Source organism: Anser brachyrhynchus (genome assembly GCF_964034855.1).
Source record: "Anser brachyrhynchus genome assembly, chromosome: 3".
Taxonomy (NCBI): domain Eukaryota; kingdom Metazoa; phylum Chordata; class Aves; order Anseriformes; family Anatidae; genus Anser; species Anser brachyrhynchus.
The window spans coordinates 98,436,841-98,508,929 of NC_137696.1; the positions used below are offsets into that span (position 1 = coordinate 98,436,841).

Below are 72,089 nucleotides of genomic sequence, written 5' to 3' on the forward strand. Positions count from 1 at the left end.
ACCTGTGTTGATTACACAGCTCTTTGGAGAACAAACATCTTACCAAACTGACGAACGGAAACACAGAGACACCTCAAACATGATATAGGACACCTCTGAGTATTTCAAAAACTTGTGTTTCATTTAATTTTTGAAAGCCTCGTTTTGTCAAATTCTGTCTTTTATCTGGCAAACACAGTAGTTGCACCAACTTCCACTAGGTCTCACTGCCAATACCTACCTCAGGACAGTAAATGGCTTCCATTACTGTTAAGCTCCTGAGATCTGCAAATAGGTTGCGCCTTGCATCATTGAAATAACAGAAGACTTCCTTGCTGCTCATGTAGTGCAGCTATCTGCACCACCTAATCCCACAAACCAGCAACCCAACCACATCTTCACAGTTTAGCAGTCACTTCTCACAAACACATCCTAAAAGGATTTCAGCATAACAGCTGTTAATTTGACCCATACCCTCTCCAGCTTGGGAAAAAGTCATGAAAAGTTACTTCCATCTCTCCTCAAAGACATTAACAGATCTGGAAAGGATTTTGTCTTCTCTAAACATCTAACTGTTCAGTCAAAGCTGATCGAGACAACCCCATTCTATTACTCAGTGGCAATTACAGAGCAAGCTCAGAGCAGACAGATCAATAAGGTCATCTAACAAAAAAACAGATCCAGCATAAAGCTGGATTCAGGCCAAGACACGAACATGAGACTGCTTTACTGGCACTGATACAGTTCCTTGTATCAACACACAGGCAACAGACATCTATTTTTATGCTCCTCGCTATTTGTCATATACCGGTACTGCCGACTATGATGCTACTATTTTCCCCATGACAATTACATGTAATCCAATTTACAAAGCAGTTTGTGCATTTTCTGTGGAAATGCCTCTAACCAGCAGTGATGGAAATCAAACTTCAACTCACAAAAGTCTATGCGGTTCTGTCATATAGACAAGTACCTAAACTGTTTAAGGGATGTAAACCAATTGCTACCAGTATCCATCACATCCAGTCAGATCATCGCCTTTGAAAGAGCTCAGCAGTAACAAAAAGCTTAGTTCATGGTGAATGGTGTGCAATATAAACCCTAATGCTGAGCAAGACAGATGCAATACTGATGAGTAATGACTTTGGGTTAGGCCAGTGAACAACGCTCATCAAGAACTTATGTCAACCCAACAGTAAGAGAAAGGGCAGAACACAGGCCCACAGGTGAAACCAAGTTAAGAGCCAGAAGAAAGCAGGGGTTCTTACGACTGATGTAGCTGAGAGCCAAAAAGCTCTAACCTCCAAAGTAGAGCACAGAAAAGGCTGTTAGTTCTGAGAAATTTGATATACTGCTATGCAGGCCTTACTCCAGTCCTTCTCAAAGCTCCTGCCACAGAAATGTACCCATTTGCACATAAAAATCTCATGTTTAAAGACTCAGAATCAAAAAATCATCTAGGTTGGAAAAGCCTTCAAGATCAGCTAGTCCAACCATCATTCTGACCTACAAGGCCCATCACTAAACCATGTCCCTTACTGCCATGTCCACACATCTCTTGATACCTCCCAGGATGGGGACTCCACCACTTCCCTGAGCAGAACGTTCCAATGCTTGGCTACCCTTTGCACGAAGAAATTATTCCTAATGTCCAATCCAAACCTCCCCTGGCACAACTTGAGACCATTTCCTTGTATTCAATTTAAATCCTATCACTTGCCACCTGAGAAAAGAGAGACCAACACTGCAACCTCCTTCCAGATAGTTGTGGAGAGCGATGAGGTCTCCCCTGAGCCTCCTCTTCTCCAGACTAGACAACCCCAATTCCCTCAGCCACTCCTCTTAACTCCTCGTTTCTAGTCTCTTCCCCAGCTTCATTGTTCGTTTTCCACACCCACTCAAGCAACTCAATATCCCCCTTGTAGTTAAGTGGTGCAAGGTCTTCTGGTTGAAGTCAGCATCTTGCTTTGTGGACAGGTTTACAAATACTCTTGAACTCTTTGCTCAAAAGAAGCTTCCACTTAAGTATTAGTGAGCCATGCACTCTGCTCCTTCAATTTACCTGTCAGATCTAATTCCACTTTAGCCGAATCACCTCAGTCCAACTATTTATACTTTTCTCTCTTCAGCTTACCCACAGAAGAAGAACATAGCATGAAATTTTCACAGCAAAAGAACACAAAGAAATTTTCACCACTTTAACAACTGGACAAAACTGGACATTTCAGCTATTCATGGACCAGCAACCATGCTAAACCTGTCCTTTGCTGGCCCTCTGAGCTGATTTTCAAGAGGATTTTGCTCCATTCTTAAACTGTTCCATGGTCTTGATAAGGGTTTTGCAAGATACTGTTTGTAGGTCTAAAATAAATAGCAAAAAAAAAAATTCTGCCTCTGAAAAAAAAAAAAAAAGGTTTATCTTCGGGAGTCCAAACAACTGCAGTTCCCTGCAGACTTGACAGTAAGAAACTCAGCCATCTAACATTTCAGCTTTAAAAATAAATAAATCAAACAAACAAACAAACAAAAAAGAAAAATAGAACGCCACCACAGACTTCCTCCCCCTTCCCCCTCAAAAAAAACAGTATTTCCTAGGTCGTGCCCAGGTTAACAGCTTCTTTTGTAAGGTTTTACTACACATTTGTTGTTACCAATTTATCCTAAGAAAAAGATAAAAGGGCTAACAACTAACCATTCAGTAACCATACTGCTTAATGCACCACAGATTAAATTCATGTTAATATCCTACAAAAAGGAGGAAAAAAACACCAAAAAATGAATAATAATATAGCAAACTACACTCTGTATGAAACACCAAAGATGTTACAGATCTAAAGACATAAGCAAGGCAAGTTTTGTGGGGAGAACTGTGGCGTTTTCTTTCCTTCTCTTCTCCAGACAAAATGATAGTGGAGCAGAGAGGAGCTTTCATGCACACATTTTGGAAATATCAGCCTTTCTATTGTCAGTTCTTACAAAGGGCATTACCATCTTCCGTGACTGCATTCTTACCAGCAGACTCTTTAAGTTGCTTTAGATCACCAACTCTCACACAAATCAAATAAATCATGAGGAACAAGGACAAAGAAACATTGCTTCAGACTGATAACTGTTATTCTCAACTGAAAAAAAAATCAGAAAAATATTGGGGCCCTACCATCTCAGAATAAAGACAAGACCTTAACAAGACCTATAAAGAACAAGCAACTGCAAGAACATGGCACATCCTTTTGGATCACTACGACATTAATTGCAAATTGCATGTTTTTATTTACATACTGAAACATGGTTTTAGTCTTGCTTTCAGATTTAAAATAAATAAATAAAATTCAAAAACTCAGCGGAAGTTATATCAGTTTTGATTCTCTGAGCCTATATGCAGCCTGAAGTAATAGCCACAATTAACGAGCTTGCTCATTTATTTTAATGGACAGAAAGTTTAAAAATTAATTTAAAAAAGTTAAATGTGATTATTTAAATATCAATACTATTAACTATTCCACGGATCACTTTTAAGAGAAATATCCAGCTAGTTCGCCAAAAAGCCCCCAAATGTCTCCCCGTAACTTCTAAAATATCCAGCTGTACCCTATGAGTTAATTCAAAAATTTTAAATGCAGTATAGGTTTACAGAAGGATACACAGCTGTGACTCTGTGAAACAAGAATTCACATCACTGTTTTACTGGATGGAAATAAACAGAGAGGAGGATTGGTTTAGCTGTGTACACTGCAGTCGTATGCACATTAAGACTGATACAATTTTGTTTGGTAGGTTAAAGACAAAGTTTAAGCATATGGACTACTGCAAGAATAAACAAGTACAATAAAGATGGCCTCAAACCATATTGTATTAAGCAGCAAAAAGATCAAATATCTTGGTTTCTGAAGCTCACTTTGTCATTGCCCTAATCAGTAGCATCTTTGATTTACAATTTTCCATGCCAAAATACCACTTGATTTAACAAAGGTAAGAATTTAGTCTGTTAGTAGAAACAAACATAATATACTATGAAATTGTCAAGATTTTCAGAAACAGTTCATAAAAGTTACCAGAAAAAAAATGAAATGCTGATATAAGTTATTTGCACTAATCTATAACACGTTTCAGTAATGAACCCTTTTTTTTAAAACTTCCTGTCAAAACCAAACAAAATAACCCTACTAAGCAAGGGGTATATTTTTATCTGTTACAGTAAATTCAGAGTAATTATTCCAACTATTCACAATATACATAACTTAGGAACTGGATTATGGTTTTGTTCCCCACCCACCCCCATCTTCCAAAACTGCTCCACAACTCCTAACATGATTTTTATTTAAAAACTTCGTTCTAAATCAGTTCCAACTCAGGTGTTTCCAAACAATAAAAAAGAATTGTTTGAAGCCAAACAGAGCAAAACACCCAGTATCAACGCTAGAACTCCTCGCACTAACAGAGTAACCCTGAGGTCAGAGCAGTAACATAAAAGCTGTATACCTCAAACACTCCTCTTGGTAATCCTGCACCATTAAATTTTTGAAGACAACTAACAATTTCACTAACCAGGCATGGTTCTTATGCTAAAGAAATCAAACTTTAATTGGGAATAATTTACACATATTCAAGTCAAAGCCTAGATTAATTTTGACCCAGATTAGGAGCTTTCCCCTGTTGTTACGTGACCAAGTTAAAAAGAACTGCATGTTTTACATGCCAAGCATGTAAGCAGCACAACAAAAGGGGCAGGAAAAAAGAGACAGAAATCCCAAATTATTATTTCTACATTATGAAAAAGGTTTGGCACTAGAGTATCAATGTATTTTAAATTGTAATCTTAAAAAATTATAAGATTTACCTGTTGAACAAGGCATCTGGAAATTGGGATCATTGCTATCCAAAACAGGCAAACAGAACTGGGCACTTGCAGATCCTAGCATAGGATCCTTATCGCTGAGCATGTTCTTCAGCGAATCCTCTAAGACATTTTGACTTGTACTAAAATCCTCACAGACTTCATTCTCCAGGTTGGATCCTAGAAATAGGGCATCATCTAAGTGTTCAGTAGGAATTAAATGGTTAAATGTATCAACTATATCCATGAAGACTCCTGTGTGTCTTTCAACCCTATAGAAAGACAAGAAAAATACCATAAGAAAATAAGCTACAAATAGGAAAAAAAAGAAAAAGAAAAAGGAAAAAAAAAAAGATACAAGAAAAAAAGAAAAAAGCACCTAAGAAACCAGCAAATTGTTTTGGTTGTTTTGTTTAATAAAGAATGCTTAAGGTATTTTAGACTTGTAAAAAAAATAAAAAATAAATCTGCTTATGGCTTAGTATGACCCATTGCATATCTAAAATCATTTCTCTTTCTAACTGACTGCCTTTACAAGAACTTGCATGCTAAGTTACTAACATAAGCTCCTCCATCAACATCAGTGTCGCCACTTCTGCAGAGCATGTACAACAAGGTTTAAGTGAAACATTTCCTTTCTAAAATTTGTTTGAACCTTAACCAGCCCAGGTGCAGGGGGTGGTGCGGAAATCAGCAAGCACAGAGCAGTGGCACTGCAAGGGCGCATCTTTCTTCACCTTTACGTATGAAACCGCGGTCAGCAGAGCAGAGGAAGCTCAGGAGCCTGCATACTGGGCCCCAAACTGAGAAGGATTATATTTCTGTCCATGCAATTCATGGCAAGTAACTATTTTTAAGCAGTAGAGTCTTACCCCTACTTTTCACCTATGATTATATCCAATAAAATTATAAAGTTTTATGTGGAAGTTTGACCCCAACTGTATATGCGAATTCTGTCAGATGGCTTCAAAAGAGACAGAATCCTTCTATAAGTTTAAGTTTTGAAGAAGCTTAAGACTTAAGGAACTGCAGCCAAAGGCAGCACCTACATTTCTCAAGAAATTCACCATTTCCTACATCACTTTGTTGCGATGGAGTAGAAGCACAACTGTTTCAGCAGAGATTCAACTGATAAGAAAGCACAACTACACAACAGATGAAAAAAGTCAACAAAATGCTTCTTCGGGGGTTTAGCATGACCATATATTTCAAGTGCAAAGAGATAATTATAATAAATATGGTAACTAAGATGCAAGGAAAATGAAGAAGCGTCTGGCATTATTTGGAGAGCCTAGGAGACCAGTTTTGGCACACACAAAGCTGTTCAGGCTTCTTGAAATGGGAAAAGGACACAAATTCTCTCCAGCTCCTTCCTCTATCAGCCACCTCCCACACACTAGACAGGATTTTATTTTTTGAATGAATGCACTAATTAAAGGAAAAGGAGAAAAGGGGGTTTTACAGCTTGTAGTGCTTGAATTAGTTTCTAGATTCCCATTCCAGCAACCTGCTGCTAGATGAGCCCGGTATCTACTTACGCTTACTACAGCAGTAAGTATGCTTTCTTAATACTTATTAACTGGATATTTCTGCTTTAATGATCAACAGGGGAAATCCTAGCCATACACATACTCAAACGCTTTGCCCCAATTTCAACCCTGTTCTCACAATTTAGTTTTGTGATTTCGCAAGTTTACATGAAGTACATGCAAGCATGAAATTTTTTTTTTGTTGTTAAAAACATGGCAGTCTTTCTTCATTCTCCCATCTGGCAGTCCAGAAGGAAACAGTGGTCAGGTATATCACTGCAGAGCACGAAGTCTTTACGGTATCTACACACTAACCATGATGAAAACAGTGTAATGCACAACATCCTACTGACTGAACAGTCAGCAAGAAGGAAAAATGAGGACAAATCAGGTGCCTTTACTTACATAGGTAACAGCCTTACAGGAGGAAGTATGTTATATTTGAATACTCCCTACAAGAAAATACAGACTTGTTTGTTATTAAGCAGTGCATCTGTGTGTGTACCATGCCAACTAGCATCTATAGCAGCCCATATTCTTCTCCCCGTTCATAAAATAATATCCAAACTTGGCAACAAACAAAGTAGCAGGCTGTAACTGAGGAAGTGCTGTGCCCTTTTAAATAGTCTCTTCTATTAACCTTAGGCAATATAGCTACAACAATCTGATACTACACAGGATAAACTACAAGAGCTGGAGTAGCCCAGAGTAGGAAAATAATTGCAAATGCCACAATCCAGTACTTCAAAACAGCCTCCTGTAATGACCGTGTTTTTTTCATATTAGCATCATGCAAGCATGTGAGTCATAGGCACAGGACAAACTGATGGCAAACCTCGCCAGCGACATCGCAGATATAACACTCACAAATTACTGGAAGAATTTTTTTGTGCCTAACATTAAATATAAGGGGCATGGGGGGTAGGGAGCTTTGAATATACTTACAGTAATCTTTCTCAAGAGGGTTTTGTTTGTTTGTTTGTATAGGAGGGGAACCTTTATGTAATGCCTGTTACCAAAGCAGCACTATCCACTTCATGAAGAGCAGCTGCAAGTAACAAAAGCTCCGGCAGAACTGCAGCCCTTCATACATAGCGAGGCTGCTGACAGAATTAACCTCTCTTCAACAATGTGATTGGGGGGGGGGGGGGCGGGGGGGAATACCTACAGTTTTGCAAGACCACCACACAGCCATCCAGAACACCAAATGCATTATTACAAAATAACTCAAAACACACATGTAATGGCCTCAGCCATCTTCAGTTAATCACAGAATCATTAAGGTTGGAAGAGACCTCCAAGATCATCTGGTCCAACCATCCCCCTACCACCAATGTCACCCACTAAACCATGTCCCTAAGCACCACGTCCAACCTTTCCTTAAACACCCCCAGGGACGGTGACTCCACCACCTCCCTGGGCAACGCATTCCAATGCCTGACTGCTCTTTCTGAGAAGAAATGTCTCCTCATTTCCAACCTGAACCTCCCCTGGCCCAACCTGAGGCCATTCCCTCTAGCCCTACCACTAGTCACCTGTGAGAAGAGGCTGACCCCCAGCTCCCCACACCTTCCTTTCAGGTAGTTGCAGAGGGCAATAAGGTCTCCCTCGAGCCTCCTCTTCTCCAGACTAAACAACCCCAGTTCCCTCAGCCGCTCCTCATAGGACTTGCTCCAGGCCCTTCACCAGCTTCGTAGCCCTTCTCTCGACACGCTCCAGGGCCTCGATGTCCTTCTTGTAGTGAGGGGCCCAAAACTGAACACAGTACTCGAGGTACAGCCTTGACATCTACCTAGTTATTAGAGAGAACTGGAAAAAAGTTGTTGTAAAGTTTGCTTCTGAAGCATGATTCTATGATCAAGTTCTATCCAAATTTTGTATCAAAAGATCCCTGTAGGTTATAACCAGTGAGGTTTCACATAAAAATCCGGCCATCACAAAACCTAGTAAGTTTAAAAAAATTGATGTTCTACAATTGTTAAAAGCTAGAGGGGCATCCGAGTAAAGTACTTGGGATGAAAGTTTTGCTTTACTTGGTTCAAGAACCTGATGTTCAATTCCTTGCATACCTTGTACCATACCAAGTTCAGAAGAAGTACTTTAGCATTACTAGATCAGCACAAGGCATAGGAACCACAGGGACTGACAATGAAAGGCAGACATACCTCTTGCTAGACAACAGATTTTTTAAAAGTGATTGCTACAAAAAATTACTTTCCCTCTTCCCTCCTCCACACAGGAAAGGAGTTATATTTAAAATATAAGCATATAAAATATAAATTCCTGTATTTCTAATGACTTGTTTAAAAGAAGTCTAGCTTATGAAAAATCCTCAGAGGTTATGCTTCAAAAAAAATACAGTACTTCCACAGAAAGTTAACAATATTTTCATATTATATTTATTCCTTCAAGTAGTACTATTAAGAACACCGGTCAGAAAAGTATACAAAAGGAACAGAGCTGTTTGGATAAATAGCTTCTTAGATATCAAAACAAACGTAAAAAGCTGGCAGTGCACTGCCACAGAGAAACCCAACAGCACGTACTGACAAAAACACAACTGCATTTTAGTACAATAGTACAACTGACAAAAGCAGCTTTCCAGCAAACCAGAGGGAAATTGCACCTTAATTGACATGAAATTAGCTGACTACACACACAATTAAAGGAATCCCTTTTCTGCGTGCTTTGGTAAATACTGTAACTAAAAGAGCATTCAGCATACCCAACGTCTGCCTCAGCTCACCAGAGCTGGGATGCCAGCACACCCCAGGAACCCCATGTCCCAAGAGCTACAACCCGACATCCATCCACCAGCACTGCTCCAAGTACTGGCACTGCCCACAGGCAGCATTACTGCCATCGTCACTGCCATCCTCCTGCCCTCCTTGCACGTGGAACCGTAACAGGTACACTCACAAACGCCTGACTGAAAGTTAATGAGGTTGCCATGTGTCTGTGCTTAAGTGTTGGCAGCTGTACTTGGTCTGACAACTTCTACGGGTATTACAGCTCCAAAAGCCACAGCCAAGACCCAGGCTCTCTGTAGTAACGGAGGTTCTAGCCAACGGAGCTCACGGCCTCAACACACCACGGGATAAAAAAGGAAACACCACTACTACACAATACACCGGCGGCACAGTCAGCGACAATGCTGGCCCTTTGCTACACTCACACCAATGCACCTTCTCCTCTGGTTCACACAGTTTGAAATCCCATCACCTAGGGCAGTCATCAAGGAATAAATGAACTGACAAAACATCTCTGACAGGACAATCAATTCTGATTTACGAGCATCTGAACTGTGATATAACCACGGAAATGTATTCAGAACTGTTAAAGAAAACGTTAGTGTCCTTTCTAAAAGAAAAAATATACAAAGCTTGGATGGAATATGGCTTCCTGAGCTTTGGCCTTTGAGAATAATTAAATTTGGTCTCTTTCTAGTTCACCAGCCGCTCAAACAGGACACCGAAGACCTGCCTAACAGCAACATGTAACCAAAATAATGTATTTGTAACAACGATATTGCTGCATTGCAGGTACACTGACAAAGATATACACCAAAAACGTCAACCCATAAGTATCTATGTACCCACCTCTGTTCCTTAAATTCCCTATTATTTTAGCCCCTCATTTAAAACTGCCTATCTAACTCTTAATGGCTCTCGTTGTCCTCCTCTTACCCTAAAGTCTTCAGACACCAACTGACCCAAATCTTACCACCCTGTTACTAAAATCTCAGTAGTCTTGACATATCAAGCAATAAGCACACCCCAAAATCTATAATCTGAAGATTCATGCTGCACCCCTCGCTGACACACAGCAGATCCCCTACTCTTTGCTACCAGATTATTTGATGGAAGGTCAGACAGCTCAAGATTTTTCATTATTGAACTTTGCTATCCGAAAGAATTACGTTCTACTACCAGAACTGCAACTCATTTCACTGAGCAGGAAGAAAAAGTACATTTCAAACAAAGGATTAAATTAGAAGACAAAGAAATGCGGAAGAGACAGAGATAAACCTTTTCCTAATCATACAAGATCAAATTATATCACACAAAATCAGATCTTTTGCACAGAAAAACCTTTCCTCAAAAACATGTTTCTCGTTCTCCCTCTACAGCTAGAAGAGGCACAAAAAAACTGCACTAGAAGTTGAAGTTGTGTTCTGTCACAAAAAATGACTTTACACTGTGATATCCTTCAAATTTATTTCATGAAGTAGACTGCTTTCCTATACTGGACCATCCCATCAGTGAATCCCCAAAAAGTTAATAATAATCAAAGATTACACCTCTCTGTATCATTCAGAGAGTACACATCTCTCCATATGCCTCTAGAATTTGTAAGCTCACTAAGAAGAGACATTTCCCTGAAAAGAAAAAGCTAATGACAGATTATTTTTCCATGACTACTGCTATGTTCTTCAACTCTTTTCCACCCTCACATTGCTCAATAATTGTTTTAGGAATTTTCAGCATGGTCATTATATAAACATTAAGCTTTGTAATAGGTTACATCGATTATTTGTCAGTAGTCCCAGAGAGAATAATTTCATTTGTAACACTTGTTGAATTTTTCAGTACCTCTCTGATAATGATTAATTTGGAAACACATATTAGAATTAGTTTTTTCAAAACCAGTTAGATGCTTAATTGTGAAGCTTTGTGAGGTCTTCCACAGAAACGTAACATCTGCCATGTACACATATTGATACCATTCAGGTGCATGCCACAAGCAGTCCATACTTTTCATTTTGCTCTTATATAATGAACACTCACATCCAGTTTACTGGACTTTGGCATTTCTACTTCATAATGCTACCTTTAAAAAAAAAAAACATTCCCTTACCCATCAACATTTCTGACACAATAGGCAAGACAATGAAAGATTACTATTTTCTACAAATAAATTCTCTTCCCTTAACATTTTTAAGACTTGGATTCAACAGTATTTAGGTTCCCCAGGAAAAACTAAAATTACAGAAAATGTGAAGAAAATTAAAGAATTACAGACTCATTAAACTAACAGCTAAAATAATTCCATACAGCATACACATGCTCAGCTCTTTGCACACGAGTAGCATTTAAGCCATGAGATAGAGCCAAGCTCTAAAAAGTTTCTAAGAAGAGGTCACGGAAGTATGGTAGATAATCACAAGTTTTTTGAGCTTTTGCTTTCTTAGACACACCTTAACAACTGCTTCCACACTGTGATAACTATACTGGATTAGATATAGACAGCATGGTTTGTACTTAGATGCCCTTCCATCCAGCTACGTAAAATTCGTGAGGATTTGCAAATGTAACATGGCCGTATAAAACAAATGGCCAAATAGCTAAAAATGATGGTTGAAACAAAAAATCTAGGTGTTTAGGACTCCATACTCATATGTCTAACCTTTAAATCAGAACCAAAGTTAGAAGTAGCAGCTTTGTGATGAAGCAAAAAGAGAGCTGACCACAGCTTTGTTGTGAGCTGTACACTAAGCGTGAAAACCAAAGTTAAATTATTCTAAGAAATCTTAAAATCCTGGATTTCAAGATCTCCCGTGCAGAATATTTCCCAAACCTTACCAGATGAATTTACTAAGCACAACAAATTGTAAATTGGGGTTGTCAGAGAGAAGCCATGTTTACAACCCTCGCACATAACCCTACAGTATTTCCCCAGTTTAGCAATACGAGCATCAACTTTTACAACAGCAAGCGTACAGAACTTACTTAACAGATTAACAGCCCCATAAAGGACAACACCACAACTATAATTTGTTTGCTACACTTGTCACCCCATGTCCCTGCGTTCCCAACCTTCATGCTCCATTCTGCACGCCATTTCCGTAGGTCACCCTACAATAAATAAAGTGCTCTTCTGCCAACCTCTTGTGCCATGGCCGTAACGTACCCCCACTTTACAGAAAGCACACTTGTTGTTACATGAGCGGTGGCTCTTCTGAAGCCTAATAGGCATTAATTATTTAAATTCCAGTAGCAAGGAGGAAGCGTGGACAGACCGCCCCAGAAAGCCCATGTCACCCAAGGGCGGGATGGCAGTGCCACCAGGCCTCCCCTGGCTCCCCCAGCCTCTTGTGCCATGCCTCCCGCAGCGGGTACCCTACACAAGAGTTAACCACAGAACCCGTTGACGATGCGAAGTGTGAGGGACGGGAGGAGGAGCCCCACGCAGGCCAGGCCAATAGCAGGGTAACAGCTGGCTCCGAATCGCCGTTTGCTCCCCAGCCTTCGGGGCTGCTGCGGCCCGGGGCCGGCCGGGCGGAGCTGGGAGGCCGGGACGGAGCCCTGGGGAGGCTGGCGCGGAGCTCAGGCCTCGGCCGCGGCCTGCGCAAGGTCAGCGGGGTGCGTGCGGCTGTGCGAGGGGACCCGGCCCGGCCCCCGAGCCACGGCCCGGCCCCGCGGCCCGCTGCGGCCTCAAGGCCCGAGCCGCGGCGCCGGGCCCCGCTAGGCCCGGCCAGGCCAGGCCTCAGCCCCGGCCCCTCCAGGCGCTGCCCTGCCCTGCCCTGCCCAGCCGCAGCGGGCCCGGCCGTGCTGCGGAGGCCGCGCGAGGCCCAGCGCCCCCGGCCCCCCTCGCCCGCGCCCCGCCGGCGGTGACTCACCCCGCTCCGCGCCGCGCCGCGCCGCCCGCCGACGAAGGGCCGCGGAGGCCGCGCCGAAAGGGAAGGCAGGGCTCGCGGGAGCGCGCACCGGCTTCCCCCGGCCCCGCTGCCCGCGCCCCCGCTGCCCGCTCCCGGCTCCGGCTCCTCCGCCTGGCGCCGCCGGCCGCGTGCCCGCTCCCCCCGTAGGCGCGCCCCCGCCGGGCCCGCCGCTCACGTGACCGCGCTGTTTACCGGGAGGCGGGCGCGGCGCCGCGCAGGCGCCCGGCCCCGTCAGGGCCCCGCCGCTCGGGGTGCTGGGTCCCGGCCCCCGCCCGCAGCACCCCCGGCGGGGCTGGGGCCGAGACAACGGGGCACGGCCCGGTGGTGGCCCACGGAGAGCTACGGGGCTCCGTTGGGGGCCGGACGGGGCGAGCCGGGCGCGCCGCCTGTGGTAGGGTGGTGGTGGTCAGGGGTGCTCGGATCTTGGTGGTCCTGGTTCCTCAGATCACAGAATCACAGAATCGTCTAGGTTGGAAGAGACCTCCAAGATCAACTAGCCCAACCTCTGACCTAACACTAACAAGTCCTCCACTAAACTGTATCGCTAAGCTCTACATCTAAACGTCTTTTAAAGACCTCCAGGGATGGCGACTCAACCGCTTCCCTGGGCAGCCCGTTCCTTGGGAGGCTCTCATGCTGCCCCTCAGCACGCACATTTCTTCCCTGCGGCCTTGTTTTCGGGTAACTTTGTCCCCTCACACCATGTCTATGACATGTTCACGCAAATTCCCACCACAGCGGCTTTTATCAGGTCATCAGAGCCTGAAGTAATCCAGTCTCCACATAATGTCACCCAGGAAAAGGGCTGTTCTGCTGGTTTGCATTGTAACATTACATACATTTTTCTCCTTCAGCCTGATGATGAACAGTATCTGCAATCCTGACACTTTGTTCCACATACCATGTTTCAAATTGAATACCCCCCCACCCCAAAAAAATTGAGTATGAGTTTTAAAATAATAGATATCGTGAATGGCAATATATTAAACACTGTCTTTGCATATTAGTCTTAAAACCAGAATTATATTCAGGATGACAACGTATTAACACTGTCTTTGCATATTCCTCATTTTGCAGTGCAGTGCAAGCAACATCAGGACAAAATAAAAAGGCGAGGAAGTTGAAATGGGTTGGTTTTCCTTTGTTCCTTTTCTCAGTTCTGAGTCTTTGAAATGCAAGTTCTTTTGTGGTTCTATAAAGGCTGAAATGCAGTAAATATTTATCTCACTACCATCACATTGAGAGAGGGGGCTTTAAACCTAAAGCACTGCAATACACTTCATGTTTTCAGCCACTGCACAGACTAGTTGCAACAAGACAAAAACTTTTGTTGCAGACCACAGTTTTTAACCCAAACTTTTTTCTCTCTGTCCTTAAATCACCTTTATGCAAATCACCACAAGTTTGGTTTTTATCCTCTTTTATTTCTTTTCCTCTGCTTTTCCAGTTTTGAATATTCTCTCTCCAAGGCGGGCATCTCTTAAAAAGATTGCCTTCTTATGATGGCATAAAACTGAACTACTGAGTTGATGGTGCTCATTTCTCCAAAGGCTTTCAACAAGGTGCTAAGCCTCTGATATTTTCTTGAGATTATACTAAGAAATGAAATTACTGTCTGAAGTGAAATTAAGTTTATCACATTTGCGTCCGAACATATCGCATAGATTTTCCAGCATTCAAGCCTTCTGCCACAAGCACCAGGCAAAGGATTGCTAGTAATCTGGTTGTTGATCATTACCTTATTCAGTTCTTTCTTTACGCTTTCAAAAGGCACCTAACTCCTGTGGCTCATCTCAGTGTAAGAGAGTTCATATACTTCTCTGTGTGATGACCCACAGCATGCCAGTCCCTTTAGAATCATAGTGGCCTGTCATATATAGCGAATTGCTCACCTGTACCCCCTATGTTGTGGTTTTATTTAACATCAAAAAATAAAGGAAAAAAAATTAAACCACTACAAAGGAAAATGTAATAGGTATTGCAGACAAGTTTGTATACAATGACATCGGATCAGCTACACACAACTACAGCTACACCATCTGCTATCTTTCTTAGCGATGTTTTTATCGTGTCATCCCATTACACGAGATAGTTGGTAATATTCCAGATCTTGCAAGTTGTTTCCATTGGAAAGCAACCTATTTATTTTCAGAAAACAGTCTACTACTGCCCTAAACACAAGAGAAAGCAGCAGCAGAAGGCAGTTTCTTTGCCAATAGTTCCAAGTCTCTTTACAGCCATAACTCTTTCCAAGAGGTTCCTGAACGATTTTCCTTATAGCCTTCTCTTGCCTTCCATGTATTTTTTTTCAGTAAACAATACCTTTGCAAATATGGTATACACAGTCAAATTTCTTACTGGAATTAAACATGGTTTGCTTTTGAGTGTTAATTACTGCTCCATTTGTAGAAATGTTGAAAGGTGCTGGTGCTGGTGCTACATACGCTTAACTGGATAAAGAAGTTAGTGGATGTGGTTGCAAACTAACAAGTTTCTCCCATGCTCAAGGAAAATATCCACTGTCAAAAGCCAAGATACAGTACAGCAGTAGCAGTAGGCCAATAACTGTTTAAACAAACTCTCACAATAACTTTTTTTTTTTTGTCTAGGCATATTTATTTGAATTTTCTCAAAGATATTTGATTTAAATTATTTTAAAGCCCAAGTGTTGCACTAATTTTGTAACCTACATAACTTCTTAGAATGTTATGCAAAGCAGAATTAGACTTCTGAAAGAAATTTAAATACTAGAGCAGCAGTTGTATTAATCTTCCAATTTTACAACACTAAACGAGCTTATTTTTTATGGTAGTATCCATATTCTGAAAAGTCATACATATTACATTTGCACCTCCTAATAATTATATAACAGCCTTTTATACTGCATTTGCCGTGATTTTTTCCCAATGTCAACAGCAAAGTATCTGTTCAAATTATCTAGGATTGGCCGGTATCAATAGTTTGGGAAGCTCCATGGTTAGTTCATTCGAAAGCTATTAGCTGTATATTTTCCCCAACTAGTATCCTTAACAAAATTTAAAATTTAAAATAAGAACTTTCACTGTTTGTTTGTTTGTTTTTTCCAAAGGCAGAACAATAATAGCCAGTAACGTCCTGACATTTTCAAGTCCTATACTGAAAATGCACATCTTTTTATTAAGAATATTTACATTTTAGAAAATTTTATTTTTTAATAAATAGATTTTGACACTATTTTTCCTCATTACCCACCCTTCCAATTTGTGCAGATTGTTGGATTAAACATGTCATACTTTGGAAAGCAGAAAATCATTCAGTTCCATGGAAAAAAAGGTAAAAGGAACTGTTTTATTTAAAAATAACAATACAACTTAGTGAGCTAGGGTGAGGTTCTGAAGAAAAGGATGTTTAGTCATTGATTATATGACTACGGGTAGGTTTTTGTGGGGATATGAAATATACAGATAATACAAGCTATTTATTACAACCTACTCAGTTGAATACTTAAATAATTGAATTAAAGACTGAAAGACATTTCATCCCAGAAGATGAGATTGAGTTGCAGTTATTGGCAGAGATTGGTGTATGCCAGGAAAAAAAAAAAGCCTTGAATGAAAACAGACTACAACAGCTCACATAAAACTGACTTAATTCACAAACAAGTTTGGGCAGTTGCCTATGGAATTGCTGCTCGAGTTACTAATACTCTAAGTACCTGATATTTCACTCCAGTGTCTGTTTACCTTAATTGTAATGTTCTGTGAAGATGATCATTTGGTACTAAATGGTAGTAAAAACAATGCATTTTGACTAAGTGCTTGTTTTATGATATTTTTTTTCCCTGTATATTCATAAAGAGAGATCTGAGAGAGCATAAATTACTTTTTTTAATAAGTACAACTTTATTCAGATGAGTAACTGTTCATATGTATATTCATTTAACTTAAAACATATACATTGTAGTGTGTACATATATCTTGCATTAAAAATTCATACATGTTTCCTGTAAGGCTGTTTTCTGATTTGTGGTATTTCCTCTCTGCCTTTCCACTAAGGCTTGACATTACATTTCCTTCGCACGTGTGTTCAGCAATCGTCCCTGCATTCTATTCCTGTTCTATAGCAAGTTGTCCTAAGTGTTTTTTCCCGCCAACAAATGTGGTATTGCATCAAGTAGCTGGGGCACAGGCATGGTGCTAGAAACAGAGACTGTCAGTACGCCTGTTTGCTGGGGTTGCTGGGTTGTAGGGCTGTTCTGCTGAATATCAGAGCACAAAACCAAGAGACTGTAAAGAGGCTACCACACAGAAGAAAAGCAAATAACAGGTAAAGAAAAATGCAGTATAAATAAATAAGTTTGTGAATGAAGGACATATGATTTATCACTCTGAAAATCAAAATCAAATGAAAGAACTTCAAAGATATAAAATTTTAATTTGATATTGCTAGAAGTCCCATCCTCTGTTGGAGCAGAAATCTTACTGAGCACACATACCTTAGTTTGGATTCGTCTTTCTTGGACAAACTTGACAAGGACTATGCATGGCATTCTGATCTTTCTCTATCAGCACAATTCTTGATCATTTTCTAGGTTTTATGCAAATGCTATTAAGTAGTTATATATATAGTATATTTTATATTAAAATATACAATATCCATTATACATTATGCTACATACACCCAGAAGTGGAGTTCTCAAATCAGTTGAGAAATTCCATTTAACTTCTCCCTGCTCTTCCATTGTTACCTGTTACTGTCTCCTGCTTTTTCTACTTTGAAACTGTTCTACTAAATCCTCCAGTTGAACTAATAATTTCTAGTGTGATATGATGACCTTATTTAACCTATTTTTTCACCTCAGAATTTGTAATTATTATCATATTACCAGGCCCAAAGTTGCTTTCCTCATTTTTGCCCCTTCTTATATATAAACCTTAAATTTGCTAATCTCCAGTTTTACACTGCAATGATTGCAGTCTGAATGAGTGGGAATCTATAGCTACATATCACAAATATTTTATGCTCGTGGGGATGCTGGCTGTGCAGCTCTCGGCTCTGCAATAAATCCATTCCTAGCCTTGGCTTCCTGCCGACATGGGCTGCTGCTCCTAGTGGTCCTCTGGGAGAGGGGTTGGGTATGCAGAGAGACAATTGCAGCTGCGTGGTTCAATCCCAGCCTTAGCTACAATAGAAGCAAAAAACTGCTCATGTGTGCTTGCCTCTGACTTTCATATAGACAAACAGCTAAGTTCGTGTACGGCTCAAGTTCAGTTTGCCTCTGAACTTGAGATGCGATGAGCCAGTTCTTTCAGAAGTGGTAGGCTGATGTTTTCCAGTCTCTCCAACTAGAAAGTTTGGAATTGCTTCCATGTGAAGTATTCGATTTCTACATTCTTATTTCCATAACCTTCATAACCTTTGTCTTCTACTTTATATTATTCAACATTGAAGAAAAGTATTAATTCAGGTTGAAACTATTCCTAGTTTATAATTAATCTTTGTTCTGTTTTCAAAATGCAGTAATCTGTGTTCTTTTTTTTTTTTCTGCCCCTTTCCCACTTTTCAAATTGGGACTGAAGAACTATTTGCTATGTGTTTTAGTTTATCTTAAAGGAGATACTGCAGCTTCATTTTTACAGCTCTTTTCCTCTGATTCTTGGATTCTAAAATATGAAGAAGATTCTCCTTTCCCAAGACTTACTCTTTTTTTTTTTTCCCTATAGCAAGGCTAAGTGGGATGCTGCTCAGGGTAGAACACTGCAGAAAAAAAGTTTAGGACTGAGGCATGTCAAAGATCCCTCTGAGGACTTCCTTATCACTACCTAAAAGCAGATATCTAGGTGATTGGACTAGATGATCTTTCAAGGTCCCTTCCCATCCCTAACATTCTGCGATTCTGTGATTCTGAGACTAGCTACCAAGAAAAAAGTATTCACTAGGAGGGCAGTTGAACAAATCCTAGAACAGATGCCTGGAGAGACTGAGTTATCTCGATGGATAGGCTCCTGCATAACCTGGTCTAATTTTGAAGCTAGCCCTGCTTTGAACATGGGGTTGGATTAGATGACCTCCTGATGTTTTGTACAACCTCAGTTGTTCAATAACTGGGGCAGTTAGGGCATTTCCTTCAAACCCATCTTACTGCTTCAACCCACAAAGTTGTAATAACCCTTTCTAATTCCCTTTCTGGGCTTAGCTCAGAACCTTTCAATTTTTTCCTTTTGTACTTCTATGGGGAAGGGATTGCGATTTTAAAGAACTTACTGAGACTCAAGTTTAAATCAGCAAAAATACTTGGGCTGGAACACAATTGATATGGGAAAGTAAACAAGTGCTGATGAATAGAACTACTTTTTTTTTTTTTTTCCAGTGAAGGTACCCATTAAGGAAGTCCAGAAGGTAACTTTGAAGAGAAGTGAAATAGAAATAACAAAGAATTTCTGGGAAGGGAAAAGAGGAGCAAAATTGTTGTGGTTTAACCCAGCAGACAACTAAACACCACAGCCACCCACTCACCATACAGCCATCTCAGTGGGATGGGGAAGAGAATTGAAAAGTACAAGAACTCATAGGTTGAGATAAGGACAGGTTAATAAGAAAAGAAAAAGAAATAGGAGAAAAGAAAAAAAAAAAAGAAAAAAAAATAAAGCAAGTAGTAATGCTCAACACAGTTGCTCACCAGCAGCTGACTGATGTCTATCAGCTAGCTGTCCTGGCTGTATCTGCTCCCAGATTCTTGTGTCCCCCTGGCCTCCTTGCTGGCAGGGCAGCACAAGAGGTCAAAAAGTCCTTGTGTGTAAGCACCACTCTGCAACAACTAAAACATCAGTCAGTTATCAACTTTATTTTCATCCTAAATCCAAAACAGAGCACCATAGCAGCTACTAGGAAGAAAATTTACTCCCCCAGCCAAAACCAGGACAATGTTAAAGAAGTCAAGTTTCTCAGAGTATGAAAGAAACCTTATGTAGCAAATAGCTAATGGAGATCAGGCATCTGAATGAAGCCTGAGAATTGTAGAAGTAAAAATGATTGAATCAGGTTTGTAATTACATACAGTCCAATTAAAATTTTAAGTTTGCATGTTCTCCATCAGAAGGATAGCCTGCTTAATACAACGTGGTTGAATGTCATAAAATTGCTTGACTGCTTAACGGTTATGGTCAATGTTTCTGTGTCTGGGTGGAGGCCAGTCACAAGTGGTGTCCCTCGGGGGTTGGTCTTGGGTCCGGTGCTCTTCAACATCTTTATCAACGACATAGACGATGGAATCAAGTGCACCCTCAGCAAGTTTGCAGATGACACCAAGCTGAGTGGTGCAGTCGATACAATAGAGGGAAGGGATGCCATCCAGAGGGACCTGGACAGGCTGGAGGAGTGGGCCCATGAGAACCTAATGAGGTTCAACAAGGCCAACTGCAAGGTGTTGCACTTGGGCTGGGGCAATCCCAGGTATTTGTATAGGCTGGGAGAAGAAGAACTTGAGAGCAGCCCTGTGATGAAGGATTTGGGGGTCCTGATGGACGAGAAGCTGGACATGAGCCAGCACTGCACGTTTGCAGCCTGGAAGGCCAACTGTGTCCTGGGCTGCATTAAAAAAGGGGTGGCCAGCAGGGAGAGGGAGGTGATTGTCCCCCTCTACTCTGCTCTTGTGAGACCCCACCTGGAATACTGCGTGCAGGCCTGGGGCCCCCAGCACAAGAAGGATGTGGAGCTCTTGGAACAGGTCCAGAGGAGGACCACTAAGATGATCAGAGAGCTGGAGCACCTCTCCTGTGCAGAAAGGTTGATGGAACTGGGCTTGTTTATCTTGGAGAAGAGAAGGCTCCAGACCTCATTGTGGCCTCCCAGTACTTGAAGGGAGCTTATAAACAGGAGGGGGAACACCTGTTTACGTGTGTTGGAAGTGATAGGACAAGGGGGAATGGTTTTAAACTAATACAGGGGAGATTTAGGAGAATGTTTTTCACTCAGAGGGTGATGAGGCACTGGAACAGGTTGCCCAGGGAGGTTGTGGATGCCCCATCCCTGAAGGAGTTCAAGGCGAGGCTGGATGCGGCTCTGGGCAGCCTGCTCTAGTGGTTGGCAACCCTGCCTGGAGCAGGGGGGTTGAAACTAGATGATCTTTAAGGTCCTTTTCAACCCAGGCCATTCTATAATTCTAAGATTCTTAAAAGGGGAAGTCACTGCCAAGTCTGCCTAGAAAAAAAGCCTGTACATTAACCACATTACTACTGACTTAAAAAAGATGTGGTGAAAATACAGTCCATGCAGGGGGACCAGAGGCAGCACCTGAGAGCAACACGGCTACGTAGCTCCTGCCGGGTACCCATCCTCCATAGTGTCCTACAAGGAACTCCCTGTTAGAAGGAAGGAAGAAGCAAGAAGCCTGACATACCAATTAGAGGACAGGAGAAACAGATAGCCCGTCCCTGGGAGAAGAGCTGGGTGTTAATGCAGAAAACCTTGCATGCATATCAAGCTCAAAGGGATGATTATACTCCCAGTATAAGGGAATGCTTTCATCATTTTACACTTCTGCTATGTCCCCACTGCTTTTACTAGAATGGATTGAAAATTGTTGTGCAGTTGAATTGAGACATTAAAGGTAAGCTCAGGGTTTGCATTCCAGACCTGGAAACACAAACTTGCTCAGGACTTGAAGAAGGGAAACTAAGCAGTGTGTAGCATCCTATTAGTACCAGCCAACGACACATCAATTGTGCGACAATGCTGAAGTGATACTGTCATGTCCAGATCAGTATTGTAACTGTGGTTCTGTGTGTGTTTGGAAGATTTCATTGTCTTCACTTGGTTCTCCTCCGAAGCCCAAATCTAGTTACACTTGATTTGTAGTTACATGAAGTTCTACTCTCTTCAGAAAATGTATCTGTGAAACTTGCTGACAAAGTATTCTCATGTGCAAATTTATGAGGGATAAGATTGTTCTACTACTCTTACTCACCCCTGAAGTGGAATTAAGATTCCAGCCCACTACAAAATACACTTTCCTTATCCACAGGTTTCATTACACTGACACAGGTTACATGCAGTGATGACACACTGACGGTATACTGCTTGAGTATTTCTATGTTGAGCATTCCCTTGTATCTAAACACTGGTGTCCGGTTTTCTACAGCTACACTTTGAAAGAGTTCTCATTTGAATCAGAAATTGGAGCAGGCAACTTGATCTTCTGGCACCGTCCCTATCTTTTCTTGTCAGACCATTATTTAACCACTGTTACCTCACAAAGATGCTTTCCACTGATGAGTAACTTACTTGTGTTGTTACTGAGATAATTAATTATCAATGCACTGAGGACAGAATGCATTATAACAGTGTCTATCAAAACTAACGGTGTTCATCCAGGCAATCACTGATAGGAAAATAATGCCATGCTTGCTTTGGTGACCTACAGCATAAATTCATGCCAATAAAAGTAAAATCAGGTTATAATTGTTAATGTTTATTACACATTAAGAACAGGATTGTATGTTGAAAGAAATGACTTTTTACCTGGTACCTTGAAATATATATTTCACTTAGACAGGTTGGTGAGATATTTTTCATCTACCTGTAGATACCAACATTGCAAAGTGAGTTTGCTGTCCCATGCTCCCTTTGCAAAACCGTGCTCTCACCTGTGGGGAGCTTTTCATGTAGCCTGTTTTAGGCATCTCTTTAAGCACAAGACTGATTAGAAGTGGAAAATTACTTCCATGGAGTGTAAGGAAAGCATTTAATCACATGTAAACATCCATATTTGTTCAGGAGTCCCAGCTGTTTAAAAAAAAAAAAAAAGAGCTTCATTCTATTAAGACTTGAATTAACCTTACAAATTATAATTATCTTTTTGTAAGTGATGATAACCTCAGTAGAGATTATACAAATATGTACAAAAAGATAGCATCATTCCAGATAGATTACTGTGGTTTCCTATTTGACAATCTCCCCTATAGTTACAGAGAATACTTGCTTAATGATGCAGCAAAATTGCAACAACTCTAAAATATTAAATACTTGAGAAGCAGTATTCAAAACATTAAATTACATCATATATATTTAAAAAAAACAAACTTGCAAAAATAGTCTTATTAATGCTACACAGTCAAACATGCAGAAACTTAAAAATGTTAAAATGTTATTCTCAAATATAAATACATAATTCCAGAAGTTTTTTCCCCCAACTCACTTGCTAGAATGAACAATGTTCATATGAACGAGCAGCTCTTTAGTATTTAAGATCTCAAGTTTAAACTTAAAATTTTTTACTCAATACAGAATTATATATTGTCCTACCTGTTTCTTCTACAGTAAACACTACAGATGCATCTGAACTTCAGAAACAGTGCTCATCTCTGCAACTACGTTCCTTATGTGAAGTTTGGAATTAATGGAGTTTTATGGGTGGAGAACTGAAGACCAGGGAGGTTAACAACCAGAAGGCCAGTCAGTCTCACCTCTGTGCCTGGTAAGATCATAGAGCAGATCCTCCTGGAAACTCTGCTAAGGCACATGGAAAATAAGGTGGTGACTGGTGACAGCCAATAAGGCTTCACTAAGGGCAGATCATGCCTGACAAATCTGGTGGCCTTCTACAATGGGGTTACAATATGGGTGGAGAGCAGAAGAGCAACTGACATCTCCTGGACTGGATGTGCAAAGCGTTTGACACTGTCTCCCATGATATCCTCGTCCTTACATTGGAGAGACATAGGTTTGACAGACCACTCGGTGGGTAAGGAACTGGCTGGATGGTCACACTCACAGGGTTGCAGTCAACAGCTCAATGGCCAGCTGAAGATCAGTAACAAGTGGTGTTCCTCAGGGGTCAGTACTGGGAGTGGCACTGTTTAACATCTTTGTTGGTTCACATGGACAGTGGGATCAAGTGCACCCTCAGCAATTCACAGCCCATTCACAGTCCACTGGATGAAACACAGCCTAGTAGAAGAGAATGATAAGCTATTGTGTAATTAAGTACTGCCAAGAAAATAGAACCACTTAAGGAAAGGACAACATTCAAATGATTAGGATCACTATAAAATTACATGCAGCAGTAGGGCCTTCTCTTTCATGTGAGGTTTTAGCCTTAATTGAAGATACAGTAATTCCATTTAAGTTTCTTCCCTTTTATTTGGCAATTCATGTAAATTATACTGAATTTTAACTCACTTCATATTTTCATGTTATCTTCATATTTTGAGTATAGCCAGCATTTTAGTGCCTAAAATCTACCAGAGTTGTTATGCAAAAGAAATGGTATTTTCCATTCCCTAGGGATTCACGTTCAGATATGATTAACATAGTACAGAAGTTGCTTGATCTTTGCTTGAAACTGATATGTACATCATGCAAAGTTTTCCCCTTTAGAGCAGTTTATGTAACTGATTAAACTCAGTAGTGGGCTTGACATAAACCAGTCCAGAGGACCAAGCTACCATCACAAACATGTTACAGCTCTCAAACTAAATGCAGCCTTCCCTCTGTTTAAGATGTACTGGCATTGCACTAATGATTTAAGTAAAAAAAAAAAAAATACAAGCATTTTACTAGGACTTACAGGAATACAAGTAAGCTAAGATATGCTAACATACGTGAATAAATTACTTTTACCTTAGTTTGGATACCAATTTATATTGGATAACAATAGCCTGATGAACTCCTGAGTTATCAACTTTTTGTAGATTTGCAATTGTTCCCAAGACCGGACTATTTTGACAATCGAAACACTGACGACACTGGTCTTCATTCTAAAGGTCTCATTTCCTCAGACAAATGGACATACAATCATGTATACAGAGGAGTAATAAACCAATTAACCTAGAAAGTGTAGAGTTGTATCCTGTCAGTTCTTATTTGCACAAAGTGGTAGCCCCCTGTGCAACCAGTTATATTAAAACTGTTCAAGGACCAGTTTATTCATTTAACAAAGCATGATTTGAATACAGAAGACAGTTATATTTACCCTAATAAATATTTGCAAAGTCTCTTCAGGTGGCTCAGGTGGTAGGTGCCACAGTGATAGTAAGATACTAGAATATTCCTCTGCTCACTCAATGTTACCTTTTTCAGGAAGTATAAGATGATCCCAGTTCTGATGCACAAGGCTTTATTTATTTATTTTTTTGCTGGAAACAGTCTGACAAGACACAATAATTAAGGAGGAAAGAATGGATCAGCTTTGCTATAGGATCAGAAGATACTCTCCAGTGTCCCATCTCACTGCAAAACATGAATCCCCTGCAAGATTCTGGCTCTTGGTTTTCAGCTACCTCCTCCCTATTTTTTCCCTGACTTTTATATGTAAAAGTGTTCAGATTGCTTTAGAATTTACTTTCATATAACTTTGAATTATGTTTGCAGTACAAGAAAGTGCCCTTAGCTTAGAAGACTTAATTACAGCAATTGAGCAGATGGAGCATTTCCAGCTTATCAGAAATTCATAAGGAAGCAGGTAAGTAGAAAGCTTACAGAATAGACTTTAACACCTTTAAGCTTGCCAATTTCTAAGTAATAATCTTGAAAATACAAGAAACATTAAGATTTATTTCTTTAGTCAAAATATTCTTTAAACCAAGTTTAATTTCCTCTTAAGAGTTTAATTTACTACTGTACAGAACTCATGACAAAGGTAAATTATATTCAGTTGCAGGCCTTCTTCAAACAACATAGAATTTCAAAGTGCTCTTTTTAATGAGACCATACCTCTCCAAAGTCCTTCTGAAGTCTCATTAAAGCTTCTGTTGTACATAGCATTCAACCTCACCTTTTAGAAAGGTAAGATATATTTAGCCACAACTTCAATTTTTGGGCAGACATATACCTGGTAAGAACAGCAGCCCAGCTGACTAATAAAGTCTTCCAGCTTCCATCAGGAAGTTCAATCACCACTATGGAAACCTGAAATTGCCTAAGTTTTAGGTTGCATAATTTTTGTAATACCTTCTGTTTGTACATAGCATTTCATTGTCAAGGCTGAGGCTATCACATTATTTGCTGCACATATCTGTAAAACTTAGATAACACTTATGAGTAGCATTAGTTTTATTACTCCTCTGTATTTATTGCATCATTTCAAGAATGTTAAGTTAGTAACTTACCTTAGTACTGGGGAAAGGAAATCAAAAGTAAGCTCCATAAAGAAATAGCGTACTTTCTACTATTAATTTTTGTCCACATTTATTTATGAGTAAAACAAACAGCAAACATTACAGCAAAGGGGACACTCAGGCCCAGATTTAAAAAAAACAGGTGCCTGGATAGATTCTGAATTTAGGCACCGTAAGATTGCTGACAAACTACACAAGAAGAAGTGAAAGTCATGAGTGTTTCAGCAAACTTTAAGTGCATTTCAGTATTTATTTAGATGTTTAAGCTCTCGCACTAGATTTTACAAGCTGGTGAACACTGGCAAAATTATTTCTCCCACAGAACTATAACCACACATTCCCAAGACAGTATAAATATATGGTTGAACTAACATTAATACACATCACCATTTTATCAATTACATAATAAAACAAATTATCAAGTATCCAAATATTAAGTTACGCAGCTTGAAAGGCATACAAAATATTACAGAGGTCTGCCCAAGTCATAGCAGAAACTCAAGGAGGGAAAAACAAAAGAAAAAAAAATCACACTTTCAACAAAGCAATAGTCGGTAAACAACTTTCAATAGGTACAGTAAAAGAAACTACAAGATTTTTCAGAAATTTTCTGATTAAGAATTTTTAGCTACAATAACAAAGCATTTCTACGTTTTAAAAAAATATTTACTAAAGTAAAGGGCATATTCTATACTTCCTGCACAAGACAAAGGCAACATTTTACTAGAAATATTAAATAGCCCCTCCCAACCTTTTTAGGCCCTCTGTTAAGTTGCACATCAAGTGCCAACATTAATTTTACTGTAAGGCTTTTTGTCTGGAGACATTAAAGACTTGTGTGCTTCTGTACAATTTAAAAGATTTTCTACATGAGTAACCACAGAGTAATGATTTGTAAAATGGAGAGGTTCAGGTAACAGAAAGTACAGACACTGGAGAAAAAGTTGCTGTAATTCATAGTATTAAAAAAAAACAGACTGTGCAAATCCTGATAATTCTAGTGCGATTGTGGGAGACGAAACATACAGTGAAGCAGGCAAGACTATCTTAGAGGCCATATTCTTCAATATTGAAATGACTAGAAAAAAAAAGTAAGGTCCAGATAAGCTGGTAGTTCTTAATTCATCAGAACTATGCTCATTTATAAGGAAAAACATATAGCTGATATGCTGGGTATTTTGGCACCTAATCTCTCTACGGATTGATTTACTTTAGTACCCCAATTTTTAGTAGTAGAAACTAGGTGGGTAAGACTCAATGGCATGATTAAAGGATATTTGAACTGGTAATTAATAAACAAGGAGACAGCTCAGACAGCTCAGGGTACAGCAAAAACATTTACTGGGTCTCCAAACAGTTGAGTATTCATCTAAACATACGGTTGCATTTCTACTAAGCTTTTAGCCTATTAATTACTCCTAAGGAAGCTTCCTTTACTACTAAAAAATATCAGACCCATGTCTTTGGCATGCAGTCTGCTTAATTCTTAGTTCCCATCCTTTAATCCTAAAGTAGTAGCATAGGCTGTTGGGCTTTACTGAATGCAACAGTTATTTCGGTGACCATTGGAGTCTTTAAAACGGAGGCGCATCTTGGGGCGGTACTTCTCCAAGTACAGAAGTTGCTTGCTGTTAAAAGCTCCACGACGTTTCCTAAATGAAAGAAAAAGTATCTTAAAATATTAAACTACTGCCCAGTGAAATAATACCACCCATCGGAGAAAAATATTTTTAGGTCACTTGAAAAAAATACCATTAAGTCAGGACTGTAATGAAAATAACAGTAATTAAAAGTTAAGTGCCAGGAAAGAGGGTGGTAGCTTCCTTTCACAAATACCTCATTGGACCACATAGTATTTTAGATAGTGTTTTCACCTCTGGTATATACAAGACAAAGATCTTGCGTAAGATCTTTAGAAGAAACTTCAAAAAAAAGCTACAGAGAACAGATCTGAGACTGTCTCCTCCTTAAACAAGCTAAAGTTATTCAATCTCTTAAAATAATTAAGAATACTACAATATTAAGAGAATACTTAGTATTATAAGTTGAACTTTCTTGGTTCTGCTCAAACCAAGAGCCTATGAAAGAGCTACACTTTCATTTATTCTTTGAAATGTGTACCAGGCTTCATATTCCTCACTTTGTATATACCAGCCTGAAGATGTGCAAGTTGAACATAATTCCTTAAAGGCTTAGCAATTGTACAAGTATTTTGCTATTTTTAGTTTGCAATAAACCCTCTTTAAAATATAGAGGGCATCTAGAAAGTTAGTGCATCAAGACTAAAATTGTTCTCATTCAACTTGCATGTAGGCACAAAAAATACAAGGAAATACTCTTCTTAGGTAGACTACCAGAAAAAAACATGGGGAAAAAACTGTTTAGGACACATTGATCTAATAAAGAAAGGAACCACAAATGTGAATGAATGAATGTTAGCTCCAGCTAGTAGACAGAACCTAAGTTTCAAAGGTGTTGTGCCTCTCATGAGGAAATACCAATCCCACTGGTCAAGTCTTACAACACTGACTGTTATGAAGAATGTTTGTTATAAGAGAAGTCTGAACTTTTTAAAGATCAACAAACAAGAATTTAGAATTCCCTGCAGTACCCAAGGATATGTCAGTGTGTTATATCTTGGAAACAGATGTTAGTTTCATACTTACTGTCTTATAAACTGCACTGCATCTTCATACTTCATTCCACATTCTATCAGTGCAAGAGCAACTAAGACTGGAGCTCTAGTAAAAAAAAAAAATTGTTCAATTTAGCATTTACCAGTGCATACTCAGGAAAGAATTATACTTCTCTCACTTCTTCCCTGGAGAAGCAAAAAAGACATGCAAAGGACAGAAGAGAAAGCTAAGAAAGATGGAAAGGTTTTCTACATAACTGGGCAATTATACCGTGTTTTCAAGCTATGTATTGCCCTTAAAAAAAAAAAAAAGGAAGAATTAGCTTTAGTTAACCTTAGTTTTGTTCACCTGACTTCAGGTATATGGGAAGACAGCAGAAATAAAATGTAAGTTATTATTCCACCCAAGCCAAGGATTTCCTTGCTTGCTAAAGTGTTCTTCATCCGACAGAATACTGTCTTCAGTTAAGAAAGCCTGGCACAAATTAACTCAAAGATTAACAACGTATGGCTCCATTTATTTATTTTTTTAAGAAAGAGCCACATGCAAGACAGAAAAAACACGCCATATTGCAGCAAAAGGTATGCGCACCTAATAACAAGCTTACTAAATGGTTTTATATGTTCAAGGATTTAACAAGCCTTACATGATAAGTTACGAACTTTTTTTTCCAACTAGTTAACCACCAAATTTTGAGGGGGAAAACCAGATACATCACTTGTTTTGGTGGCATATAGCACTACAGTCACCTCATGCGAAGCCATAATGCAAGAAGTGGATAAGCCATGCCAAGACCAGAAACCTCCATTTTATTTTATATTGGAAATGCTGAAACCAATGGCTAAAATATTTCAGCTACCTTTTGAGCAGAATTATTTCTAGGTAGTCTAAAAAAGTAACAGAAAAAACATTGTGTCTTCAGAACTGTTAGAGCCGTATTTAAGCGTCCCAGCAGACAGAAGAAGCAGGGTTAGTAGGGTATTTAGCTTCATCTGTGTAAATTTGGAGGCTCAGAGTTAAAAGTGTGACACTGAAACAGAGCTTCCAGACTTTGGAAAACAACCAAATATCTGGTGAGTTAAAGTTGTTCTTGGTATGCCAGAACACTTCACTCATTTGGGGCTAATGGCTATAGTATCCCCGTTACCAGGAAACTGGCAATACTGCTGCAATAGGGATGGAAAAAGACATACAGATGAGAATCAATAAAGAACAAATCCATACAGAAAAGGAAGACTGTAGCAAGACAAAAGTTATCAGTGGGATACTCATTAATATGCTTGGTATAGGAATGTAGTTTTTTACTTCATTTAGTAATTCAATAGCTGTGATAACAGCACAATCTTTTGACTGATTTAATTCCTATATATTACATACAACAGTTTGCTGTCATTTAACTTAACTTGAGTGTGAGCTCATTCCAATGCTGGATCTGTGACTATTTTACATTTGCCTCAACTAAACTTTTGTACTAAATATTCAGAAGTCTGACCAGGGATGACAATTCAACAGATCTTTAAAACTTTACCCACCGTCCAAGACCAGCAACACAGTGTACAGCAATACAACAACCAGGTTCTTCACGAAATTTAACTTTAAGGAGGTTTAGCCAATCGTCAACGATCTGGTTGGATGGTGGAGCACCGTCATCAAAGGGCCAGTCCTATAATATAACATGACACATGCATAAATACATAGAAGATGCAACTCCTACTGTTTTGTGCATAAAAAAGTAGTATGCATAATTGACAAAAGAGCTGACAGGTAAGGGAACCACTCAAATTTATGTTTTTATAAAAATATAAGCATAGCAACATTAGGAGTATATTCCTCTCAATCTGTTTCATTGAGCAAAGGCATTTGCACAAAAACTGTTTTGTTTCTCCTAACAGTAGAGGTCTATGGAGCTTTTACTGTTAGAATATGCTTATAGAGTAAATTAAGCCAGTGACTAACAACTATAAACTTTAAGTGTAAAAAAGCATCTGCTACACTACTTACCAAAACCTGAATGCCTTCTTTTTCCACCGGAGCAGTGTCATAAGTAGCTTCACACACTCTTACCACTGTGGTAACACCATATTTCTTAAGTTCCTAGGGAGTGAAAAGAACCATTTTAAGAGTAAACTGACTTATTTTCTCAACAGGTTTGCTTATTAACTTATTCCAAAAGTTTCAGTAAATGAACTAACACAAATGCTTGCCAGCCTGTGAAGAACACAGCTGAAATAAGTGAAAACTACTGTGCACTAATGCCAGATACCTGTAAGCTCTTCTGCAAACATATCTGAAGTGTTTGTTGTTTTTTTTTTGTTTTGTTTTGTTTTAAGTCAGATCCAGATACATACTGATGAAATAAGCAGTAAGCTTCAAAAGATTACTCCTTTTAAAGGAACAGTTAGCTTCCTGGTTAGCTATATACTTCACTAAAGCATTCTAAGTGATGCTAAGATCTTCCCCTTTGCACATACTACTTAAAACTAGCAGTTTATATGTAACACGCCTTACTGATAAGAATTGTGAGCATAGGACAATAAATCATTCCAGTTCATGGGTTTTCATAATTTGAGAATAAAAAAATGAACTTTCCATTTTACCATTAACCCTCATTTATGAGGGATTGCACAACAGTGCAATCACACTTCATTTTCCCTGCAAAAACCCATCGTTCACGCTATCATGTGAAGTGAACACTTCGTCTAGCTGTGAGAGTATAAAAAATGTATTAACTCACTGTGTTTCTTGTAAATTAGCCCATACTGAGTGCATATATAAAACATAGGTATGACAGAAAGACCTTAAATCTTGCTAATAAGATTGCATTACAAACTCAAACCTCACCCACAGGTAACTCTGGAGGAAGGCATTTTTAGCATACACTTCACTGTACACCTTATGCCTCCAACATGCTAGCTGCAAGGTTCAGATGAAAGATTCAGATACTAGCAATATATGCAAAGACATGTTTTAGCTGGGAAAGTTTCAGCATATACTGAAACACTTAAGTAGCATCAACAACTCAGGATGCACAACAAATCTACTACCATAAATTTCAGTCATGTAAACACTGGCACCTAAGAGGATTGTCTTAAGCTACACTAGAACCATCATCTACTAATACTGAAAGGAAACAGGCAGCGAAAGCACATTGTGATTCTATTATTTGTTCCGAAGTTTCTAGTCTACAATCTATACTGAATTATTCTCTTTATAACCAGTACTGCAATAAAGACAAGGAAATGTTATACTGCTTAGATGAATCTGAACATGGGTTCCCATCACTAGCAGATTCTAGTTCTACAGAACTCAGACAGACCATTCCTGATTACACTCCTAAGCAGTGTACTAAATACTAGACAATTATTTCTGTGCTTCACTTTCAGAAGTATGCTTTGGTGAATGCCGAAGTCCCCAAGTAGATTTGTCTGTGAAGCATGGCACTGCTACTTAAAATGAGTTAACATATGAACAGTCTCATTACTGCTTCATACGGACTCTGCAGTTACCAAATACTCAAGAAGAAATTGTTAGTATAGCATGCTGTTGAGGCATATATAAGAATACATCAGTAAGAACTCCAGCCCAACCTTACCTCTATAAATTTGTTTAAGGTTGCATTGGTTGGATTGTGTGTGATTAGGAATCTCATGTTCTTGTAGGTGATTTCCACAGGAGCTGGGCGGTTCATTCGGGCCATATTAATTTAGTTAAACATGCAACAAGATTATGAAAGGATTCAAAAAAAATCTAATACAGAAGTGATGTAGAGAAACTGAAGTCTACTTCACTATACTCCACGTGAAATTCTCAGTGCTTCAAAGTATGAAGTTGGGAGCAATGGGAAATGAAATGAACCTCCTAACAAGAAGCAGCAATTCTTCAATCCAGTAATACTGAGGCAAAAGAAAGGCAGTGCACTGAGGTTTACCCCATCCAGGTCTGAATTCTTTTGTTAAATGCTCTGCCAATTTCAATTCAATACTCCTTATCCTGGTCAACCACTCTTAGGGGGGCTTCTTGGTGGAGTAGTAATGAATTTCTACAGTTCACTTGTCTGCATAGAGGTCGTGCTGTGCCTGGCAGTAGTCTCCACTGCCCTTCAGAAACTCCATAAATGTGTGACCAAGAACACCACAGAACTGCTGTAAAGAAAAAGGAGAAAAAAACGAAATGAGCATATGTGAGGTAAGGTTATTTTTAAGACAATAAGCATTATAAACTGAATAAATGAAAGGAGAAAGACCAAGTTTCACATGGTTTATTCTTTAAATCCAAGAATTTGATTTGCATAAAAATCCTGTTACCCTCCTTGACAAAGAAACTGTTTACTAGAAAGTCAATATATTTATTAAAACAAAGTTGCTATATCGAGTAGTTTTAATACTGAAGATTTAAATATTTTCAAGTATAAACTCAAAAGTGCTAACTTAGCAAGAAAATATGAAGTTTTAAGAACTCCCAGTGTACATATCTTCTACTGCAATTAAGAAATATCACAACACCTACTAAAGTTACACTGACCTTAAGCAGCCACACAAAGACACACATGAGATTCCTTAAACATTCACTCTGAATATTCAGACAACTACTGTTTAAACCAAACTACCATTCTCTACACAGAGACAGAATAACTTGCCTTAAAGGCTAATGCAATGGACAGACTTTGCATGTAAGAACCATTAATTCACATACAGAATAGCCAGTTAAAAAAAAGAAAATAACACCTTGGAAATGCAGGCGGCCTTGAAATCAAACCCCAAAATCTTCGTGGCCTAACAAAATATCACAAGCTTTGAAACACGTTTTGAGACTTAAAGCGCGCAGACTTCTAAAGGAACATTTCACATACTTAAGGATGAAGACATAGCAGCTTTTATCTACACTTAATTGCCTTTCCGCACCATTGCTTTATTACTATATCAAGATAGTGGTTATACTCTAACTAAAAAAATATGAAGGCAAGTTTATTGAGTAGGTTATTCCTGCCCAGTAGCCTGCTATTTTCCTAAGATTAAATTTGCATATAAAGTCACTGCAAGATGCACAATCAGGAAGTAGATAGCTGATGAACTGCCATGAGTTATGCATTCATTTGCAGATGTTGCTGTGAATATGATCCAAGAATACATGCTTTCATGCACTCTGGAACCTTATGGCACAAGAGTTAGTTTCGTGCCCAGCCACAGTGGCAGTGCTGGTGATGATACCCAGAAGGCCCTTTCTACCTAGGAACAGAAGGGAAGAAGAAAGTTTTGTTTCCCAAAAGGATAGATACAAGCTGAAACAGATGCTCACGAATTATTCTTAGGTATAATGAGAAACATCACCAACCCTACAACTTCTCAGGAAAAATGAAGTATGCCGGCCAGTCAACTTCAAACACTGGAAGGAATTCAAACATTTCGAAGTCCAAACAAAATATCATCCAACATACTTTGGGAATGGGTTAGCTGAGCATGCAATATTACAGAATTACTATCAGAGACTCACTGTTTTAAATGGGATTTTTGGTGGGCTGGGAAATCTATCTTTGCCTTCATAAATCTACTTACTAGAAAAATATACAATGTAGGTAAACTGTAGCAATATTCAGACTTTTTTTTAACCACAAACTCCATGCATCCATCCATGTATATGATCACAGCAAGCACACATGAGAAAATAAGCAACAGCATTTCAGTGCTCCTACACTCAACTTTCTTTCAAATAACCATGAAAGAACCAGCCTGTGCTGAAAAGCAGCCCAACCGCAAGAAAGCAAATTCAAAAGATGAGAACCTAAAGAAAACTGCACAGTAAAGCCTGACAACTGCCAATGTCTTAAAACACTTTGTTGAAAAGGGCAGGAAGAAAAAGCTACATGCAAATAACTGAGGTTTGCTAGTTGCCATCCAGGATTTAGAGTCCCACTAAGACCCCGCTGCAGACACTAAACCATATCCAGGAAGACTACAGCGAGCATATTCATAACAATGGGGAGTATTAAGCAGAAGTCACAACAGATCAAATGACCTAACAATTGCTGGTTTTCCTAAGAGGCCTCCTGGCAGCACAGGAGTTCTCCAAGGGCTCTATGCTTTTAAAGAACTGCAACAATGTTTTATATTGCAGGCATGGCTTTGCTCCATTCCTAAGCCCAGAGGAGAGGAAGTTCTTGTAACAGGGAAAAGTCATTCCAGTTTATACTGTAGCAGAGATGAACCATACAGTTACCAAGTACCTTTACAAAAAGCACACCAAATGCCTCCCGCCGTCCTTTTCGCATTTTCAGACAGCTTTTTGTTAACGACTTTTAAGGATGCACCTTACTGGCTTAAAAACAAGACAAAAAAAAAAAAACAGCTGCTAACCAGTATAACAAATTAGTTAGCAGGAAGAGCACAAAAATGGCTGCACACACGCATTGCTGTCGTTCCAGAGGTACTATCATCACCATTTTAATGAAGACTAGAGGATTAATTCTCCAAGTAATTGGCAAATTTATTTGTGATGTAACCTGAGATCTTGAAATAAAATAAGCATGAAAAAGGAGCAGGAAGGATCCCTCAAAGAGTTAAAGGGCGACAGAATAACAGTAACCAGCAGAACCTGAGGAATTTCAAGCATCATCGACATACCAACCATACCAGCAAAAGGTAGATGGTGCACTAAGGAGTTCTAGGACCAGACTTACGGAACACCTAAAATAGCAACTGAGGACTGAAGAGGGCTTATTTAAAGTCACTTTCAATTAGTTTAAGAAGCAGAACGCCAGAAAGGCACAGGACAGCTTTAAGCAGATCCATCTGCACAAGGTCTTACACTGCTTTTCTCATGTGCTGGCAGATCTCAAGTTTATCTCTTTTTAAGTCTTCTAAGACAAGCTGTCCATTTTCTCCAGTAGAGGATGAGGGAGAGAAGAGTGTCAGAAACAGAAATAACAGAGCATAAACGTGAGCTCAAAATTATGAGACAGAACTGGGTCACTAGGGTAAAGAAAAGGTTTTTCAATCCACAAGATGAGGATTTTAGAGGGAAAGGAACACAGAGGAATCAGAAACAAGGCAGCACGACCCCATACGGGGGCAGGTAGGAAGTAAGAAGCCATTGGGTTTCATCTAGTCTAGTGGGTTGGCTGCCCTCAGTGCGCTCCTGGGAGTACTCAATATAAAGCAGACAAACACATTGCAGGGGTAAAGAGGAGGGCAGGCAGCAGAGCACTTGTTAAGCAGCAACGCCTCCTTTTTCAAAGCAGGTTGTTAATCACATCCAGAAACTGCGTTCACAATTCAAATTATACAAAGTTGAAGGGACTACATTACACGACGTTAAGTTTGAGTTCTCTGTGCAATTAACCCCTACAAATGGATTAATTTCTTTAATACTGGCTTAGCAGTTAGCAATTAGACACATCAGCACCTTACTAATTCAGAGAAGTAAGGACCTAACTAAGCATGCATTTCGTTCTCACTGTTTGCCTTGGCAACAGCTGCTGCCACATTATAAAGGAGCAAAGCTCTCATTTTCCTTTGATGAGTATGCCGTCTCTTCTCATCACTGTTAGCTGGAAAGCTCCATGTGCAGACTGATTCCTTAATGCTGCAATAGTCTGTACTATGCTAAGATAGATTTTGCCAACCTAGTTTAGGTCTGTTCCAGGAGTCAAGTTAAAATTACAGACAAGTATATCGGCATGCTATTTGTGTTAGGACATTAAGCTGGAGTACAAGGTTTCATCCGTCTTCAGCAAAAAGATCTGGAAGACAAAAAGTCAGCTATAAACACGCTGTTGCAGTAATTAACACCACTTCACGCTTGGTGAGAACTCAAATGACTTCAGCAACTTTCAAGAGGCTTGGAAGTACAGTTTAAGTCACTATATTGTTCCAGGCAGTTAATTATTTGGTAGGTGATTTATCAAAAAATCAGGATACCATAGAAAAGCATAAGGCTGCAAAAATGAAACCCAAATGCATGCTGTTGTATACAGAAGCTTAACAGAATTATACCAACAAATAGTTTGTACTGTTAATTTGCGTACTCCTTCACATGGCTTTCCATTTCAAAGTGAGCTATCCTTGAGGAAATTAACACTGAAGAATTTTTGGTGATGACAGCAGCAGTTTCTATTAGTAACAGAAAGCCATGCTACATTTAGACTCTCAGATCCATCAAGACTTGGAAAACAAAATGAAGGTTAATATGCCAAGACCTCTTATTAAAAGGAGGTATCCTGTCCAATAAGGGACAAAGTCATGTAAATTATGATTGCTCCATCTATCACATATGCTGGAAGAAATTACAGAATAATTATTCAAGCAAGAGGAAGACATCTCATAAAGAAAAGCTTTAATTCACACTCTTCTTTGGTACGGGAAGCTAAATTATTTGTCTTTGCTGACAGGAAGCTTCAAACGTCAATTCTGTTTGAAACAATCATTTACATCTGGCAAAAAGTGCTTATGAAAAATGTGTGAGATTGGTACCACTATGTGGAAACGGAAGACCTGTAAGGTTATCCCACGCCACTGACATTCTTGTTCAAAACCTGGTAGCACCTTTAGAAGTGTGCAAACAGAAGCACTTGTCTACATGGCTGCATGGCACTTCACTTTCAGAAGATGCATAAGATGGCTCTCAGCTGCTCAACCCACCTGCTCCTCCTACACTGAACATTTATGTCCAGAATCAACTAGGTGGGCATCACATTCTCTGAATCCAGACTTGCTGCTTTCAGTAACACTTTGTTACTGAAACTACAGAATAAAAACTAGAAAACTGAACTTCATTACAATGTGACACTGCCTACGATTGTTCTAACTTGCTACTTGGTAAAAAGTTACTGAAAAACACTGGTGTAAGTATCCTGACTTTCTCTTACTAGGCAAGGCCTAAGTGGTAACAAAGGCAGGCGCAAAGAAGTGGGAGGGAAAGGGGTACTAACTGCAGAGCCATTACATAAGGTGATGGCACACCTTCATTAGGTATTGTTGACAAGATTCACTTTCCATCTACGGGGTACACAAACACCTGTGTTATGATATCCACAATGACAGGGCTATCCATTTTGGCTCAGAGAAAGCAACTCACAGCCTAAGAAAATACACTCGCCTATCACAAACAAGAGATGCCAAGGGTTTATCACAAATTTGTTACAACATGCTCCACAAAGGAAGGACATTTCTTGTGGTTAAAGCATGCAGTTCAGGGGAAGAAAAGATTATCTCAAAACTTCCTGTATAACAAGTCAACGCAACTTCAACAGATGATGAAACTGAGGCCTTGTGACTATATTCCCAGTTCTCCTACTTGCACCATGAAAGAACATGAAAAAACGCCTTAATTCCCTATTGGGGAAAGCAAGACGTGACAGTCCAATTCCACCCCTTTTCTAATGCATCCTCTGAGTTTCTGAAAGCCAGACTGAAGGCCAGTTTCTGAAGTTTCTGAAGTTCCTGAAGGCCAGACTCAAAAATGACTTAACGCTTCTGTTGCTTAAACAGCAATCTACATAGTTCCTGTCATTCTACTCAAAATTTACTCCATTATGTTTTAAGCATATACAGGCAAGAACAGTTATTGCTGTATTTTAAGTGTAATACAAGTCTCAAAGAAGCTGCTGCATCTGTGAGAGAAGCTGTAAGAAGTTAGGGATCTACTCGTAACAGTTACCTTTTTTGTTGATCTTATAGAATGAGTTTTATTTCTTTAAATATAAGGTGAGTATCTACAACTAGCTTAGAACTCAGTAATACCCTGATCTGGGAGTTCTGGTTAATCTTTAAGAGAAGTGATCACTTACAGTCAGCCTACACACTGGGATAGATCCAGCATTATTACGTGTCATGTCTTTGTCATAATAAAAAGGTTTCACAAGATAGGATTTATTAGATAAGATTAAGTTTTATTTATTTACTGCTATACTGACACGTTTAATTTCACTAAGACAATGATATCCTTCTCCCTTAGCCCCTGCTACAGCTGTCACTCATTTTTCTTCCTCATTCTCACATTTCCTCCCTGTGCAATTTCTGCATTCTTTCACATTTTTCCCCTGAAACAATGCCGCTCCTGTACGACAATTTCAAAGCACTCTGCCGTTCCATCGGTAGAATAACGAGAGCTGACATTTAAGTGTCATCTTCACGTTTTTTTCGATCTGACAGTTTAATGAAGTTACGAGGAGACAGCGTTCGTACTTCTGAGTCACTGCTTTGGCGACTCCGCAGACACAGGTAGACATATTGGGAAGTTGTCTCCGGCAGGAGCGAGGCACACCACGATCGCTGAACACAGTGTCAGCTCAGGGGATTTGCTGTGCACACAGCTGGCGACCAGACTAAAAGCTGCACACGAATGATCGTGCTTCTACTACTGCCAGCTGATAGCGACCTGATTTTGATCATGTTTTGCTCGCTTGCGGAGGGCGTACCACCACCTGCCAGCTTTGTGGCGTTGCTGCTTTAACACACGGCGTGCTCTGCGGTCACGGAAGTTAAGCAACGGAGAGATTACGAGGGGAGGGGAAGAAAACAACACAAAGAAAGGTCTTAACGACAGGTTCCGGCAAAATTCATGGATTTTATTACGCTCGTGAGCTTGTAACCGTGAAGCGGCAGGCTGCTACGGCAGCACCCGCTCGAACGTGCCTTTGGCCGGGTCCTCTGCAGCCTCCTCTTCCCTCCGAGGAGCCGGCCAGGCGTTCAGCCCGCTCCCAGCCTCGTCTCATGAAGGCTCCGCGTCCCGACAGCCGCAGCCCGGCCGAGACAAAGCGCGGCCGCCCCGCCGCCCTCACGGCCTCCCTCATGGCCGCCCCGCCGCCCTCATGGCCGCCGCGCACGTGCCCGCCGCCGCGGGGCCCGCCGCCATGGCTCCCTCCCCGCCTCCCTCCCCGCCTTCGCCCACGCGGCCGGACAAGCCGAGGCTTGTCCCAGCGCCCTGCGGGCCGGGGGCCGCGCCGAGCGCCGCGTTAAGCCGCCGGGGGGCCGCCTCCTCCTCCCGCCGGGTCGGAGCCGCGCTTCCCTCCGGCTCCCGCCGCGGAGCCATCTTGTCCCCCGCAGCCGCCGCCCGGCCCCGGCCTCCCCCCGGCAGGGGGCTCCCGGCCCCCGCCGCGCCGCGGGCCTGCCACAACGCCGGGGCGCTGCGGTGCCCGCACCGGGAGCCGCCGCCGCCGAGCTTCCAACGCGATGAGGACCGGCGGACAGGTCAACCCATCCCCTGGCGGCGCGGCGAGGGCGAGCCTGTCCCGGCTGCCCTGAGGCCCGCCCGGGCGCCAGAACAAAGGAGACAACATGGAGGAGACGGAAGGGGCCGGGGAGGGGGGGGAGAGGAGAGGGAGAGGCGCCGAGCCCGGCACGCCCGGCGGGGCGAGGGTCCGCGGGCAGGGTGCGTGCCAGTGTGCGGGGGGGCGTCGCGTCGCGGCGGCACTCACAGGAATATGGTTACTCATTGAAGACTGTAGCCTGATCATACAGCCGGGGTGCGGGCGCCACCGCCGGGGGCAGGAGGAGCAGAAGCAGGAGGACGCGGAGGCGCTGGAGGCCGCGGAGCTGCCGGAGGGGGTTCGGCGGCGGAGCGGGGCTGGGGCATACAGCTGCGGCGGCGGCGGGCGGCTCTGCGGGCTGGCGCGGCGCGGACGCGGCGGCACAAGGGGGGAGCCTGGGCGCCGCCTCCTGCACTAGCGCCGCGGGGCCCGCCCCTCGCCGGCGCCCGGCCGCGACGAGCGTGGCGCTCGCCCAATCGGAGGCGCCGCCTGCGCGGAGGGGGCGGGAGCGGCGCCGCCCGCGGGGCGGGGCTTCAGCGGGCGGGGGCGGGAGGGCGCCGAGAGGCGGAGGCAGCCGGCGGGAACCGGTTGCTGAGGGAGAGGGGCGGGGGCAGGGCCCGGCGCGATCGCGCCTCGCCTACAGGGGCGGGGAGCGCCGCCCCCGGCCGCTGCGGAGAGGAGGGCGCCCGAGGGAGGCAGCGGGAGTGTTAGCGACGGGTCTGACCGCGGGGGTAGAGGCGGCCCCCAGCCGGGCACCGCCAGCCGGGGAAACACCTCATGTGGGGCAGCTCTGCCTGAAGTGACAGGCTGTGTGAGGCAGCGCCTGCTGCATCCAACTCGTTAAACCTTTCTTCTGCGTAGTGCGTTATTGCAGATCAGCAATGTCCCGCTCTGACAGACCTGTGTCTTATCTAAAAAATAAACAACTCAGTTCTAAGTCTTGCCTGTTTTATATTAAATTGCACAAGGGCATGGCGCCTCCCTGGAGGTGCTCAAGACCAGGTTAGATGAGGCCCCGAGCAACCCTGTCATGATCTTCGATGATCTGCGAGGTCCTTTCCAACCCAAACCATTCTATGATTTCATGATGGCTGGTTTTGCCTAAATTTTCTATTTTTGTATACCGTCCATAGCATATTCACAGTCTTTGTTCTGTTTTTTGATAACTTGCATATAAAAGAGGTGTTACTTGGAAGACGCCTGTATCACCTTTCATTCCACCTGCCTTCAGACTGCACACACATAAACTAATTTCTGTCCAGAAGTCATGTCTCTGCTGAGGTTATAAACTCAGATTTTCTGGGCTATAAATACATCTGGCCCGTATTTATTTACATTTGCGTTTTCTATTTACTGACTGACTCAGGGCGCGCCTCTGGTGAACTTGTAGCTGCTCCATATAAAGCTTCTTGTAAATGTGCTTGGAATACTATAAAATAATAAGATGATCCCAAGGTTAATGGCTGCGTGGAATATTGTTTATTTGTTGGTGGTTACGATGTTAGGAAGGTTTCAGTGGAAAAAGAGAAAATGCAGACAGACCTTCCCTCTCTCATCAATAAAGCCTGAGGAATTTGCTTTGGACAGAGTTCTGAGACAGATTAAATAGCTCTCTACCTGCTTTAATCTGTGCTGTTTTTTTCCTCCAACAATGCAAGCTTTTGTTTACTGTTTCATTGCACATTAAACTGATCACGATTTTAGGATCAAATTACTTTCTGATGCAACATCCTTTCAGTACTGTAGCACAGTAGTGTACACTGGAAGTAAGGGTCACTGGCAGTTTCTTTGAAATTGTATTCCCTAAGAGGAAAGGATTTAGCTCAGAAAGCTTTTAGTCTAAAACTACATTTTTTGAGGAAATAATGCTGGTATCATTTAAACTATATTAATTTGTATTATGATAGTCCCCATCTGGACCCCTTTGTCATGGTCAAATATGTCCTACTAATCACCACATAAGATAACAGTCCCTGTGTTTTACGGTCTAAGATGTCAAGACATACTTGGAGTGTTAGAAGAGAGACAATAAGCTACTATTTCATTCAACACAGAACAAAGATATTTACAGAAGAAATAAACGTGGATTGTTACAAAGTGCAAGCCAGTGTACTGATGAAACAAAGTGAGTTGAGGAGGCAGAAAGTAACAGATAGAAAGAGACAAGAACTCCTGAAGATAAGGAAAAAGAAATGCCTGTAAAGAGAAACCTGTGGGAGAATTCAGAAGAGAGTGGGATTAGCGGTTTGAGAGGCAAAGATGCAGTCACCGCAACTGTGATATTAGGAAGACTAATATAACTTTTATGATAAGAGGTTATAATGGGGAACAGTTGGACAACTTTGCCAACCTTCCTGTACTTTTCAAAAATCCATTATATTGTTTTTTTTTTTAGCCAGAGGGACCACAACAAGAAGTAGTCTTCAACATGCAGTCACTGTCACTGTGCATCACTTTGCTCATGTGAACCTCAGGAAGCTGAAAAAGGCTGAGTGCAACGTGCTGCACCTGGGTCGGGGCAATTCCTGGTATCTGTATAGGCTGCGGATGAATGGAGAGCAGCCAAGTGGAGAGGGACTTGGAGATAGTGATGGATGACAAATTGGACATGAGATTTGTGTGCTTGCAACTGAGAAGGCCAACGGTATCCTGGGCTGCATAAAAATAGGAAAAAAAAAAAATAAAGCATGGCCTGCAAGTCAAGGGGCCTCTACTTTGCTCTTGTGAGACTCCACCTGGAGTACTTCATTCAGCTCCGGGGCCCCCAGGAAAAGGACATGGAGATATTGTGATGAGTCCAGAGGAGGGCCACAAGGATGATCAAAGGGCTGCAGAACCTCTCCTGTGAAGAAAGGCTGAGAGAGCTGGGGATGTTCAGCCTGGAGAAGAGAAGGCTCCAGAGAAACCTCAGTGCAACTTGTCAAGACTTCAAGGGAGCTTATAAGGAGGATGGAGAGAGACTTTACAGTAGTGATAGGAAAAGGGGTAATGTTTTTAAACTAAAAGACCTAAGAGTCTTTAAACCAAAAGGTAGGTTTAAATTAGTTATAAAGAAGAAATTCTTCACTCAGCGGGTGGTGAGGCACTGGCACAGGCTGCCCAGAGAAGCTGTGGATGCCCCATCCCTGGAGGTGTTCAAGGCCAGGCTGGATGGGGCTTTGAGCAACCTGGTCTGGTGGGAGGTGTCCCTGCCCATGGCAGGGGTTTGGAACTAGATGGTCTTTAACGTTCCTTCCAACCCAAACCATTCTTTGATTCTATGAAATGTTTTTATTACTTTTTTGCTTGTACCTGCTTCCATGCAATTTGTAAAAGTTAAACTTCAAAATACTACCTTTATGTTTGCAATATTTATGTATCAGCTAATATAGATATTACTCAGAGACTAAGCAAAAATATTGATCCTTAATGTGTTTGTCTTTTGCCAGCACTTCCTTAGTCCTTCTAGTCAGAAATCAATGTTCCCTGCCATTTATTTGGGTCTTCTGTGTCATAACAGGAGGGTAAAAAAAAAAAAAAATCAGAGATCTGTATTTGTTTCAGTATCAGTTGGATGTAATTTCACTGAGCTTGGTGTTTATATGGACTGATCATTTAAATTTGAATAAATTCAGGGACATTTTATATCAATATCATTGCTGTGTTTGTCACTAGTCTATCCATATGGAACTAACACTGAAAAGTTTGCTGGTTAGATTTTTCACTTGTTGATAATAAATGTAGCTTTTCGTGGTGAAATTTCAGAAGGCTGTATTCATGCCCATGTCATGCCAATATTTAAAAAGGTGAAGTGGGTTGACCATGAATTGCTTAGACTGTTATCTAATAAAAAACTCACACATGACTAAGCTGATTAAAACAAAAAAAAGAGTTAAAGGATAAGAATATAATTAATGCAAATTTTTATAGTTCTAGGGAAAATAGCTATTGTCAAAGAAAACTGGCTTAATGCTTTGATAAGATTACAAGGTTGGCATGAAAGTAACTACGTGGCTGGTACACTAAATGTTCATGTTTTCAAACAGTTTTATCAAAGAAACATAATCAAAGATCACTGAAAAAAAAAAGCATGACTGATGCAAAGACTGATGAATAGCAAGTACCAGTGATGTCAAAGTAGTTATGCAGAGATTGTTCAGTAACTTGTGTTCACTCAAAAATGTGCTTAAGTACAGCCACAAGCAAAGCCATATAGCTAGAACCTGGAACTTGAGATAGTTTTGTACATTTTTAAGAACACTTCTGTTACTCTGAAGAGAGTCTGGGAGTCATAATGGACCAATATGAATGACAAATATATGGCAAGTATATGACAAGTCAGTATGAGCTCCCAAGGTGGTGTTGTGGTAACAGTAAAAGTGATCCTTATGTGATCCCTAGAAAAATAACACGAAATCATGAGAAGGGCTAGAGAGATGTTTATTTTCATATAGCATTGATACTGACTATTAACAGTTCTGTGGCCATAAACCTCTAAAATTACCATATTTTTCCATATTAAAAAAAAAAAAGTGCATGGAGCCTGTGTGTAGCATTTTGTTACTTGCCCTGTTACTTACCCCTTCCTTTACCCTTACCCCTCCTACGCTTAGCTCTTTTTCTCATCCTTCCTCAGCTTAGGTTCTGTGCCATGGCCTCTCTCAGATTCCAGAGTCTTCTGGCTTTCTGGTGAACAGAGTAATGGAGTGTGAGAGTCTGCAGAACAGTGTGAGGCTCAAGTCAATAATTTGTGTAAGTTTTGTGTTTGTATTGTGAGAGATCCAGAGCCATGGTTTAGAAGAGACACGGACATATTGATGAGAATTCAAGTTGAAAAAAATATTTGAAGACTGGAAGAAGTTGCTGAGACGCATGAAGAACTCTCCATGTTCAGCTCAAAAAGTAGCTTCAGGAGACCTCGCAGAGAGAAGATGCAGGCTCTTAAGTTTCTTAATTTGAAGAGACATCTGGAATGTTGTCTGACAACAAGTCAGACAAACTCGTGTGCTCTGAAAAAATATAAATTACTGAGTTCAATACAGGAATAACTGGGTGAAATTTCACAGACTGTGACACAAAGGGGATTATAAACCACAAAATCCTTTTTTTTTATTTTTTATTCATCTTGAGGTAAGAATCTAATGGGAGAAGAAGGCTTTTAATAGCAGATCCTTTGAATTTATTTATCTAGTTCAAACTCCACTTGATATTTAGGTCACAATGGTAGCATATAATTTCTTATTTTTTTTTTTCTTATACGAAAATTCTGGTTTTAATATTTCCAGAGTTCATTAATATTTGAAGTTTAACTGACTGATGGCTTACACTTTTCCACTGGTGATCTTTCCTTAGTGTACATGAAATTGTTCTAAATTTCTAGGTTTTTTCCCTTGTCAGTTTTTAACTGTCAGCTTCATTTCCATGGCTTGATCTCTCATTTATTCCATTTTTGTTTAGCATGTTTTCCTCTTACTGTTTGATGGATGTCTCCAGTCAAAGTCTTTCAAACTGCATCCTTTTGTTCAGTCCCTTGAAAAGTCTCGTGATTGTTTTTCACTTTAGATTAAAAACATTAGTTGTTTTCTCTCCTGTTTCCAAGTTTCAGTCAACAGTGCAGTGGGGCTGCCTGTTCTATTTGCATGGGCCTGGGCCAGCACAGTCACAACGTGCATTTGAGTCCTCTGCTGCTGCCATATAGCACCTAGGGAACACTATTCTAGTGAAAGATTGATGGAACAGGCCTATGTTTTATGCTAGTGGGGGGAACCTTTCTGCCATGGAAATTTCTGCACTGATGTGTTAGAGATATATTCGATGTATTTGTGATTTTGAGTGGAATGAAGTGGTGAAGTGTGACACAGAATTCAGCTTATTGTAGGAAATGAATGTCTGTTGCTCTAGCAAATTATCAAAACTGAAAACTTTACATTGGACTCTTTTGTCTGTACAAATTTATTAAAATACTCTGAATTCATTCTCAGGATTTAGCACAGACCTCTTCACCCATTAATGTAAATGGGCACTTTTACAAGGTGTGATACAATTTAAGTTTTGATCTTTGGCTACATCTTGTCTATATGCTTTAACGATAGCAAGAGTTTTCCATTTTCAGCTTCTAAAACTTTCTCTGGTTTTGGAAGAGAAGGTCATTTCTGTTTCTTTCTGGAACTGGTTATATCAGCCATGAACTGGTTAGAGGGAATAGAGAACTACTAGGCTGATACCTCATAAATACAAGGACACATCATGAAGTCCTTTTTCAGTGGTTTATTTGGAAAATTCAGTGAATTCCTCATGCTGCTTCTGTTTATTTCAGTGTAAGTATTGTTTCTGGTGTGGACATCATTCCCAATATGTGTTAAAACATTAGAGATCAGCAAATGAAGGATTTCTTATGACTGAAGAAGTAATCTAAATCACAGGCTGATCTTTAAAAGACGTTTGCCTACTGTAGTGGAGCTGCCACTCTGCAGGTTTAACATTTGTAATTGTCACTTAGGCAACAGATAAGCCACGTAGATGGTGATTTAAGCAGTGCTACAGGAGTAATCCTAAAGATGTCTCAACAAAATTTTGCAAAATACTTCTCACAAGTTTTCTGTTGTTACCCGCTTTTACAATGTCTACTTATTTATTCCTACTTTCCTAGCAGTTCCTTCCTAGCAGTTTAGGTCTACGTGTTAGGAAAGCTGGGACTTGTTGATTTGATTCATGTTACATTTTCTCTAAGCTCTTTTTGGAACAATCCAATGGTCTGACATTTTGGATGTATCACGGTGCTTATCTCAGCAAGCTGTTCAAGCTGACAGCCTGGGAATATTTTTTGAGGACATGTTAGGAGTGAATCAGAGCCTAGCCATAGGGAAGACGATCAGAACCTTTGGTGCTAGTCATGCTTTCCCTATTTGCTATGACTGTGTAGGAAATTGTGCGTTAAAGATCCTATACAACTATTGTTACAAAACTGAAATCTAATTCTAATCTTTCTGCTACTGCCTCACACCAATGCCACCTGTGAAGGCTGCTAAGCTAATACTTTAATAATAATATATTTGACATTTTAATGGCTATTACAAGAGTATACAGCAATTACAAGGCCTTGTTACTGTTCCCCTTTGAAACATTATTCTGGATGAATGTGAAAATTCATTTATGCTTTTGGTCTAAAATGTTAACCACAGATTATATTGCCTTGTGCTCTTACTGCTGCAGCCAGCACTAAACAGCCCTCTCTTTCCTCGGTCTGTTCAGGCTGTAGGACTGTGGAGTTTTCTGAAAATGTATAGCTAGCTTTCAGTATTCTAGGTCTGTAAAGCTTAAAAGTCTTCATGAAAATGTCTGTAGAAAAGTTCCCAGGCTTCAGCTTATTCCATATTCTTTACTGCAGCTAGCAGTCACTCATTGCCTGTTCAGTATCTTACCCACTCTGCTCCTGATTTTTTCCCCCTTCATTGCTAGGAAGAAATGTTTGCAGATTTGTATTTATTTATTTATTTTTGTGCCAACTGGTATGCTCTACTGCCACTATATGCAAAGTTTGTCTTGCCATTTACTGTTGGAATTTCATTATTATTATGAATTCCTGTGCTTAATTTGGTCTATTCTCCCACGTGCCTGGTGAACAGACAAGGGGGAATGGGCTAAAGATGCACCAGGGGAGGTTTAGGTTGGATATTAGGAAAAACTTCTTTATCAAAAGGGTTGTTAGGCATTGGAATGGGCTGTCCAGGGAAGTGGTCGAGTCACCATCCCTGGAGGTCTTTAAAAGACGTTTAGATGTAGAGCTTAATGATATGGTTTAGCAGAGGACTCGTTAGTGTTAGGTCAGATGTTGGACTAGGTGATCTTGGAGGTCTCTTCCAATCTAGATGATTCTGTGATTAATTATGAGATTTGGATTAAAAATTGAAAGATAGAGGCAAAAGGTGGTGATAGAAGTTCTGTTGCAGTTCAGATCCATGCTCAAATACAAGCCTATGTCCTTAAGTGACAATTAAAATTATTATAGGAGATGGAAGTTTAGAACATGTCACATGTTATAGAAAATAAAAATTATATATTTTTTTGCTTGGCATACATGTTCCTTTTGTTGCTTCTTTGCTTAATGGATATTTCACTTTTGTATAGTAGCATAATTGTCATTGTATTAGAAAGGATATACCTGTATTCATACCTCTGAAATTTTTAATTTAACAGAAGAAACAAAACACTTGAAAAAAAATACATGAAATCCTGTGATCCAAAACTCACAAACACGTGAAAACTAATATGTCTTTAAATGGAGAAAACCAACTACATTTCAAATTCAATTTGGAAGCCATAACCCAGTACAAAGGAATGATTAACTGTTTTCTGTACTTGCTAAGAAAAAAAAAACAGCAGCTTTTCTATTCAGTTTTAAACCAGAAAGCACCTGAGAACTACCATGGTCTGATGCTGGAATTATTTATTATCCCTCATTTCCTTTGTCTTTTGCTTGAGTAAACTGATTCAGTAAAACAGAAGTATGATAAGTCCATCTTATATTAAAGTACTTTCATTTGGTCTTTCAGCAAGTGGGTAGAGTATATCATTAAGTACGTAGTTTTTGCAACACTGACATTCACATGGTTTTGTAGGCCTTATGCTATTTTGCTTTCAATCTGCCAGATGAACTCTGCAAGAGGCTTCGCAGATGCTGTGTGTGTAATTAAATTGTCTTTTCCCAGGGCTTGAACAGAACATTGCTTTGGCCATCAGTCCCATTAATACTATTGGCCAAAATAATACATGCTAAACTAGTAGTAGGGACCCATGCCCCATTGAGAATATGAGGAATTAATACACTGTGGTTTGCCTGTGCAAGTAGTTTCTTTCTGCAGAAGGGCCTCCTTTGTATCCTTAATGACATGTGACTTTAACATTTTTCAAACTAGTATTTCTGAACCTGCCATCAAGCCCAATACTGGGAAGTAATACTGTTCCAACTAACATGTTCATATGTGTTTTCAGCAAAGCAAGCTGTAGGCGTATGCGTCTCAGCAATAATGCTGTTCCACGAAACAGCTATTACCTCAATATGTTTCTGATGCCACATGGGTAACTTTTTTTTTTTTTTTAATAATGGCAGTTAGCATCCCCACACCAAGGGGAGTGGGACACATTTGTTTCTTCATCTGTTTAGTTGCAAAATTCTGGAGCCACCTCAAACATTGTCTGCGTTTAAACAATCCTGTTGTAGAACTGCACAGTCCTTGCCTGAAACACTAACGTATAGTTGGAGATAGAGTAATGATTGCAGCAGCTTTTCATGGCCATCCAGTTTGCCATGAAGACATTACGGTAGTCTTTTTCTTTTGTCGTTTTTCAGGATCTTCTCACTTTCCAGTATTGTGCAAAAGGCATCAAGCGTCACATGAATGCCTCCATCATAACATAAATACTTAGAATTGGAGGAGCTCTTTTAATATCAGTGATGCAAATGGAGAATAGTAAGAACTGTAGGGCCAGAAGTACCCCATGTGCATTTGATGGCAAGCTGAAATAACTTCTGTTCTTAGAGCCATAAGGGTAAAATAATCCTTTGGCTTTGTACCTAGAGACACACCACTCAGAAGGGCACTACATAAATTGGGAGATACATTTATAACCTTTGGAGTAAGTGAGTGCACCTGTTAGTATTATGATATACATGGTTTATGAAATTGCAGGTAATCAGATGGACTTTGTGTGGTTTCAGGAGGTCTGAGCAGATTTGAAAATACTCTGCCTTGTGGGCATGCCCACTGTAGATAACCACAAGTAGTGAAACTCATGTCTTTAAAGCTGGTCTTAGGAAGGGGAGGGAAAAGAGCAGAAAGGTAGAAAGGTAAGTGCTAAGTCGTACTACATAGGTTATGACAAGTAATTCAGAAAACAGTACGTTTGCAATGAGAGGAAAAGGTCAAGTAGCTCTTTGAGAGGCCAATAAATCCATTATTTCCTGCAGAATCTTTCTCAGACAGTTTTGAAAGATTTCAGTACCCTGAAAGAAACTCCATGAAAACTCCTTGTAGATAGTAGAAGAAAATTCTTAGGATACAGACAAGATGGATGTAAAAGTAATAAACACAAATGGACTAATGATTGTCCTACAGTGCTTTAGAGTAAAAAATGCTGACAGCTTAGGAGGAATTTTCAATACATAAAGTATTATTTTGGAAGAAACCAAATTCTAAAACATTACATCTTCCTTGGAGCTTGTAATTTTATCACAAATTCTAGGGTTTTTGTTTGTTTGTTGTTTTTACTGAACCCCATTGTAGAAAACATCATGAAATTCCAAAACTTATAATGCCTAAGCATCAAGATACATTTCAAGATTTAATTTTATTTGGTGATTTGTAAGCAAACAAGAAACAGTCTAGAGACATTTTCAAAAGGCTGGGCAATGTGTTACCAGAACTCTACATATACTATTGCTAAGACAATACTCTCAATACTCAAGTTTGCTCTACAGACTTTGGCAAAACCCTCTGAAAATAGGCATGTTATGCTGCTCAGTACATAAAAACCTGAAAACCTCTGCTATCTGTATTGCTAGGCTTTTAAGTGAGCTTTGTGAATCATACGTTCTCTGAAGCCTCTCAACCTGTTAGTGACTCAGTAAGTCCAGGCTTGAACAGAAGCTTTCAGAACCATGCACTGTTTGTACAGGATAAAAGGTATAAATTTCCCTCTGATTTAAGTAACATACAATGAAAGCTAATGCAGGAATCATGACTTTTTGTTGAAGGTGCTGTTTTGTATACAACTGGCCATAAAGACTGTGCTATTTTCCATTTTGATGTACTTTCACTATCCCTATTTAGGAAACATCAACAGATACCTCATTTTAGTTGTTTTTCAGAAAACAATCTGAAGCCTTTATTCAGGTTTTACTCTATTTTATTAGGGCACATTCTCACACAGGAAATTTATTTTGGAAAGGTAAAGAGGACTTCATCTCTGTTTAAGAGCTGAGCAAAAGTTAAATTCTGTCTTTAGAATTAATTTCTTTAGAATCTGTTGCTTAACAGATTACTTTTCTAAAGCATCTAAGTCATCTCAGAGCATAAATTACATTTTCCGGGGCAATCATCTCTTGGAGATGCCCAGCTTTAGATGGTTCCAGTGCAAGGGAATTCACACCCTTAATTAGATGGTAAGGATTCCTGTCCAAAACATGAACAGAATTAGGAAACTAAGAACAGAATCAGTAGGAGTCATCACAGCCAGCAAGAAGATACCAGACCAAAAAATGAAGAAGGGAGAAGTAAAACTTAAGTAACCATGAGTCAACTCTTGGGGAATGAAAGTGTCTTTCTTTACTCAGATTGCAATGAAAACAAAGGAAGTTTTTTAAAGAAAATAGGCAGACATTGGGGTAAAAGTTCTTGAACATAACCAAGAAACTTTTATTTTAAAATATTTTGAAAGCATACTATGGCCTCTAAGAAAGCTCACTTTCTTAGAAAATGTTGTTATGTAAAATAAGTTTCAGTACAGCCTGCAGGTGAATGAAAGTATCAGCAAAGAAATGGCTTCTCCAGCCAACTCATAAATATATTTCAGCCTGTGCAGTAAGTACCACCAGAATAATATTTCTTGAAACAAAGTGCTGTTTTCTGTCTTTATCCATTATAGTCTGAGAATGGGGAAAAACAAACAAACAAACAAACAAAAAAACAAACCGCAAGGTAGGTACAAGAAACTTCCCACCTACAATTTTCTCATTCCAACACTGCCTCACTCAAATCTATTCTTTACCTAGAAACTAAAGCCACATGCCTTGTTTACTGTTATGATTATGTAACATCTTAACTATTTTTGTGTACTCTGTTGCAGTACAAGTTCTTTATTTTTAAGGATTAAAACACACGTACCTGTGTTTGACAACCCTTCCTTCTGCTTTTTTTCCCTGCTGGCATCATAGGGACCAACTAAAAGTAACAATAGTATTTTCTTGGTCTTATTTGCCACAAAACTGCACATTTATTTTTTCCTTATTCCCGTGACCTCAGTACTCAATGTTGTTCACCACGCTACCTCAATCTTCTTCAGAACATTCATTAAGGATTGCAGCTTTCAACCTCAGAGTCAGAAGTGAAGTTTTATTACTTCATTTCCCCCTGCTGAATGATCAGGAATTGAGTTTTATATCCAGTCTCAGGAATCAGTTAGTTTTCCCCTCCCTCAGGCTCTGTATTTCTTCTGTGCTGTATTTAGCATGGTCAGAGCAGTCTATTCCTGACTACTTGTGGCTTTCCTTATATTGCCTTCTCCCATACTATTATGTGGCAAAAAGGCTATAAATGTTGCCTTCAAATTAACTGTCATTGTCTTAAGATAGTGTTGCATTATGTAAGATATGTAAATGTATTGTAGATGTTGTTTAACTGAATTTTAGTAAAGTGCTTGATTCTGTTTTATAGAGTTATTAATCATGTTCTGAAAGAAGTATTTAAGATGGGATGAGTTGCTTTTCAGCAGTATTTCTCTTGACTGTAAAAAATGAACAATTAGAATTAGCACTTATATTTTCAACTAGTCATGTGTGCATGGGAATGGTTCCCAGGATTAGTTGCTTCATCACATTCTGAGGGATTGAGGTGAGGTTAATCCACCAAGTCCTCCTTCCTACCCTTCTTGAAGATAAGAGTGACATTTGCCCAAGATTATTGATAGTGGCCTCACAATGACATCAGACAGCTCCCTCAGCTCTTGATGGTTAATCCCATCATGGCCAATGGACTTCTGTATGTCCATTTTTTTGAAGTATTCCCTGATCTCATCCTCCTCCACTAAGGGTTTGTATTCATTGTTCCAAACTTCCCCCCTGGTCTCCAGGTCCTTGGATTTCTAAAGGCCGGTCTTGCTAGTAAAGACCAAGGCAAAGAAGACATTCAGTACCTCATTCAGCCCATTTTCCCTAGTCTTTCTTTTGTTCACTGTGTACTTAGAGAAGCCCTTCTTGTTGTCTTTAATATCTTCAGCCAAATTAAATTCTAATTGGTCTTTGGCTTTCTTAACCATGTCTTTGTGTTCTCAGATATCGTGTCTCCATTTCTTCCAAGTTACCCGTCCCTGTTTCCACCCTTTTTGTCTTCTAGTATTGCCAAGACTTCCTTGTTAATCCATTCAGGCCTTGGCATTTTTTCCTGACTTCCTCTTTGTTGGGATGAACTGCTCGTCACTTCAAGGTGATCCTTGAATATTAACCAGCTTTCTTTGGCTCCTTGTCCCTCCAGGGTCTTATTCCACAGTACTCTACCAAGCAGATCCTTGAGGAGACCTAAGTCCACTCTTCTGTAGTGATCTTGCTTTTTGCCCCAATTCCTCTTGAGATTATAAGCTCCACCATCTAATGATCATTGCAGCCAAGGCTGCCTTCAAACTTCACACCTTCAGTGAGCCTCTCCTTATAACTGAGCGTGAAGTCAAGCATAGCACCTCTTGTTATTGGCTTCTCTACTGGTTGCAGGGGTGGCCTCTGTGAGCTCCCCTGCAGCCCGTGGAGGAGCCCCCGGTGGAGCAGGTGGATGTGGCCTGGAGGAGGCTGCGGCCCATGGAGAGCCCCCGCAGGAGCAGGCCCCGGGCCGGAGCTGCAGCCCGTGGAGAGGAGCCCACGCAGGAGCAGGGGGTCTGGGGGGAGCTGCTGCCCATGGGGGACCCGTGCTGGAGCAGTTTGCTCCTGGGGGATGGACCCCATGGTACAGAGCCATGTGGGAGCAGTTCTTGAAGAGCTGCTGCCTGTGGGCAGCCCCTGCAGGATCATTTTGGCAAGGACGGCATCCCATGGGAGGGACCCCACGTGGAGCAGAGGCAGAGAGTGACCGTGAAGGAGCAGCGGAGATGAAGCGTTAGGGACTGACCACAGCCCCCATTCCCCTGTGCTGCTTGGGGGGAAGAGGTAGGAGAGGCTGGATGGGAGGAAGGTGGGTTTAGTTTGCTTTTCATTTCTCACTACTCTAATCTGCTAGTCATAGGCAATAAATTACAGTTATCTCCCTTATGCTGAGTCTGTTTTGCCTGTGATGGTAACTGATGAGGGATCTTCCTGTCTTTATCTCAGCCCTTGAGCCCTTTTTCATCATATTTTCTTCCACAGTTCCTTTAGCTTGGGATAGTGAGAGTGCGCTGTGGTGGAGTTTAGCTAGCTATCAGTTTGAAACCACCACAGTAGTCCAGAGCTTTGCTAGGAATTATTCATGCTAAAGATTCCACATTCATTGAGACTGTGTGTAATAGTCTAGATTACTGTCCATAAATATTTAAAAAACTCTTTCCCTTCTGACTGTTCTAATAGTAATGTCTCTAGACAAAAATCTAAAAGTTAAAGGAAAAATTCTAAAATTACATTGTACTACCCTGAATGTATCTAATGCTTACTATCCCATAGTAACCAATGTAGTGATATGCAAACAATGCCCACAAAAAAATGAAACTTGGTCTTTGCATTGTAACTGTTACCATCAAGTTATGGTAGGAAGAGAAAAAAGGGAGAAAAAAAAACACAAAATAAACCCAAAAAACAAACAAACAAAAACAAAAACAAAAACAAAAAAAAACAGTTCTGTGTTCTGTTGAAGCTCTAGAGTTCATGTGGATTTGGGTATCAGGCCAAAAGTAATACACCAAATCATGCCAAGCTAGAATGTCATGGATTCTTATGGTTATCAGTGGCTTTAATCTATCTCACATCTGAAAGAATAACTATGTCAATATCTAAAACCATACTAGATTTTTAGCTTAGTTCTGAGTCTGAGGAAAGAATATCTACTCATCAGTAGCTCTTCCTATATTTTGCTGAATGTTGTACTTTGAGTAGTTCTATGTACCAAATAGACCTTAATGCACTTGACTTGAGAAAAAGGAATTGCAGTACAGTCAAATGTGACTATTGATAAATATATTCAGCCACTTGACACAATGCATTTAATATTCCACAGGATGTGATTTTCTACCTTTATTATCCAAGATATCAACACATTCTCCTAACTCACCACCCTGATGTTAAACAGTGACACTGTATTTCAGAGCATCAAATTAAAAGGACAAGTAGAGTGCTTGCAAGCCCTGAGAACGTATGTTAGCATTTCAGACCTATGCAGTTGAATTTAAATTTCTCGTATTTGGATGGAACCTGTAATCTTTAAGCCTGTGGGAGGATTTTCTGCTTTTGCTAAGGCTAAAACCAATCTGATCCCTTCTAAGGGATGGAAAATTAGAGGAAAAAAAAAAAAAAAAAGGCTAGCTAATAACATCAGGAAGTCACCCAATACATTTTCCTGTCCCAAAGAGTTATGTGTCAGTAAATGTCATTCCTGGCAGATGCTTTTCTAATCTGTTCTGGATTGTACTCCATTGTTTGGGATACTACAACCTCTCAGACATCTATTTAGCTCTTTGTTATCCTTACCTAGGAGACATTTAGAAATCATAAGGAACAGAAAATATCATCATTTCATCTCTGCAGCATAAAAAGGTGTATTTGACCTGAAATGATTTATGCACTTTTAAGTAAAGCAAAACAAGTGAAGGGCTTCACATGCTCTCCAAATACAACTATGTGGCAGTGTTCATCTTGTACTGTTAGGGCACTCGTTAGGAAATACAAGACCTTAATTTTAATCTTCTGTTCCTTCTTCTGGGTTTTGAACCTGCATCTCTCAGAAGACTACCTTAATCCTAAAACTGTACTGCATCTCTAGTATACAGCGAGTGAGTAGGGCTTCTCAATCTCTCCTGGTGCTCCTTCACGCTCTAGCAATAACTGAAAATGGAACACAGGCCATACCTATTAACTAGGTGTCTACCTTCTTATTTTTTTGGTCTCTGACTTACTGATTATTTATGCATTTTATCCACAGTGGAACAGTATCATCACTGGTCCAGGATGCTCCAGGAAAGACCAGTGATTACAGAAACAGGAACCTTAGTGTCAAGTCAAGTCTGTTTGATTCTGAATAATGATTTAAACAGAAGCCTCAAACATTTCAGGAAAGTGCATTAACTACTAGCAATTTATTTCTTATTGCTGGATTTAGAAGAGCAAGGAGTTAAAGTGTATTTCAAACAGCATAATAAAAGACTGTACACTAAAAGGCTGGCAATGAGTTTTATGTCAATTTAGAAAGGACAAATCCCTAGACTGCAGGGTTGATGAAGCTCTGGAGTGTACTGTGGGTATACTTGACCTGAGCTATGTATGTAAGTTTAGTGTGACACAAAATTGAGGAATTTGTAATCTGGTTGCTGCTTTCTGGTGTGGGCCATTCAGCCAAATTAAATCCTTATCTTCTACTGTTTATGTAAAAGGTGCAATAGCTTACTTAGTCTTTAAACATTCATTTTAGAAAGTGGTTTCAGCCATACATGATGTTGAAATAAAAAGTATGATTTTGAACGAAGGGTTTTTATTTGTCATGCTTTTTAACATGAAATAGATATCTTAGGAAGCACCATTTTATGCAGATTTTCATGCCTACCTTGATTAATAACACCTGAGATCTCCCTTTAATTTGCATTATTTCTTTAACAATTTTTCTGCTCATGACAAAATATGCGGTGCCTTTTGATTCTTCTGATATTAAAGCCTTCCTAAATTCGAAACGTAATACTGAAAAACAAGTTTAAATTAAACATTATTAGTTATGTTAATGTTTTTTATGACTTTTTGTGAAATTTATTCTGCTGGTCTGAACAGCATAAGGAAGACTTTGCTAATGTCCTCTCTGCTGTTGGTAGCAGTCAGTCATCTGTTTAGTTAAAAAGAGAGTATTACTGCATAGGTGCCTTGGCTCTCTATCTTATAAATAGTCTTCTAATTTAGAAGGGCTAAAACTGACCTTTAAAAGTGGATTTATAAATATAGCTAAAATATTTTAAATACTAAACTAACGTTGATTTTTTTTACTGTTTACAATTCATTTTAGACTTACTGCTATTTTTTTCCAGATTTCGTTTTCATTTGCATTTACTTTTTTCTTTGTAAATAACATGTTTGCTTCAACCCTATGTACTTTTGTACATTTTCTGCTGACTTTACATTTCTAATGATGAAGTTATTTATGGAAGTAAGCCAGACATTGTAAATAGGGAGGAAAAAAAAGGAAACCTTACAGTAATGATTTAATTATGGTCCTAGATATGGATGACATAGCCACCCATAAAAGCAAACATTTTTAATTTGGGTTTTCTCACTTGGAAGAAGGACTCTGGAAGGAACCTGATACATCCCAGAACTTCAGACACAGCTTTGGAAGTTTTGTAGAGCAACTAAAATACCGTTGGCCTAAATCATTGCTGGGATTCTTTAGGTTCAGGTTTCTTCTGAAATTAATCCAACCAAGGTCCTTCAGTCTTTTGTTCCAGAGCATATACTTTGCCTCTTATCCAGCTCAGACTCCTTTCTCGAATTTAGCTGCCTGAAACAGGATGCAGTACTCAAGCTGAGGATCTATCAATGTCTGTGGGAGTAGAAAAGCTCTTTCATATTGCATTACCTGTAACACTTTTATTTATGCATCCCAGGAAGACTTACTTTTTTCACAATAGTAAGACAGTGTTGGTTCACCTTGACTTGTGAACCACAGTGACGCCCAGATTCTTTTTTGAAGAAATGCTACCTGGTCATCTTGCTGTTGTACTTTTGGTAAAACCCTAATAGAGCAATACTTCGACCTTGTCTTCTTTTAATTGCATTGATCTTTTCTCCAATTTCTTCAAGCATTCAAATTCTAAGTACGCCATTCAGTCTGGCTAACACTCTCCAAAATCCAAGATAAAATACAACTGTCAAAAATTACTCTTTTATTTGTTAATCTAATTTACTGATTACACATTTTTGAATAGTACCAGATGTAATGAATATTTCTGTGGTTTTATAATTAATCATCCCTCCCTTTAGACAATAAACTATTAATTTTATTTTTTCTTTAAAAAATAATTAAAATAGTTTCCCAAGTTTTGCACCCATTTTCAAAGCTTTTGCATCTATTCTATTTTAGTTTCATCAATATTTTTTTTCCGATTGCTTGAAATAAAGTATCAAGAAAGTGTCCAAAAACTTTTTACAGGTTAATGCATATAATCTTTCCTACTTGTCTTGTATTCAGAAGGCCTATTGCCTGTTTTAGAAGAAGATTAGATTGTTATAATGTTATTTGTAGGGAATCCCTTACAAATCTCTTAGGCTGTTCTGTAGAGACCTTCAAATTCTTTGATTGTTTATTGCAGTATTTTTCTGAGAACTGCAGTTAGCTAGCTAGTTCATAAGTTCCTCATTCCTTCTCTGCCTCCATTTAAAATGTGCTATTTTTCTTTTTGGAGCCTTATTCACCTTCTACTGATAGATGTAGGAAAGTTTCTCCTACAATTAAAAATGAGGAAACATGGGTTTGAGGTTGAAAACAAATTTTAAACACAAGACAATCCTTCCTTTTTCAGTGTATTAGCCTCAAGGTAGTTATGCAGAAACCATTCCATTGATGTCTTTGCGGAAGAAAATAAAACTGGATCCAGCCAACTCTCAAGCAAGAATTCATGACTGTGGGTCACAAGTGGACAGGAATGCCTTACGGCAGTCTGGCATTACATGCAGTATTTCTGGGAGGATAGATTTCAGACATGTCACTGTCTTCAGGATTTTTGATTGTCTGGGCAGCAAGCTTTCAACTTTTTCTGTTGTCACTGTCATTCCAAGTCACTTACATATTGGTATGTGCTATATTTATCACATTGATACCAAATCCTCCGTTTTGAAGTTTATTCTTGGGGCCAAGTGCTTGAACATTTTTATTGTGTCTCTTTTCAGATCTTCTTTGAACACAAGATGCAATGTGCTTTTAGGCTAAGGATTTCCAGCTGAAAATACCAGGGGCAGAGAGGTCACAAGAACAAGTTACTGGAAAGACAGGTGTTCTTCAGTCTTATGAGCAGACCTGCTGGACACTATGGTGAGTTTTCTAACAAGAGCAGTCTGACCATTGGCTTACTGGATGTCGCTGTCTTTTTGCAAGGTTAATAACATCTCTAAAAAAACAGTCAAGGAGGAAAAATAATAGATGCATAGGGCAATTCCCTTGGAACAGGAAACTGATCTCTTGAAATGCTTCCAAAGCTTCCAATCTGCTGCATGGCAGAAGTCCAACTTTTTTTTTTTTTTTGGACTTTTAAGATCATTACTTCCTATACAAATTGTTCTTTGTCCCACAGATCTGGGCCAGCCAAAGACTAATTTGATAGCGCCTTTCCTCAGGCTGGCCAGATCACATGGGCTATGGGCCAGCTGCTGTAGCTGGTAGGCTCCCGTTGTACTATTGCTGCCATTAAGTAGGTTTGGTACGTCCTAATTGTCTTAGGGATGTGACGTGCTCTGAGGGCATCTGGAATAAAGCAGCCCCTATGCTTTTTCCTCTGAACTGCAGAGGCTATAATGCTGCCTGGCTCTTTCTTTGGCCTTTATTCTCCCTTGCCATCATCCCACAAAGCATTCATGACCATATCAGCGCCAGGCAGAAATGTCTGAAGAAATGTGAAAGAGTGGTAGTGCAGAAAAAAAAATTACAGAAAACTATTTTTAATCTCAACTATTCTCTGACATACATACCATTACAAGACTCCACTTTAACATTGTTTTATGAAGCATTCCCACAAAATCCAAAAGAAAAAGGATGAAGTTTATTTCTAAAACACACAGGGTGCTCTAGTATTTGACTGTGGTCATTGCAGTAGTGCAAACAATAATTACACTCCAGCAAAAAAATAGGTTTGTTCTCACTACTGGTTCCTTCCATCTTGTTTGCAACCTGTTTTTGTACAGATCACCACATCTATTTATAAACTGCAAGTGGGAGCTGAGAATAGGAAGAGCTTTGTGTTCATATAGTGACAGTGTCAGGAGAGCAATTCTTTAGCTAAATTAGGATGGCCTCTATACCGTCCTATTTTTATTATTGTAATATTATTGGTATTTTGGGGACTGAAGTCTCCCAGACACAGGTCTAGCTTTATGTGATTTACCTCTTCTTATATATTAAAAATAAACCAATTTATGTTAAAAAGACATATTTTTTGTTTTTGTTTTTGAGTAAAGCAAATCTCAGTGCTGTTTTTAATTTTAGCTATATGAAATTAGTCAGTCGGACAGACTGTTCACTGGAAAATACAAGCAATTTACCAGAGAAGACCAAATGGTGGTTCTTACAATACTGTTATTTTGAGGAGAGAATAGGGATGTGGGGGGGACAGATAGCTGCATTAAGAAAAAAATGTCTTCTCTTGCAGTAGTAGAAAATACAGTACAGTTCTAGCTAGTCTGCATATGCCTGCAAATAAGCATCTCAGATATTATTTTTTTATTTTGCCTTTCTTTTGTTGTAGGGAAGACACAGCACAAGGGAATGAAGAACCTGAAATCTAAAACTTTCTTAGTCGTTGCAAGGGAGATATTCTAAAGGTTTATAGTAGAAAAGTCTTCTCTAGCTCAATTGCCACACAGACCTATTGTGTTTTGTTTGGAGCAATATCAGCCTGGAATAATTACCTGGCATATGCTGGCTTGTAAGAAAGAACACAAAGTAAGACAGAAGCCTTTTTACACTTGCTTTATGTATCCTGGGGAAAAAAATACAGTGGAAATTTGCTAGAAACAAATTGTCTCTGTCAGTTTGAGATCTTACAGAACTGTTAGCCTATCAGTAGAACACAAGCCTGCAACCTGGTATACCACCTGTTTTTGCCAAATAGACATTACAGAGCAGTACATTAAAAGATGTGCATTTTTAGTTTTTCTGAAGTTTTTTTTTTTTTTTTTTTTAATCAGTCAAAACAACTCTTCTTCAGATTTGGCAAGACACTTGCCTCTCATTTGAACATATCAACTAAGTAACATTAGGACATATTTGATTTCCTTCTTAATAATGAGTAAATAAGTTTGCAGTTTTGATTTATGATCTGTTAGCACTGGCATTAAAAGCAATGTATTACTGCTCAGTTCATGGGTAAAATACCTTTGAAACCTACTATTTGTATTCCTACAACACAAATGTCTTAGAAGGCAGTGGGGAATGACTCAGCATCAGAGTCACTGTTTTTGACACTTAGATATGACTAGAAAAATACAGTTAAGGAAATGATAGCTTCTCAATTTCTGCAGAAGGACATTTAAGAATAATGGAACTTACAAAGCATTTTTAAAATACAAGGCAAATAGAGACAACTCCCAATTAACAGTTGCCGATAGCTTTTTGTCGCTGTCTAGTGATTTGGAGGTCCAAGGCAAAAAAGGCAAAGAGAGATATTCAATTCAGCTGCCAAGCTAGTTAAAAGAAAGAATGGAACATAAAAGAAGAATAATGACATGAATTTCAATAAAAAAGAGGGTAAACTTCCCTTTTGATATACACAAGAGTTAAGTAAACTCTATTGCCTAGATTGGAAGCAGGTGAGCTATACTTATCGGCGCCAAAATCTATCACCATCATCCGGTGTTTTCAGCCTGTCAGTAGTATATGTTGAACATAATCTTGTGTCAGTAACATGAATTATAGCTACTACTCAGAAGCTCTAATTTATGCCAAAGTACACACTTGAAGAACATTAACTGGCTCCTACTGATTCTAACCTTTTTTAGCAGTTGGAAAAGCCTAGAATCCAATTACATCTGAATTTTGGACCCAGTTTCCATAATCAAATGGAAGTTTGCCTACTCCTTTGGGGATCCTGAAGTGACATGCTGATATCTTATGAATTTGTTGCCTGAATTAACTTAGTTTTCATGTACTATTGTTTGTACATCTGCAGTATTTCTCCTGCTTGCTACTAGATAAGATCTTCACACATCTGGATCAGGCTATAGAAAAAGTATTTGTATGCTGAGGGAAAAGTAAATACTGATGTAGTTTATGACCAAGATAATTTTAATAATTTATTTTAGAAATGAAGGAGTAGTCTATATATGCAAGATCCCCGAATTCATTTTGAGGAATCAAAGGATACTTTATGCAGATAATCCATTAAAGATTTTCTCTTGAGGTCAGAGACTACTGAGACAGGACCTTAGAATTTCAGTCGGTAAGATATAAATAGATGGTGGTTATAAAAAGGAGAAGAATGGGGCAGCATTCTCTTAGCAAATCTGTTTCTGAAACATGTGGCTTAGAAGTACATCCTACGAATATGCATTACCCCGTAAACTGAGTTTGTCCAGTGCTCTTTACAATCATTCTCGACTATGTACCTCGTTATTAGCTCTGTACTATGGTTAAGTACTTTTGCACTAATCTAAGACGTAAGACACAGGTGTTGTTACTAAAACTGTTGCTTTCTTCTCTTGCTGCTGTCTTCTAATCTGATTGGCTGAATCATTATCGTATGATTGAAAAATAAGTACTGCTCTGCTCAATGATTGTACACTAGATTTTCAAGGAGTTCAAAAGGAGTTCATTCTTCCATGTTTTCAGAAGTCTTTGATTATCCTCGCTTTATGTCTGAATCACTGATATTGAGAAGTCAAGTGCTTAAGAGGTCTAAACCTTTTAGTCTTTTCTTGTTTGTTATGGACTTGTTCTGTGTCACTTGATAATTTATCTTTTTTTTTTTTTTTCCACATGATTTGAAAGTGGCAGGATTTGAGGATAAATTTGATGTGGAACAACATACGTAGATAAACAGGTATGTATGTAAACTCAAATGATTTTTATGTAAATTAAAGCCCATAATGAAATATACAGTATTCTTAAAGAGTTAGTGAAGGTAAGATAACTCTTTCTTTTCCATTTTCAAGTCTGAGTCATTGTTTAGGAGAGGGAAATGGTGTCACTGCTTCAAAAATCCAAGTCTGAACCACCTGCTTTCATATATGTACAAGCAGAATAAATACATGCTAATACATATATACATACATACATACATAGCTGGCACCAGTTCCTTTAGTCCCAATCAGTTCAAGTAATCTCAGTGAAGCTAGGCACAAATTTATAATATTTTTTTTTATCTTCATAGTGTAAATGAAAAGTTAAGAAAACATGTTGCAAAGTGTCCTCAGATTCATTCTCAGCTTCTCTTGAAAACTAAAGAGATGCCTCCAAAGTGCCCTAAAACTTGGGTTTAGAAATTGACCTTTCAGAATTATTTTTGTCTGTCCTGCCTACCTAGCTTTCATGGTATTTTGTAAATCTGATGGCAGGTGTTAGGAGTTACAAATATTATTACAATTACTACAATCATTAGCTGATTCAGATGCTGAATGGAAAAATATATAGGAGAAACAGTTTTTAGATAAAATTATGACAAACTGAAACAGGTGGGATCTCTGGAGGAAGCTTTGGAAAAGTACAGTCTGGTATCAAGTCAGGCATGCAACAGAGTGAGTCAAGCGTTTACAGTGAATATGTAGACTACAATGCAGAATGTAAGGTATGATCTGTAAGCACTGCTATCCCTCACTTTATTTAAAAAAAAAAAAAAGTAATTTTTGTCTTTTGGGAATTCTGATGAAGCATTTTGAAGGATACAATAGAACATTCTTGTTCTGCTGCTTGAATTGTTAAACATTAACTCTGTGCTGACTGCAATGCAAACTGCCCTTTATATATTTCATAGGAAAACTGAAAACATACTGCCATTAGTGATATAACATGGGAGCCACAATGCAGTACACGGTTAATTGAAGTTTAACTTTGGTTACTTTTAGGCTGTAATGTTCAAAAGCTGTTCTTTTATGTGAAGTGTATGGAACAGTAGTGTGTTTGGATCTCAACAGCTTGCTAAGTGTATTTAACACCTACACATGTGTTTGAATGCTATCCTAAAACCCGTAATTTGTAGCACCTTTGTTATGGATAAACTTGCAGCAGCACAACAAAAGAAATGAAAAAAACGACATGATTTTTATCTCATAGGAACTCCAGTGAATAAAACAAGTTAAGTCTATATCCTGCTCATAAGGCAGTGCTTAGAATGGTGATTGTGATTTCATGTACATTTTTGTACATGGGATTCTGTTTCAGATTGGGCTTTGAGGTACTTATAGCATACCTGTTATATTTGGAACACCCATTTATTCTGATCTCAGGATTCATGTAAAGTTTTATGTTCTCTTTATATTTTTGATCTTTAAACTTATGAAAGCATGAGCAGTATTCTAAATTTTACCGTGCTTTATTACACCAGCGATTCAATTTATTCTTTTGCATGATTTTCTCCTGCATACAGTTTGTTTCTAATTTATCACTGGGATAAAGGACTTTTATTTTGTAAAATTGATTTGCTATGGTGAATTTCTCTTGCTGCTATTTTAATCTTTGTTGATCTGGATTTATAGTGACCTCTCTTAGAGAAATTGTTTTGTATAACATCCCCCCACTTTTTTTTTCCCTTAGGTTTTAAATGATTGCTTCAGCTGCATCCCTGATTTTCTTCCTGTCTAGTTTTCATCTTTGGGACTATTTTTGTTTTACACTAGTGAGGCTGTTGTTTTCCTGGTTGTTTGGCCGTCACAATGTCCAGACTCGGTCTTTATGGTTATGCTCTTTTTTAAAATGCTGTTTCTAAAAATCTGCCTGCTAGAACAGCATGCAAATAAAAGGACAGTTCAAGTTTTCTTTGTGGTGATGTGCAAAATTTACCACAGCATCTGTTTATGTTTTTTCCATATTGGCTTTCACCATAGTACTGGAGTGAATATATAGTCATGTCTTTTTTTTTTATCAGCTCTAAGCTACTGGATACTACAAGTGCCACTCAATCAAATTCTAATTAAAAGGTCAGGCTGTAGCTTTCCTTGAACAATATTTATGTAAATATAACACTTTCTTGTCAAATAATTCTATTCCTTAACCAAGAGCCACAACTGCAAACATAAACCCAGTGGCAAAACAAAGTAGAAAACATGTTCATGCTAAGCCCTTTCACATCTCCAGATTTAACATCACAAATATATTCATATGGCTGATTTTAGCTGGTGGTAGTTAAAAATAAAATTAAGTGTATTGACATGTAGCACAGACAGAAATTTCCAACCTTCCTCAAGGTCAAGTGATACTGAAACAATCTGGTTGGTAAAAATGTCTCAGAGGTGAAACAGGACAAGAAATAAGCAGTAAACTGTTATCTGTTATGTTTCTCATTTATCTGATTTTATAGCCTTTAGGCAAAAATCTGGAAGTGGACACTTTCTCCAGTAGCTTATTTTTCATTCTGGTCATTAACTGAAATATTAAGCAGTTTATAAACAGAGCTCTGTGCTCAGTTAGTGCAACAACGCATCAGCAAGCAGGCTGCAAAGCAAGGGTGGGCAGTGTCTCTGAAATGGTTTCAGTTTGTACAGGAGTTAGCAAATTGCCCTGCAAAGTGAGGCTTACAGTGAGAAAACAGGCTGTATAAAAGCAAACTACAGTCAACAATGATAAATAACAATTACAAGGGGAAACAATCGTGGGAGTCATAAGTCCTTTTCTGTTCAAGGGCTGAAGAACTTGCCATTAACTGCATTAAAATGCTGCTGCAGCAAAATTCAGTTTTAAATCAGCAGAAACACACAAACATTATAATTGTAAGTAAGGTTGAGAAAACAATCATTAAAGTGTTTGTAAGTACCAGAATGAAAGGTGCTTTTGCAATCTTAGGTACAAGACATCCAAGTCCCTATATATTAACATATAGAAACACATATTCAAAACATTGCCTAATACATTACAGATGACCATGCACACTATTTAAATTCTTCTCTGAATAGGCAATCATTACCTTTCTCACAGATTTTACTATGAAATGTATTGCTTGCATCTGAAATCACCACAAATATTCATTAATTTATTTTCCCAATGCCCATGTGAAATAATAGTGCATTCTATCCCTATCTTATTTGTAGGAAGCTGAAGTATAGTGAGGTTAAGGTCAAAGGGATCCATTAATTTCATGTGTCTGAAAAGGCCGAGACTACATTTTTCAAGTAAAGTAGTATTTTTAGCAATTCATATGTCTAGAGCAGAGGTCCTTCCGACAACTCTTACAGTCTGAGTGCATAGCACTTGAAAAATCAGACTGTGTGGTTGCAGTTTTTACTTCTTGTAACAGAATCTGTCTAAGGCAGAGCATCTGGGGACAGCCACGACAGGAAAAAAAAAATCCACAGTCTGTGTATCATCTTAGTCATTCACTTGATGGAGATGGTGCAGGAACAGCCTACTCATCGCTACAAACCTTGTAAAGCTTTAATGTGTTCAATGGGTATGGAATTTTTAGGGATTTTGGCTGATCTCTCTCACAGGTCCCTATGGGCATATGTGAGTTTTTGAAGGCTTGTGATGTAGCTATTATGGATGGAATTTCACAGTGAAAGGTCTATCCTTGAAATGTCCACATCCTGCTTAAATTCAAAACCATGGTACAAAGTATGGAGAAGGGGAAGACAGAGGGCAAGTGAGATAGGATGCTATCTCACTCTTGCAAATATTGCAAATAAAAGGTCATTTTTTTTTTTTATATATATATATATATATGTAGAAAACAATCTGTTTTTCCTTACTCTCTTCTCAGAAAAAACTAAATTGTTATGGCTAACATTTTCTAAAAGTTTCCAGGCTGGAAAGGCCAGCTTAAACACTTATTGTTGGAAAAGTTTAAAATAACTGATCCAAGTATTGGATTGGGAAAGTATTGGCTACAGTTATGTCAGCCACCTGCCCTTCTGGTAATTCTGAGGGGCTCATTCTGCTCTACATTACAGAAATACAAGTTCACAAAAATTTCATTTTTGTAAATGAAATGACATCAGTGCAAAAATGATATCAAATAATCAAAATAATGTCAAATAAAAATGACTTGAAATAATGTCTTTGGTTAAAAAACATGCAATGCCTAATGGAAATGTAGTTGATATTGAGCAGCTAAAAATGAGATAAAGAAATAGGGCTTTTTTACTTCATTAACTATTTAACAAGTATTTCTAGGTCCAGTTGCTTTTCCAGACACCTTCTGGCCATTTTTCTAGGACCTCAGTGTCAGCAATGTATCAAAATGAAAGTTTATTTTCCAATTTGCCTTCAATTCTCTGCATCAGAAATCCCAGATAAGCAATAATTTACATCAAATCTTTTTTATTTTGCCAAACCAGATCAATCTCTCAGCTAACACACATAGACAAATGCATAATTTCTGTATATGCTTTAGAATGAAATCCACTGTTGTTCATAAAAAAACAATCACGTTCCAATGGACCAGCTATCTCTTGCACTTTTATTGTGTAAATCAGGAGTTATTTCAGTGTCATAAAAGAAAATACATGACTTTTAACCTGGGTCAAATGGGACAAGTGAACTGTTTTTAATGAAATTACATGGAATTAACACTATTAGGGAAGTTTCTGTTCTGTTTTCAAAAGTAAGTCAGAGGAGAATATAATAGTGTATGTCAATAAAGAGAATGAAAGAATAGTCATGAATTTGGACTCAAAAAAAAATGTACAAATTATAATAAACATCTTTTTTTTTTTTCCTTTAGTACACTGAAGTAGGAAGTTAAATGTCTGTGAATTTCTTGTGTCTCTAGGCAAATTCCGTTGTCCAGAAAATTTATGACAATGAAGAATTGTACTCAGGACTATGACTTTTGCCTTACTACTGCTGTAGCAAAAAAAACCAGCAACACTATGATGATTCTTATCCTGTTTATGTTGACTTTATTTTCTTCCTAACTGGAAATTAAAAGTATCAGATGGTATCTTGGACTTTGCATGTATCTGGAGCTAATCCAAACCTTTCATGCACATACATTGCAGTCTTTTTTCATCATAGCAGCAGCTGGCTTTCCTTCCCTATACCCTGTATTTGAGTTGTGACTTGTTTATTAGCTCCTGAAAGGAAATCCAGTCTGTTTTCATTGCTAATAACCTCTTCAAGTTTAATGCAAACCTTTTCTTTTTTTTTTTTTTTTTTTCTGAAATCATATCACTTTCATAATAAGAGAAGTACACAGAAAATATATTACATTCTTGTGAAATTAGTTATTTCAGGAATTGATATAAAATATTAGGCTTATTGTGAAATGTTTGGCATTATAGGTACTACTGGCATTATAGTCATTACTGGCTTCCGTCAAGGTTTCTTTGAACTCTAAGGAGAGTTGTGTGGAACTAGCTTCTTTTTCTGAAAGAACATAGCAGAAGCCTTAGTTCCCCTTTTGCCTCACCCATAATTCATCTGGACACAGTTATATTTTTTTGAAATAGAAGTCACTTCATGAAGTAATATTGATAATTAGGTGAAATCTCTAAATTTTGAGAAGTTGTATATGCTAATATATGTAAAATGTGTACTATTTGTAAAAATAAATACGTAAAGTCATATGATTTTAAATTTCATTTGTTTTGCCAAATATAAGTTTTACAGTATGACCACAACATGTATTTCCTTAAACTTGTGTTATTCGCATGTGGATTACTAGTCTATATTTTGAAGAAAATAATCATCTTAATTTCAAGGGAGGGTTATCTGAATAGAAATTCAGAAAAAAAAAAAAAACATAGAAAAACTGTCTTCCCTGCCATTGTTTTCAAGAGGATCTTAACAGACTACAATCTTAAGTCTTTTAATTAAGTCTTTTAATATTTTTTTAATTAATGATGATCTTAAGTAATTTTGACTTTCTATAATAATAACTAAAATATTTTTGTAATCTTAATTTTTATCACAAATCTAAATGAAAGAAACAAAATGCTTTAGAACTTTTCATTTTTTTTTTCCTTCAGGAAAGAAACATGTATTTAAATAACATAACACATTTCAAATAGATTATTTCTTTATAGCTACTGTCGAAAAATATTTGCAAATATTACCATTATTTTGTTATGTTCTCTAGGTATTAGGTGTAAGTTTTGTGTATTTTCCTTTGCTAGCCATGAATTCCACAACTGGGAATGGCCCAACCATATTGACTATTAGCAAAATATCTATCCCTAATGTAAATAATGTAAAATATTCATCCCTAACTTTATATCCTTTTGTGGGAAGACTTAGTATGAAGCAACCATCCTGAGTTGGTATCAAGCATCCCAGAATGCAGGCAGGAATAAGATAATTTTTTTTTCTTTGATTTCCTTTCTGAAGCTGGTGAACAGGCAAATAACTGGGTTAAACCAGTTGTCTTTTTTCCCCTGGTTTATTTTTAACCCAGATCAGCTTCAATATCTGTCACACCCATGGCCACACAAATAAATGAACCAACAGAACAATGGGGGCAGCACAAACAGAAATGAATAGCTGGGGTGGAGAGAAATTGTTGTTTTAAAACCAAACTAACATCAGAAAAAATGGTTGTGAAACCGACTTTAAAATTGTGACATACGTTATACAGGAGTTACTAATCTTTTCCTATTGAGTATGGTATGAAATCTTCACTTAAGTGGTCAGCCTAGTTAGGCTTAGTCCCTTTATGGTAAATATTCTGTTTTTAAAGTTCTAACCAACATGAGAGTGTGAAGTCAAGATTATGCAACAACAGAATACCTCCTAGGCTATCATTAATTTGGTGTTCCTCCAGACGTAGAAGAGAGCTGCTCCCCCTTTCACGTGGTTGAAACTCTGTTTTCATGAACTTTGCTTTTGCTCTTCATACGATGTTTAGTAAAACAGAGGGAGAGAATAGCGGGGAGGAGAAGAAAACTGAGACATAACTGCCCCCCACCAGACTCTCTAGCAATATTAGATTTATGTACTTCTTAGTGAGAAGTACAAGCTTAGCCTTATTGTTCACGTCCTTCCTTTCCCTTATAGATGGTTTATCCCAACAGCAAGCGCCAGTATGAACACATATTCTACTTCAATAATATATAAAATATTAATTTATTTCCATCCTATTAGCAGACTCAAATATCACGGTTTCTGCCTCAGTGCAGTTCTAAGGGCACAAAAAGAGAAACCTTGCATTTTCATTGAAGTAAATATGCATTTTGAATACAGGAGATCTAAATCAGCCTCTGAGAAAAAATGAAAGTGAAAAAAACTCATTTTCTATTGCATTTGTTTCATATTAATATTTAACCAATTTCCTTTAGAAGTGGAAAAACAGGAGAAGTATTGCTAGTTATTTAGTTGAACAGCTGTAAGAGAAGAGCGTTAATATTCATATTAGTTTTCTACGTAATTACAAGAAATATGTTGAAATATTCAGGTTTGGCATAGCCGGTATATTTCTTGGATGTGTATATTTTTGTTATGTTTTCACAGAATTTAATATTAAAATGGATCTGTGACAGGGTTCACTGGTTACTTCTAGTGGTGACACAGCTTTAGTTCTTGAAACTCAGAGTTGTTTCGACAATTTCATTTGGAATAAAATAAATCACTTGTTCTCCTTTTTATCAAAATGAAAATAATTTTGAAAGCAGTTGGAGAATGGAACTGTTTTCCAGATAATTTTAATAATTAACTTTCTTTCCAGTATTGTTGTCAAGTATCATAGCTACTGCTGTTCATCTTTATTAAAGGAAGCATGGCTGGCAACTCCATTTCTGGTACATTCCCTGAGATGCAGTTTAATAACTGATATGTGTCAAATGTCAGCTCTGCTGTTCCTCCTGGGATTCCCCCAGCAAGAGAATACATATTCTGTCTGTGCTATACAGGCATTTTCTAAAGCTATCCTCTGACTTGCTTGCCCAAGACACACAGAGGATTCAGAAAAACAAAGAAGTTTGTGTGTGTGTGTGTGTTTGTTGTTGTTTTGTTTTCCAAATTACTGCATAAGCAGTTTTAAATATATGGCGCTTTCATCATCACAAGTCAGGGAAAGGAGAAAATATCATTAAATCAGCTGTTTCATAAAAATCTCCCTTACTGACCAGAAAAAGGGGTGCTATTCTTGTATAGCAGCCATTAATGAGACAAAGCATAGTGCAGAAGGAGAGGTACAGCTTGTAGAGGCACTTTCTCCTCTATGTCCCTGTACCCAAATATATTCTGGTTCCTTTCTGAATTATACATTGTTGATTGGTTATGCAGCTTCAATTAACTTTCTGACGAGTAGTTATTCCAAACATGCTAACAAGGTGGGTTTTTTTTTGATTTTTTTTTTTTGTTGATTTGATCATTTTCTTTTAGAAGTAAAAAATAGAGCTAAAACATAAAGCTGGGATGGGGAAAGAGGACAAGAAGAGGGCAGGAAGACAAGAGAAACAAGACATTTTAAACCTATAAAATAAGGGGTCAAGTAAAAAAAAAGGGGGCTGGGATACAACAAGAAAAAATGAGAGGAGATCGAAACTGTTTGTCCTGAACTCATTCTGTCTGTGAGAGATAGCAAATACTATATTCAGAAATCTGGATACAGTTGATCTACTGACTTGTCAGTCACATGAGATTTCAGGATGCTGGTTCCAAAGTCTGATCTACACCACTGTAGAAGTTACTGAACAAGGAATGGGGAAATGGGAGGTTTGCTAGGGAGTACACTATCTGAAGTAGGTTAAATGAGGTAATGAAATGGAATGGAAAAAAAGGAAGGGAGAAACTAAAGAGGGCGGAAAAAAGAAAAAAGGAAGAGAAATAGAACTGTGTTATAATTATTTTTATTATTTTAGCATAGACCTTTATGCTTGCTATTTTCTTGTGATGAATTTTTTTGCTAAGTGATTAGTTGGTGCCCCTATATGACAAGTGCTTGGTGCTCTGATGAGGTAATGAAAAGTGATTGTTTTACCTGGGATTCTGGCACCATGAGCAGCTGCCATCTGTGAATATTTCATGGCATAACTTGCTTGAAGTACCTTCCTCCTGGTTTGAAAAATTATAGTGAGCACAGACGAACATTTTCAAGCTTGAATGCTCACTTAAGTCCTAAAACTAGAAATGAACCTGAAATAAATAACCAGGGGAAGTCTGTGTTGGTGGAGCTGACACTTCTGAGTAGCTTTTTTCAGACAAGATGCTTCTTTCACTGTGTAGAAGGATTTTAAGGATTTATACTTGAAAATGTTGGCTTTGTTCCACAGTATATTTCTGTGCCACGTATAAATTTTCCACCCCATTATTTTGCATAGTCTACCTGTTTAAACTAAACATTTTCTTGTAGGTCCTGAATATAATGTGGTATCCTAAAAAGCTATATGACTACTGTTGCTGTCAGGGCCTTGCTTGCCT

The 72,089-nt window shown here is 39.1% G+C and overlaps 3 protein-coding genes and 1 long non-coding RNA gene across 5 annotated transcripts in view; 1 reads left to right on the forward strand and 3 right to left on the reverse strand.

Moving 5' to 3' along the window:
* Window positions 1-13,170, reverse strand: part of PHF3 (PHD finger protein 3) — a 50,087-nt gene extending 36,917 nt beyond the window's left edge. Inside the window, exons 1-2 of one of the 2 annotated variants that reach the window (XM_080584099.1) lie at window positions 12,962-13,170; window positions 4,817-5,085 (exon numbers count right to left, since the gene is read on the reverse strand). In XM_080584099.1, the coding sequence (XP_080440225.1) occupies window positions 4,817-5,060 (244 nt within the window). In that variant the 5' untranslated portion in view covers window positions 5,061-5,085; window positions 12,962-13,170. The remainder of the gene's footprint in view (window positions 1-4,816; window positions 5,086-12,961) is intronic. The other variant, XM_080584098.1, reaches the window with a different exon arrangement.
* Window positions 13,171-26,147: 12,977 nt separating this feature from the next.
* On the reverse strand, window positions 26,148-32,463 carry PTP4A1 (protein tyrosine phosphatase 4A1). Its single transcript, XM_080584115.1, has 5 exons — window positions 32,323-32,463; window positions 30,732-30,824; window positions 30,263-30,393; window positions 28,761-28,835; window positions 26,148-27,746 (listed from the first exon to the last, which is right to left on the reverse strand). The coding sequence occupies exons 1-5, from the start codon at window positions 32,425-32,427 to the stop codon at window positions 27,629-27,631; spliced, it is 522 nt and encodes a 173-aa protein (XP_080440241.1). The 5' UTR covers window positions 32,428-32,463; the 3' UTR covers window positions 26,148-27,628.
* A 211-nt stretch (window positions 32,464-32,674) lies between these two features.
* On the reverse strand, window positions 32,675-40,275 carry LOC308191584 (uncharacterized protein). Its single transcript, XM_080584127.1, has 2 exons — window positions 40,141-40,275; window positions 32,675-32,872 (listed from the first exon to the last, which is right to left on the reverse strand). Exons 1-2 carry the CDS (start codon window positions 40,177-40,179, stop codon window positions 32,777-32,779), a joined length of 135 nt encoding a protein of 44 aa, XP_080440253.1. The 5' UTR covers window positions 40,180-40,275; the 3' UTR covers window positions 32,675-32,776.
* Window positions 40,276-62,266: 21,991 nt separating this feature from the next.
* On the forward strand, window positions 62,267-64,774 carry LOC308191928. The gene is made up of 3 exons (XR_013948397.1): window positions 62,267-62,478; window positions 62,574-62,625; window positions 64,335-64,774. It is a non-coding gene; the product is annotated as an uncharacterized lncRNA (long non-coding RNA).
* The last annotated feature ends 7,315 nt before the right edge of the window (window positions 64,775-72,089 follow it).

Coding starts and splice junctions, on each gene's coding strand:
- PTP4A1 (XM_080584115.1), bottom strand. CDS start 32,427: ATGGCCCGAATGAACCGCCCAGCTCCTGTGGAAATCACCTACAAGAAC. Junction 30,825..32,322: donor CCTTAAACAAATTTATAGAG/GTAAGGTTGGGC, acceptor TTCACTCCCTAG/GAACTTAAGAAATATGGTGT. Junction 30,394..30,731: donor AAGAAGGCATTCAGGTTTTG/GTAAGTAGTGTA, acceptor GTTATATTATAG/GACTGGCCCTTTGATGACGG.
- LOC308191584 (XM_080584127.1), bottom strand. CDS start 40,179: ATGATCAGGCTACAGTCTTCAATGAGTAACCATATTCCT. Junction 32,873..40,140: donor CAATGAGTAACCATATTCCT/GTGAGTGCCGCC, acceptor TTTTCTTTACAG/CAGTTCTGTGGTGTTCTTGG.